Here is a 72,089-nt window from a genome sequence, read left to right on the forward strand (position 1 = left end):
ATTGGAGTCTCCAAGAAGGTACTCCACTTTTTTTGAATATATCCGAACAACTCTAAGGAGGAGATAGCTAGATATCCTCATTGCTAGAGGCGCTTCTGGGTACATAATCTCCTCTACAATACGAATTTTGTATATTTTTTCATTGTAATTTCAATAAAAACAACCACAAAATATTAATGGTATATATAACTGAATTACACACAACAATCTCTAAACATTATATCTTTGTAACAACCAATTCCGACAAAGACATAAAGGCTTAAACATATTCTATATGAACTAATACGTTTTTAACACTAGGGAATTGTTATCCTCTTACTCTAAGAAAACACACTGAATTAAATAAAATCAAGTAATCTGTAGAAATATATTAGTCAAGATATATAAACAGATCAGCGTAACAATTAATCTCAAATACTGTAGATAAATTTTATAAAAAATATATTTATTCTCTAGAAGTGAGATTTCCCCTACAAAATTGTCACAACAAATTATATTAAAAAAACATTTCAAATTTCCTAACATATATATGAACTTAAAAATATCAAAAAATACTTTTTTATCAGAAAACAATAATCCAGAGAAGCACTACATGAAAGCAGGACAAAACCGACCACACATAACCGACCGACAAAGAGTTGGCTACTTTATAACCGACCACCAGGTTAGTCGGTTATGTAAGTGGATAAACGACGCAGTTTTGATGATTTGGCAGAGCTAAAACGACCACATCACTACAAGAAAATAAGGTTCAATACAACTGATTTAAATTCGACCGGTGTTAAATTCGACCGCATGCGGTCGAATCCTTTAGACACGGCTAAATTCGACCGGCCTCGGTCGAATTCCAATGGTCATATTTAAACGGTCGTATTTACAACTAATTTTAACAGAATATGGCCGAAATTAAAACAGTCGAATTTAGCCCCTAAATTAAACCAAAAAAAATTTCGGTCGAATTTAGCCCCAATAAAAATTGGAGGGAATTTTCCCACAAAGTAATTTATTTGGGGCTCCTATATTCAACCTATTTCGGTCAAATTTTTTACTTAAAATTGGGGGGAAATTTTTAAATTTTTTAAAATAAAAGTGAGAGAAAGTTCCCGCCTTTTTCAAAGTTATATTTCAATGGAATTCGGTTGTATTTAGAATATTTTAGAATTTTAATTTTTAATAAAAAAAAATTATTTAAATGTTAGTGAATATTTTGAAATAACGAATATGAGAGAAAATAAAAGTTATCGAAATAAAAAAATTTAGTTCTTGAAAAATTAAATTATGCGCCTTAAGAATTTTCAAATTTCTTTATTTGTTAAAAAAATAAAATTAATGTTAGTTAGTTGTACTAGTCAAACTAATGCTTGACTTTTAAAATGATAAACCAAATAAAATTATTTTGATCTAAAATTTTGGTTATGTCACTAATATATATATATATATATATATATATATTTATTGACATCCATACGGTTGGATCGCTAAAAATATGTAAAAAAGAAATCGAAACACCAATTCATGAATAAACACTATATAGTTGTACTAGTCAAACTGATGTTTGACTTTTAAAATGACAAACTAAATAACATTATTTTGAACTGAAACTTTGGTTATATCACTAATATATTTATTTATTGATATCCATACGGTTGGATCGATGATTTTTTTTAAAAAAAAAATCGAAACACCAATTCAGGACTAAACACTATGTAGTTGTACTAGTCAAATTGATATTTGACTGTTAAAATGGTAAACCAAATAAACTTATTTTGATCTGAAACTTTTGTTGTAACACTAATATATATCTCTATTGATATCCATATGGTTGGATCGATGAAAAATATTTTTAAAATAATCGAAACACCAATTAAGGACTAAACACTATGTAGTTGTACTAGTCAAATTGATGTTTGACTGTTAAAATGGCAAACCAAATAAAATTATTTTGATCTGAAACTTTTGTTGTATCACTAATATATACGGTTAGATCAATGAAAAATATTTTTAAAAAAATTAAAACACCAATTGAGGATTAAACACTAGGTAGTTGTACTAGTCAAATTGATGTTTGACTTTTAAAATGGAAAACCAAATAAAATTATTTTGATCTGATACTTTTATTGTATCACTAATATATATATTTATTAACATCCATACGGTTAGATCAATGAAAAATATTTTAAAAAAAATTGAAACACCAATTCAGGATTCAACACTAAGTAGTTGTAGTAGTCAAATTGATGTTTGAAATTTAAAATGGCAAACCAAATAAAATTATTTTGATCTAAAACTTTTGTTGTATCACTAATATATATATATATATATCTATTGACATCCATACAGTTAGATCAATAAAAAATATTTTTAAAAAAATCGAAACACCAATTAAGGACTAAACACTATGTAGTTGTACTAGTCAAATTGATATTTGACTTTTAAAATGAAAAACCAAATAAGATTATTTTGATATGAAACTTTTGTTAATATCACTAATATATATATATATATATATATATATATATATATATATATATATATATCTATTGACATCCATACGGTTGGATCGATGAAAAATATTTTTAATAAAATCGAAACACCAATTCAAGACATTTTATCTGAAATGATTATTTGGTCCTGAATTTGTGTTTTGATTATTTTAAAAATATTTTTCATCGATCTAACCGTATGGATATCAATAAATGTATATATTAGTTATATAACCAAATTTTCATATCAAAATGATTTTAATTTTAAATAAAATAGTATTTAAATGTTAGTGAATATTTTGAAATTATAAATGGGAGAGAATAGTTTGAAATATTATTCAAATTTCTTTATTTGTTTAAAAATAAAATTGATGCTAGTTAGTTGTACTAGTTAAATTGATGCTTGACTTTAAAATGGCAAACCAAATAAAATTATTTTGATGTGAAACTTTGGTTATGTCACTAATTTGGTTCAAAGGTTATCCCCTAATTTTGGTTATTAAAATAAATAAATAAATAGTGTTATATATCCCCTAAACTACTAATTATTAAAATACTACACACATAGTCTACTAAACTACAACCACAAATTATCATATTATTAAAAAAATTGAAAAAATTGTGTTATATACCGCTAAACCACTAAATTGTTAAATATTTATCCTATTAAACTATGATCATAGGTTATCCTATTATTTTTTATAAATTTATTATTCTTATATATTTATATAAATAATTTTAAAATTATAATATGATGGAATAAATAAAAAATTTAAATATTAACGAAAATCGTGTATCGCACGAGATTTAATTTAGTATGGATAATATATAAGTGGCATATTCCATATTATACCGGGATAGAAAAAAAATGAACGTGTCAAAATCCTGCAACCAAAAACAAAGGGAAATAACAGTGAGAGACTAGGATTGTTAATTTTTAAATTTTGTAAAACAAAAAAAAAATTCCTAACCCACACTTCCGCATATTCCCGTTAGTATATATCCTACACACACACTTGATAGTTTTATTTCAATTACACATTCATTCCCTGTGTCTCTCTCCTTTAATCTCTCAAATCTCTCTCAGTCTTTCTCCCTCTACAATCTCACCGAGTCTTTCTCTCTCTCAAATCTCTCTCAGTCTATTTCTCTCTCACACAAATCTCTCTGACTCTCTCTCTCTCAAATCTCTCTGAAAAGCATGAAGTTTAGGAAAAGCCTGAGCAACCAGATCGAGGAGACATTACTTGAATAGCGAGACAAATTCTTGTCTTACAAGGAACTCAAAAAGCGTTTGAAGCTTATCAATCCACCTGTACCGTCTGTCCTCAATGATTCCACCAGTCGGAGAAGGGCCGGAGATTCAGATAGGCTCTTTTATTGAGTTCCTGGCTTCTCTTGATATGAGTGATGTTCTGAGATTATGCTTAAAGACGATTCAGCTCTAATTTATGTTATTTTCCCGATTGTTATGGAGGAAGTGGTGGGTTTCCTGGCAGTTTTATTTTGTCCTAATTGTAATATTATCTATTTCGGTAATTGTAATTAGATCTTTCTTTGTCTGGTGTAGCTGCGACTGTGATATCAATATCAAGGATGCAAATGACTGTGATATCAATATCAAGTATGCAAATTTCACCAGCACTCTTAGTGCCCACAATCTTAGCGCCCACAAGATGTTTGTTGCAATGCTTGATGGAAAAATAGAAGGTTTTAGTATATTGTAACAGTAATTATCGGATTTTTTAGCTATTAAATCTGTTTGTTGACATTGTATTTTTTTACATTTGTGTTGTATTAGTTGCTAGAATAATATTGTGTAGAATTGTGGTTCTTGAAATTGAGCAGTATTCTGCTATTTTTTTTTAGGTTGAAATGTAAAAAAATTATAAAATAAAATTGAGCAGTATTCTGCTATTTTTTTTTAAATCCGGTCTTAGTTGAAATTGATCGAATTCGGTTGAATTTATATTGCAACCAAGAATATTTGAAATTAACTTTCGATTGCATACGGTCGAATTTAATATTTTGGCGGTATTTTTAAATTTTTTTAAAAATTTTTATTGTTTGGGCAGGATTTTTAAAATTTTCAAAATATTTAATTATTTGGGCGGGATTTTCGAATTTTAGGTGAAAAATTAAATTTGATTGCCCTCGGTCGAATTTTTTCGGTTGAATTTAAGCGGTCGTAAATATCCGGTCGTACTTAGCCGGTCGAATTTAGTTAAATACGACCGAACTCCTAAATTCGATTCCCTTTATTATAACCCATTTAAAATCTGTCGAATTAATCGGTCGAATTTAGCTTTTTTCTTGTAGTGCATGTTGGTGGTCGCACTATGCCATAGATTTGATTCCGCAACCCCAAGAAACCGTAACTAAAGGCCAAAAAAGCGTTGCTAAAGGCCAAAAAAAGGCTATAGCGACTCTTTTTCAGGGTTGCAATTTTAGGCGTTGCCATAGAGTTTTTTGCAACCCCGGTGACACCCTATTACAACCCTTGGTTATCCGTTACAAAAACATGTTATTGCAACACCAATGGGGTTGCAATAGGTTTTGAAAAGTGTTATAGTAGGGTTTGGGCTATCAGTGTAAATATTGTGGGCCCCACATGTGGGGTATTGTTGCAACCCTTTTGCAACGTTTTTTAATGTTTTTTGCAACGTTTTTTAGTGTTTTTTGCAATATTTTACACTGATTATTAGCAACACTAAAAAGACCTATTACAACGCTTTTACAAAAAAAAAATGCAAGGAACTGTTTGTAAATTGCCATTCACATAAGTAAGACCATAGTCTTAAAACCAACACAATCAACCAATCTACCAACCATAACATCTGTTATCCCAAATAAACATCACTACCTTCACCATCAACATACTACCATCCTTACACCACCAATTGTCTACCAACCATAAAATAAAAGCGAAAGTTTTAACAAGTTAAAGCTACACACTTCAAAATATAAACATCGTAGTACTGAGAAAAACAAAGTAGAACGATAATACTTCAACTTTATAGCCAAACTGTAGACTGTAGTCACGTAGGTCTAGACTGCAATTAATGGATATGAGATAGTTTAAGGCAATCTCTTCATAAGAAGACCTTCAAGGCAACAGCTCCTTTAATCCCATCTCGACTATAAGCATACTCTCAATGTTTCCTTCTCCAGTTAGATCACCCAAGTTTTGGACATGGTTGCTTCTCCACTCTGGATTTTTTTCTCGTGCTTAGTAAAAAGATATATTTAATGCAAGATGGTAGCACATTGCAAGAATTTTTTACATTTCTGCAATTAGATAATTAATATTAACAAATCAGAAATAATACATATATATATAGTAACTACTTAAAAGAATGATGATCCTGATTTTTGTTAGAACTGATATAGCATCTAATTTTCTTGAAGAAGTATCAAATCTTATAAATGCATGGAAATGGAATCATATTTATAAAGTTGTGTTAGATAAAGAAATTTACTAGACTTGAGACACCAAGTACACACACTATCACATAACAATACAACATCACTCAGAAACCTGGAGATGGCTGCCAACTTGTCCTATCGTTAGTCCGGATACGTTCATGGTCTCTAAAATGTTTTTAGCGACAGCTTCTGTGAAAAAAGTTATTCAAAAATCACACATAAACAGGAAGACCTAGAAAGAGACATAGTGGACACAGCAGAGTGTTAAGAGTGCATTTGAAATAGGCATAGGATAGCTTAATCTCATGGTTGTTACAAAGAAATAAAGAAACCCTCTTGTTCTCGTAATCTCATGTCTCTAAATGTGTATCTGTGTTCCATTCATGCATTTCATGAGCAAGGCAACAAATTATAAGGCAGAGAGGCAGACACACACCTTATTTGAGCTAGGAGCTTTACTATACTATTTTTAGTGTCGTCTGTAAGCACAGGTACATGTAACATTTAGCACATAATCTAAAGCATAATAACAATTCAAACAGTGTGTACTTCCTTTCAATTGGGTTTTAGAATAATATACATGTTTCCCTAACAAGTCAAAGCCAGCTGTGAGGTCAGGAAAGTCTTAATCTTTTCAGTTTCAACGGTAACTCTAAAAATATGACAGAAGATAATCAAATGTACTAAAACTTGTTACCTAATTTAACTTAAGTCATATAAATTGATCTTCTAAAAAATATACATGTGGTAATGTAGATCAATTAATGGATATTTTAGATATGCGTATATAAAGCCTACCGTCATGAAGAAAAGACCCAATAGAAGGCCACGATATGGAGCAATATTTGATTCCACCTGTAAAGAAAATTGAGTTTCGGCAAGTAGAAAACCAGCCAAAAATGCACCTAGTGCCATGGAAAGGCCAGCCTGTTTTCATACAACACAACAATTAGGGAAATTAATTCATTTAAATATATGCATTATAAGTTACTAAAACAAGCCAACACACCCTTGCAGTAAGGAGACTTGTACCATGAATGACGAGGAGCGTATTTGCGGAGAATATCTCTACATTTTAAATCTCTGCGATTTGCCTATAGATTGTGCGAAAAAGCTGTAGGTAACAACCAAAAAGTGTAAGTCCTTTAGAAAGTTCCAATGAATTTATCATAAAACCTGGCTTCTAACTCAATGCTGACTATACCATATATAATTTGTCACAAGATATCTTCATATCACTTAAAGCAGTCAGAAATGATCTTCTTTAAAAGGAAACTTACCAAGCGTCCTCCAACAATAATGGCACTAATAGCAACAATAGCTTTAAGACCTGCTAATCCAAGGGCTTCAGCAATTGCTTGGAAACCAATCTAGAGAGGTTAGAGAAGATTATGCATTATATCAAAAACATCTGCTGCAGCATAAGGTATTAATGGCACCGACAGTTAAAATTATTATGTGCAATCTAGAGAGTACTGGATGTGTAATATATGATTACTTTTCAGGGCTCATGATAACAATCTTAAATCCAAGCCGGTGGATTACAATCAGCCGCATTTAACATTTAAGCTATCCAGTTTCTGTTTGTAAATTAAGCAGGACATGTCCTTTGAAATGCAAATTTGTGATTGTCTGTAATGCCATGGTGGCATATTGAATTTTGATGGTATTGTACAGTTGTACTCTAGAAGATCAATTATAATACTACATAACAGTCAAACTAGGTCAGCTGTTTCACAAAGAAAATAGATAATAACAAGTTAATTATTATGGCACTGGGGATAATAAATTTACTTTTATAAGAGTAAAGAATAAGGAGCTAAGAAGAGAAAATCCTAATGATAATTGATCATCATTCAAACAAAACTGAAAATTTTCAATTAGAGAGTACAATAACATACAATATTATATCAATTATCAAATAAATTAAAATCTAAGATAAACAAAATCTACTTGTACAGTTATACTTATACATGCCTTTTAAGGGAACATACAGACTAGAAAGACATTAGAAGGGAGACTTACTGTAATGCATCATCCCCCACCTCAATTGTAGCATCACCTCTCAGGTCAGGTACAATACCTTATTCCCCTTCTTCCGGGAAGGGATAGGTGGTGACTGGTGAGTCCAAGTGAATGTTTACAAGGTAATTGGCTCCGGTAATGACTCTGGTGGGGCACCACTGTTGCCATTGAAAACGGTCACATTACCATCAAAATCAACATCAACAATAACTATGCATGACTTAATTTAATTCAAAACATAAAACGACATAAAAACATAAAATTTCTCACTAAAATAACTAAAATCAAAACCCCATTAGCCAAGAATCAATTTATACAAACATATATCTATATGAAGAACTCAACAAAACTGTTTATGAGACATCAAGAACACTTCCCACTTGCAATCGTCTCGAAGAGCGGAGAGTAAATACAAGTCCAACTGAGTAGAAGCAGCAAAGATAAAAAATCACCTATTTTGTATCCTCTAAGACCACAAGAACACATCTTGAACAAAAAAACCCTCTTGAAAATATCCATCTCTAAACATATTATCTTAAAAGTGAGAAAGCAAGTCACGGAACCATATTAACAAGAAGAGAGAAAAATGAAATTCTAAATACCGAGAGACAGAGAGACACCGAGGGAGAGGAAGACGGAGGAGGGAGAGAGGCACCCTCAAAGTTACCCTTCAATAAACCCTAATGTGCCTCCCTATTTTTTTGGGTAAAATTTCAACCACCCGCTCCCAATTTCCAGTTCCCGCACCCCATTTTATTTGTTGGCCCAAGTTCTAATAAAAAATAAACAGCCCAGTCCTACTTTTTTTGTTAAAATTTAAATAATTAATTTTTCTTTTCTTTAAATAAATATTGTTTGTAATATTTTTATGAAATATGAAAATATTCAAAAATACATAAATATTATAAATAAATCCACTAATGACTTGTTAAGTATTATAACACGTTCAACTTATCAATATATTATTGTAAATCACTACACTAATATTATTAACTTCTATAAATAAATAAAATATATATATTTCAATTATTATTTTTTTTCTATATAAATAATTATTAATTAGTTGAATTAAAAAATTATCTTTAATCATCTATGTCATTTTCGTAACACATTTTGACTATACCGCAACATCAAAAAATAGGGGTTGCGATAGACATGGGTTTAGAAGGCTATTATTACACTTTTGTTTGCAACCCTAGTATGAACGGTTGCAGAATCCAATCTATGGCGTAGTGTCGGTTATAACGGCTAAATACAACGTAGTTCTGCTGATGTGGCATAAGTAAAACCGACCAAACGTTGATGTGGTCGGTTAAAATCCTAGTTGGAGGCCATTAAAACCAACCAACCGCTTTGGTCGGTTATAGGTACAAATATAAAACTAATATAAAGTACAAAAAAAAGTACCCGTTATATACAGAACATTGTCATTTTACTGCATTTTTGATAACCGACCGTCGTCGGTCGGTCTAAAGCAGATTTTTTTTGTTTTTTTGTGTTATATCTTTCATTTCTTGAAATTGGTGTAAAATATAAAAAAAAAACTAAGAGGGAGAATTGAAGAGAATTGAAGTGGAGGAGTAATAGAGAAATTGTGAGTGTTTCTCATTTATTGTAATTAATGTGTGTGTGTGTATTTGTGTTCGTTGTATGTGTTAAATGTGTTTTGGTAATGTATTGAATGTTTTTATTTTTTATGAAATGCATGTTAAATATGTTTTTAATGAGAAATTGAAATTATTCTCATTTATTGTAATCAATGTGTGTGTGTGTTTATGTTTGTGTTTGTGTAATATATATTGGTATGTATTGAATGTTTTTTTATTTTTTATGAAATGCATGTAAAATTATTTGTTGATGGAAACTATTGATCGAAGTTGGATTGTTAATCAATTGCAAAATAAAAAATTTCATTGACTCCGAAATATAGAATTGGTGTAGAAATATTTTTAAAATTTGCTCTTGAGAATGGAAGGGAAGAAGATGGTACAATGAAGTGTCCTTGTAAATGTTGTAAAAATTTGAATTGGTTAAAAATTGATGATGTTAGATTTCATTTGCTCGTTAAAGGGATGCTTGAGGGTTATACCATGTGGACATCACACGGTGAAAAGATAGGAAGAAAATATAGTCGAACATCACATCATCGTCGTTATGTTCGGGAACCTCCGAGAGTAGAAGAACCGATAGATTTGAATGCGATGTTACACGATTTTACCGGTGAAAATTATGAATTTTATGACACTACGAATACGGGAACTATGAATGTAAAAGAAGCTCCAAATGATAGTGCTAAAAAATTGTATGAGGTTATTGTTGAAAATGGAGCACCTATTTATCCCGGTAATACAAAGTACACAAGATTAAGTTTTACCACAAAATTATTGGAATTCAAAAATAACTCGCATTGTAGTAATAAAGCTATTGATTGTTTGCTTAAACTTCTTATGTATGTGTTACCAAAAAAGCATACATTACCCGAAAATTATTATGTAATGAAAAAATTATGAAGGACTTCAGGGCTGAATATGAAAAAATTGATTTGTGTGAGAATGATTGTATGAAATTTTATGGAAATTGAAAGGATAAAGTTATGTGTGATATACGGGGTGAAGATCGTTATCGGGATGTTTCTAGGAAAGATGGTAAAATAATACGAAAAAAATCTTCAGACACTTTCCTTTGATTTCTCAACTACAACGCTTATATATGTCGGCACATACATCCGATCACATGAGATGGTACAAAAATAGAGATGTGAAATTAAGAGAATAAGTCATCCCGGGGATGGAGAAGAGTGGAAAAATTTTGACCGTCGGCATCCATCATTTGCTCAAGAGATTCGTAACATAAGACATGGAAATAATGGAAAAATCGGTTATCAAAGCGTTGTGTTTGTTGGAAACGATTTTTCCTCAAAGTTGGTTTGATTCGATGGAACACTTGGTTGTACATTTAGCCGAAGAAATTAGACTTGTTGGACCTACTTATTAGCATTGGATGTATCTGATTGATCGTTTGTTGGGGAAATTAAAATAAAAAGTCGTGAATAAAGCAAGAGTTAAAGGTTGAATTGCCGAACGATATATGGAGGGGGAGATTCTTAATATTTGTTCTTTTTATTTTTCCTCTGACACAGTTCATAATAAAGTACATCATAACGAAGTTTTGTTTGATGTGCAAAATTCCGAGAATTTAGAAGTTTTCAAATATCCAATTCAATCTCTTGGAAAAGAAAGAACTCGATACATGAATGATGATGAACGAGAGATAGCGGAAGAATATGTTCTTTTAAACTCTCCTGAAGTTCAACCCTATCTAAGGTACCAAAATTTTAATTTAAACAATATGCGTAATAATTTTGATAATGTCTGGAAACAACACCTCAAGATTTAGATCGTATTGTCAAGAGTCAATTTAAAACTTGGTTTAAACAAAAGGTATTTATCTATTTTTCAACCTTAATTACATGTTTTGTTTCTAATTCTTATGATTACAACGTTGCATCATATGTTTTTATCATTAGGTTGATAAAGATGAGGTGGAAAGATCTCGTTTTAAGGACTTGCTTGAAGGAACGGTATTATAAGTCTTGACTTTTGAGACTTGCCAAGTTAATGGATATAAATTTTCAACAAAATCTGCATTCGGTTCTGGTATTATTGTTAAAGGAAATTTGCACGGAAATAATCTTGATTATTATGGTCAACTACAAGAAATTATTAGACTTATTTATCAAGGATGGAATCATGTATATTTGTTCAAATGTATATGGTTTGATAGTGTCGGTAATGGTGTGCGAATTGATAAGAATCGTGTGGTTACAATTGATATGACTTCAAGCTAAAAGTCAAATGAGATTTTTATTTTAGCTAGTCAAGCCTCAAAAGTATATCATGTTCCTAGTGTATTGAATCCAAAAGCGAAAATGTACACGGTGGTCCAATCTAAAAGTCGCCCAATTGATGAATCTATCATTGCGCAAAATGATATATAGGATGCTTTTCAGGAAGATAGATCTAATGCATCGACCTCGTTTTCGCTTTTTGTTGATTTTGCATAATATGGAAAAATTCCATTTATTCGGCATGAAGAAGAAGAAAAAGAAGAAGAAGAAGAAGAAGAAGAAGAGGGAGAAGAAGAAGAGGGAGAAGAAGAAGAGGGAGAAGAAGACGAAGAAGAAGAAGAGGGAGAAGAAGAAGAGGGAGAAGAAGAAGTAAGTCGAGGAGACAATGAAAATGATGATGATGACGAAGATGATGATGGTTTTGATAATATTGAATAACGTTGTTTGTAAATTTAATGATGATTTTTATAATGATAATAGTGATTTTTTATTGATTTATATTGGATTTTATCAAATTTATTCTGTAATGATAAATTTGTAACGGTTTTTACATCCAGCTTAATGACAATATTCGACCAATTTTTAGCATAATATTTCCCAGAAAACCGATCACCATAAAATATAACCGACCACATTCTTCATAAAACAGACCGTCTTCTTAAACAAATGGTCGGTTATAAAGAATTTATGTGCCCTCCGACTTAAAACCGACCAAAGTGCATGTTTGACTTTGGCCGGTTTTATCCGTGTCAGTCAATAGTCAATTTTAAAATAATTTTAAACAATCAAACCGTACGGATGTTAACTTCATGTCAAAATATGCTTAGACATAAAAATTTAGATTATTTTAACAAGTACGAATATATTTTTGTAAGTAAGTTATCAAATTTACTTAAAAATGTGAAATAAATAAATAAATATAAATTTAATATTATAAATTATAGAAGATCGAACCGTACGGATGGATGGACATAATAAAAATGAACAAATGTACCAATTTTAGCGTATTTAAATAATATTATAATTAAATAGCGTGAAACATAATCACTTCAATTAGTATGTCGTCATTCTATATACAAAATAAGTTGAACTTAACATTCGATGTACACATCATAATTTTAAAATTAATTTTAAACGATCAAACCGTACAGATTTTAACTTCATGTAAAAATATGCTTAGACACAAAAAAATAGATTATTTTAATGGGTACAAATATGTTTTTATAAGTAAATTAGCAAATTTACCCAAATATGTGAAATAAATAAATATAAATTTAAAATTATAAATTACACAAGATTGAACCGTACGGATGGACATACATAATGAAAAGGAATAAATGTACCAAAAATTAGGCTATTTAAATAATAATAATCATGTTTTTATAATATTTTTTTGAATTTAAGGGTTTCTAGGGTCAGTTAAAACCGACCATTAGGGTTTCTAGGGTTACTTAAAACCTACCGACATTTAGTAAAACCGGCCGATAGTAATTTAGGCAGTTTTTTTTTGTGAAAAATTAAAAATCCCGCCTTTAACAGCAACGATGTCGTTTTGCATGCTGCACAGATACCAACCTCATAACCGACCGCCCCGACAGTTGGTTTTAAGCGTGGTATAAATATAAAAAAAACTTGTATTTTCTTTTATCTGTTTCTTCTCACAATCTCTATTTTCTCAATTTCTCTCAAAATCTCTGAAATCTCACTCAAAATCTCACTCAATGGCGGCGTACAATCAACGAAGAACAGCTTCTCACTCAAAATCTGCTCTCTATTTCTCACTCAATGTAAGTCTATGTTTTTATATATATGTTTTCTGTGTGTGTGTGTTTGTGTGTGTAAGTATAAATGTTTATTATATGTTTTTTGTGTGTATGATTCGAGGTAATTAAGGATCGAAGTTCAAGATGAACTTTTTCACTTCAAATCAAAGTTCAAATCGTAGTTTTCAGTTTTGATAAGTTTTTGCATGAAAAATATTCATCGGTTTTGGTTGATTTGTTGAATATACGTATAAGTAAAAATCTGGGTTTTTTCATCGGTTTGTTGAGATATGTATAAGTATAAATCTGTTTTTAGGGTAGATTTTTAGGGGTTTTCTCTTTCGCTCACGTAATTTCATTTCGTACTCGATATTTATAATTGTACCTTAATTACGTGAGTTTTATAGCTTTAATTTGTTGAATATACGTTTGTGTGTTTGTGTGATGTATATATGTTTACGCTCTCATAATCGAAGTTAATGTATGAGTTTTGAAGCTTTAATTTATTGAATAAATAGTGAAATTAAGTTTATTTGATGGTATGGTTTAATTTATGTAATTGTTGGATAAATTGTGAAAATGTTGAATAATTTTATATGCATTTTTATGTGATGTAATTTCGTAATAGTGGTTTGTATCGAAGTTAATGTATGAGTTTTAAAACTTTAATTTATTGAATAAATAGTGAAATGAAGTTTATTTGATGGTATGGTTTAATTGATGTAATTGTTGGATAAATTGTGAAATTGTTGGATACATTTTTATATGCAAGTCAATTTATTTGATTAAGTGCATACATTTTATATGCATTTTTGTCGTCGATTTCTATGTTCGTATATTTGTGCTAATATATTCTTATATTTTTCATTTTAGGATAGTTTTACTTGGATGCTAGCGGTGGTCATGATTACGATGGTGTTGTTTGCGATGGCGAGGAAAGGGAAGGGGAAGGAAGTTGAAAAAGAAAAAGATAGGGGAAAGGGAAAAGCTATCAAGGGTAATGGTGGAAAAGGCACGTCGAAGGGCAAAGGAAAGGGCATTAAGGGAAATGCTAGAGGAAAGAAAAAGATGGGGAAATTGAGTTTGCGTGTTGAGCCGACGAATTCATATTCGGGCCCTAATGATCCGATTAGACACATGACACCTAATGAGGAACGAGAATGGCGAGGAAGACGACCTCGATCACATTCAAGTGGCATATGTAGAAAAACCACCATTGAAGCCATACCGCATTGATATCTTCGATGGACCATAGGTCTTAAATAAGTTTTTAAATTACATTATTCCTATATAATGTTGTGTTCTTAAGTGCATGAGATTATGTTCATTGCTTTGTTTTTATATAGTATTAAAAATGATACCGCTAAAAAGACATTGTTAAGCATGATTCGGGAGAAGTGGCCTATTGGGCAATATACTTTTACCGACATTGAAGAACATAATCCCGGTTGGTAAAATGCAATATTTTTAGAGTTTCAAGTAAGCTTAAAACCCTTTTTTGTTGTTGTTTCTTGATTTTATGATGCATTTATCCTTAATCGTTGCTGCAATTTTTAGAAATATTATAGACATCTTAAGGGGCAAATCCATTTAAAAGCCCGGAAATTTGTTGAAGATCACATCAAGGTGACAATTAAAAGGACGTTGAATGAGCTTAAAAAAAGAGTTGACAAAAAAGCAAGAGAAGAGGGCATTTCAAAGGAATCTTTAAAGCTGCCTTATTGGTCCGTTGCTTTTTGGAAGGATCTTTTAAAGTATTGGGAGATAAATGAAGGGCACTTACACAGGTCATCGGTTGAAACCGCTAACCTACAACAAGTTGAAAGATTGCATAGTGCCGGTGCTCGGTCATTTAATAAACTGTGAGAGGTAATGACATTTTTTTTAAACACACACACATACACATTTATCTCGTTTAATAATGTCAACTAAGCACGTGCTAATATAAGTTATTTATATGTTGAAAGGTAATGACAAACAAAAACAAGAAAAAATCGACGAGACTTGAGGTTTGGGATAAGTGTCATATGAGAGTTGGATCGGATCCGGAAAATCCCGTCTACACTACTCCGTCTGCCATGCGTATTGCGTTAATGAAATTTTTTTAAGTCTACATGTGTATTCTCATTTTTTTTAAATAGAATTAAGTGTGCATTCTCATTTTATTTTTATTTTAATAGATTTAATTGGTCTAATAAAACTTGAAAATTATGTAGGAACATGCATTCTCATTTTTATTTTTATTTTTATTTTTATAGATTTAATTAAGTGTGCATTCTCATTTTTATTTATATTTTTATAGATTTAATTGTTTTAATAAAATTTGAAAATTGTGTAGGAACGATATGCCGCTATTCTTGAGCGTATGCCCGTGGAGGTGACAGAAACGGGTGATAGAGATGAGCCGTAGGATTGGTGGATGGAAGCATTGGGGTTCCCCGAAGATAAAAAGCCAAAGAAGAATTATGTTGTTGGATTCCCAAATGCTCGAGCCACCGATATTTTTCCTACATTAGCTACACTCTACCGAGATTCCACCCGGAATGAAGCCGGCTCATCCTCATCCGCTCCTAGACAACGTGAAGCCATCCCCGATAATATTTATATTTCCTTCGTGAGAAAGGTGCTTACACAGATTCGTTCTAATCCAAGTCAGTTTGCTCATCATCTATCTGATGAGGAGATAGCCACATTTGCTCGTACCTCCCTTGAGGCCTCAGATCCATCCTTCGATCCAAGTCAAATATTGCAATGGAAAAACCTAATTGGTGGTGAGATTGTACACATTGTTGGGAGTTTGGTTGAAGACATCGTCCAGAAAACCGAAACTCGTATTGCTGAGGTATAAACTAATTTGTGTTGTTTAATTATTTGTTCTCATTTGCAAATAATTTGTTTCCTTTTTAAAATTAGTTTATAATTGTGCATATAGGAAAACAATCGGCGTGCTTTGGAAGATGACAAGGATTATACATCCGATGACGAGGTGACGGATGATGAGGACGTTGATGATGTTGGTGGCGATGGTTGGCAGGAAGATGAAGACGGTGAATCGTCCGAAGTTTCTTTGTCAGATTAGTTAAATTTATCATTTATAGAATGATTGTAATTTAAGGCTTTGTCGTTTATGGGATGATGCTATGTTTGTAATGCGATACTTTATTATGTTGGTTCCAAAGCTACGTTGCGGTTTGATGCTCCGGTTGTTGGAGTTAGTATTTTGTTTGAATGAATATATTATGGTTATGATATTATATATAGTAGTGTTTTATCGGATTTAGTATTTTGTTTTATTTGATGTATTGATTGTGTTGAATTGAGAATTGGTGTTTTGTTGATTTGAATGTGTAGAGAATTGGTATTTTGTTGATTTGGATTGTTTTGGATTAGTTTGGTATGGGACTACAGAAAACCTGCAATTTTTTTTTAAAATTTAGCATCAAAACTGATCGACATAATACATAACCAACCATTTTTTACCATTACAATTCCCAGAAAACCGACCGTTTACGTACATAAACGAACATCTTCTTCGTACAACTGACCAAGTTCTTGACAGGGTGGTCAGTTATAGAGTGGTGGGTTATGTACAGGTAAGTTAGCTTCTGAAATAAAACTGACCATTTTGCACATTTTGACCACGGTCGGTTATGCGTTGATGACATGGCACCATGTGTGCATACATGGTGACACGTGTACAAAGTGACCCCACATATTGGTTCAGGGTAAAGACAGATAACCGACTACCAAGCTGGTCGGTTATGATGGTTAAACCCGACCATATATTATAACTGACTAGCCCTAAAATATGATTATTTAGGTAGACAACATTTGTCAATTATATCAACAATATAACTCGTCGATAGCTTGGTGGAACAATATTTGTTCATATTTATCTAATAAATCTCGCCAAACTTTATGCCTCTAAGTTCACAATCATATTGTGGTAACTTAGTTAAGTCAAACCCAATAGTCAAAAGTATCAATATACTTCAACACGTCTCCCACGATAGATGGGAGTACTTCGCTTTGGTGAACCCACTCCTTATCGATCTAGGGTTAACGCATTAGACTTATTGGAAGGCATCCGATCAACTTAATATTAACTATAGGGTTTTGTTAATTTTAAAACGATTATGATCCCATCATAAAAAGATTCCCAATTTTTCCTTGAATAAAATACTTCAAATCAATATTCGTCAATGGTTTGATTTTCAGGTAGTGAGGGAGTCACAACGGTCTCGCTTAAAACCCACAAGTTCAAAGAACTCGTTTTTGACAAAATCACCCCATGTCAGAAATAAAGAAAATTTATATTTAATTCTGTGTTTCATAAACACAAGAATCTCATAATCATTTGTTCACTTTAAAATCTTGAGTCGTTACAGATTTTATCTTGTTTAGAAAGCATGGCATGGGTGTCGTATCTAACACATACATCCTTAATCTAATTAAGCATGCATCTTTATAAACTACTTTACACATATATTCATCATATGCTCATATATATGTAAAGTGCAATAAATAAACATGGTTTCTTATGGTTTTATCCTATATGATCTTCATCAAGCTAATGACAAAGATCTAGGTCAATCTAAGCCAAAAAATAAATACAGGCTAACTATTACATGTCTTCTTTCTTGTATTGCTTCCTTGGATAGCCTCCATGTGAGATTACCCTTCCTTGATCTTCAAATCTTCATTTCTTCATGTACATTACACGAATGAAAAATAAAAACTAATCTAATGTACTTACAAAAAGGACTCGAGTTACATTAGAGATTTAATAATTACAAGATCAAACGACATGCAAGCCGTATTTAAAAAACCAAAACCATTAACCTAAGGTCATCAGCCATAACCATCCACCATGCTCAATTAACACATAAGAACATGTTAAAACACATAATATGATCTTAACATATTACACCCATCATGATCTAATCATAAAAACCAAATATAGCAAAAATCAGAAAATTCAGAATTAAATTTGATAACAATAAATCGCTAATTATAGGGTCTAAATGATGTCAAACTTCTTACGGATCAGTCGATGATAAGATTTAGCTATCAGTTTTGTTCAGACACTCAATTCCATATGAAATAGCATATTCGTTCGCCAAAATCGGACAACAGAGCCAGATTTCAGCAAATCCGCTGCATCCGAGTCAGAAACGTATCAAATACGATTCATATAATAAGAACTGTTAGGTCACACACACTGTAGAAGGGGGTTGAATACAGTGTTTATCACAATCAAATCGAATTAAAGAACACAAGTAACAGAAAACAAGCTTTATTAAACTCTGATACAATATGGAACTGTCCTCTCTCAGTGATAAACAAATTATCATGAGAGCTGCTAGGGTTATAATAAATAATAACTTCGATTATGATAACAAATATAGTGTAAACCCTATGTCTGTGTTTATATACTACACAGTTACAAGATAATCACTAATTGATATTGAATATGATTCTGTATCCTAAAATATATCAACTAGTTATCTTTACTTCCAAGTATTTTTATTCTTCATAGAATTACTTCTTCATGCATATCTCTTATTGCGTTTATCTTGATCTTCTTTCCTTACAATCATCCGCCTTCCTTATCTGAAAGTCTCCTTAAGTCCTGATATTATCTTTTGACAAATATCTCCTGATAACTTAAGTTCTGACAACTTTAAGTTCTGACTTGAGCATAAATGCTGATTTCCAGTTAAGTACTGATTTGTCCTATTAAGTAAGATCTGAAAACTAAACACAAATCATATTAGTCATGACATTATCAAATATATCTAACAATTTCCCCCAACTTGTAAATTAGCATAATATACAAGTTTAACAGATATTTGATGATGTCAAAAATATTAAGTACAAATGCATGAGAATTTGACTAGATAACTACAACTTACAGTCCTTGTAGCTTTACCATTTTTAACTTCTGATAACAGTTTCAGTCTGTATACACATCAGAATTTAATCAGTTGTAGATCTTTGACTAGGCTTCAATTACTGATCTCTTTTATTTCAGGAGTTGTTCTGAGATAGTTCTTTAACAAACATCTCTCAGCATATTCAAGTTCATTAACCATCCTCCTTTTAGCATTCTTCAATTCAACTGTATCTTCACCAATTTGAAAGATAGCAACCCTGAGATCATTTATTCTAGCATTTCTTATGTCCTGATCTAGTCTGATCAAATATGCCTTGTCAGACTCAAGATTGAATTCCAAAGCTTTATAACCCAAAAAGATAGTTATAATCTTAGCAGAGTTAGGCTTCATCTCGACAATATCACCCTTGTGATCTCTATACTTGGGACAGTATGTGTTGTCAGACTTTACAGAATAAAGCTTCTTCTGTCTCTGAATTTGAGTCTTCAAATAATTTGCAGCACCATCTGTTAATATGTTCTTCACTTGAAGTAATAATAGAACATGTTCTAGTTCCTCATAATACTTCAGTGGTATAGCATTTTGCCTAATATGGTATACCCTTCCATCTGTCATAAAATATAACAAGATGTGTTCTTTCAGGAAGGTATGGTAAACCATCTATACAGATTCAAGCTGATTCAATCTTTCAGGAGTTGCTCCAACACCTGGTTCACTTAAAGAAGTTGGATCATTGGTTGTGTTCTGTATTCTTCTTTCATCAGCACTACCCAATCCAGATTTATCTCTTGCTTCTTTTCCTGTGACCACTCTTGCTTCAAAACCACTTGTTGCAGTCTTCAAAGGTTGAGTCTGTTTAGCTTTGGTGAATCCTGGTAGGAGTAACTTTGAAGGTTTAACATGAGCAATGTCAGAGGTTTCCTTTTCCTTATCTTCTGATATCAAGCCAACTTGAGCTATGTCAGAGGTTGCTCGCTTCATTGTCACATCAGAACTTACTATATCTTGACTCTGAACAACTTGAGCCATGTCAGAGGTTGTTTGAGAAATCTTCCTTTGTATCAGAGTAAGACTAGCATCTTCATCAGATATTTCTTTATCCATAAATGGCACATAAATCTTTACAGGTTCATCAACTGGTTCCTTGCCCTTGGACCTTGGATCTATCTCCATTTGTGATTTGGCCTTGGTTGCCTCAGGATTTGTCCTTTCTTTTATCACAATGACTTTAACCTTAGGAAGTTTCTTTTCACCAGCAGAAGCTTTAGATTTGGAGTTGACTTTTTCTAACTTAAGTCTAGCTTCTTCTTCCTTTAGACTGTCAAAGTCCATTCCTGGATTTTCTTTCAGAAGTAACTGTCTTGAAATTTCCTCATCAAGTTCCAGATGTTCATCAGAACTTATCCTTTTACCAGTATCAGAACTTATTCTTCTCCCAGTATCAGACCTTATTCTTCGACTTGTAGTTCCAGCTTTCCTTGATGAAAAACCTTTACTTTGACCATGACCTCCTCCCATTCCAGAGTTTCCCTGGTCATCTTTTTCATCATCCTTTCCCTTCAGTGACTTAACAGTTTTGCATTTGGACTTAATTACTTTCTCCCCCTTTTTGGCATCAGCAGGTAAAAGAAGAGAGAGAAGCAATTCCACTGAGGATTGGATCTCATTGAGTTGATTTTTTTGAGAAGCTTGATTCTTCAAAATGTCATCAATCTGAGCATGTTGCTTCTCCTGAGTTTTCTCAATGTACTCAATTCTGTCAAAGGTAGGTTTGAAAAACCTTTTCTTGTCCAGCTTGGCAACCATATCTTGTTGATTTAAGGATTCTTGAATCTTGTCTACCATGGCATGAGTTACATATTGTTGACTTTGAAGGTGTCTTGTACTGAGTGCAGTAACCCTGAGCTGTATCTTGAAATCATCATTGACTAGCATCTCATCAGCTTTTTCCAAGTGCTCAGCAAGTATGTTTGAAGTAGGAACAAAATCAACTTTGTTCCATTCCTTGGTCCACTCCCTTCCTCTAGGAGTTTCACTCCAAGGTACTGGTGCATCTCCTCTAACAAACTTTTTAACAAGATCAGCTTTTGAAGAAGCTTGTGGAGGTGCATGTCCTGATGGACCAGCTGCATTAGCATCTACATTGACAATAGCTTCACCAGTAAGTTCAATATTAGCAGCATCAGAACTTATAGAATCAGCATCATCATCATCCTCTGATAAAAGAATAGTATGGGAGGCTATTGAGACTTCAACATCATCCTCTAAGTGCTGATCTCCAACTAAGTTCTTATCAACAACCAAACCTTGATGCCCACCTAAATTCTGATTTTCATCATCCAGATTCAGAATTGGTGTAGAAGGAATATCTTCATTAAAATCATCATCTAGAATTGGTGTTGTTGGTGGAGTGATTTGAGTTGGTGGAGCGTCTAGATACAAGACCTGAGGTACTTCCAAGTTATGGATGTCAATTTCATCACTTGGCCCCTAGTTATCCACATGTATTGGATATACTGGAGATGTGGGAATATGAGTTATTTCTGGCTCATGAAGTGGAGAGTGACGAGTTGCATGAAGGTCTGGATCAGCACTTGGAGAATTGTGAGCTTCAACAGGGTCTTGTGAGATCAGAAATTCCTGACCCCCTTCCTTAGCTGCTGCTTCCATTCCTTTACTAGAATCTGCAGGCCTTTTTGCTAATGTTTTAAATCTTTTAGCTTTTAAGGAGACTGTAGGAGCTGCATCATCAGAATTAATTTTTCTAGGCCTTTTCAGGGACTTAGAACTCCCAGTCTCTGTATCTTTCTAAGAAGAGACTTTCTCACCTGCAGAAACAACAGGTTCTATAGGATGAACCTGTGCCTCATCATCTGATTCATCTCTCAAGATGATGCTCCTTCTTTTCTGCTGTGAAACTTTCTTAGATATTGATGTTGTTGCTCTAGCAGAAGAAGGCTTCACTGGATGTGCTGAAGGTTGAGATGACTGTGATGGTTTGAAATATGTCATGATGAAGAGTTGAGCAGGTTGAGGTTGAGAAGTTTGAGGTGTTTGTGTAGATATGGTATGTTCTGATGGCTGGGATGTGTTGGTGGGTTAAACATTAGGGTAAACAGATATGTAGGTTTGAGGATCAACATTTACCAGTATCTGTTTCACTAAACGAGCTACCTGTAATGGTCTAACAACTTGTTTCTTTATGTCATTATTTAGCAAGTCATTAAAAGCCCTTTTTGCAATCTTAAAGGGTGGAATTAAATCAGTGGTAGGTTGGGGCTCATCAGCACAACAAAAAGAATATATAAGCTGATATAATCTAGCAAAGTATAGTACATTCCTATCCTCTATCATCCTATCCCCTATGAAACCTAACACAGCACTTGCAAAATCAAAGTGAGTTTGATGAATAAGAGCATACCCAATTTGTTGACTCATGATTGGAATGGCATCAAAGTTGGAGCACTTATTGGCGAATGCCTTAGTGATACAATCGAAGAAAAAGCTCCATTTCTTCCTGATATTTGCTCTTTTCAATTATCCAAGTTTTCCCAAACTGCTCTCATAGCCCAAACTGGCCATGAGCTGCTGCAGAACAGGGTCCTCCACTGTTGAGAATAAACAGCCTTCTGGTAAGTGAAGAGCTTTATGAACGGCTCCACGAGTGACCACATATTCAACATCATTGACTTCAAATACGATGCTCGAAGTACCAGTAGCACCACCATCATCAAAAATCTCAGTTCGCCAAAACGTCAGTACTTGTTGGCTTGAAATGGCTTGAGGTTGGGTCAAAGCATACCCAATCTCACTATTTGCTAAAAAATCTTGCACAAAGTGCAAATCTGATGGAGCTTCAGCCTTGTTCAAGATTGCAGCATAGTTGTTTGGTACAAACTTGGCTCCATCAACAATTAAATCCTTAGTGCCATGAGAAATAAGTGAGAAATAAAATTGTCTGTAAGGTGTTTGATAAAATGTCTGTAAAGAAACCGTCAGAAATCGTGAGAGAGAATAAGAAAAGAGAAAGAGTGGAATAAGAATGAAAATAAAAGATTTAAAAGTCTTTGATCTCTTTTACTTAGACACCCCACGTGACAGCAGTTAATAGGTAGTGGAACAGACCTTTACACCTGTCAGACATGCAGTAGTTAAGGCAAAAGTTAATGGGCACGGTAAATAAACAATTATTACTTATCACATGCAATTTTTCAAGGAGAAAAACCATCCCACTAACCAAGTAATCCCATTAAATATATGATTATTACTGCTTTATCTCTCATAAACCATTATTCTGAAAAATATGACCGTTGAGGTAATGACCAAAAATAAACCAAGTAAATAAATACTGCCACATCAGCATCAGAACTTGATTATTATCAGAATTTAAAAGGTCATCAGAACTTGATTATTATCAGAATTTAAAAGGTCATCAGAATATGAAACGACTCAGAGACAAAATCTTGCAATAAAGTAAAATTTCATTAATATATCAAATGAATACATTTCATGAAACTTAAATTACATGCAGAAAATTACAAGATTGCCCTAGTCTAAAATCTCTAACATCAACAGCCTTAGTCCTAGTCTAAAAGACTGACAAAGCTGACAGTGAAGAGAAACATGAGGATTGCAATTAATTCTTCTTCATATCTTCAATAAAAAGAATAGCAGTACGAATGATTCTCTCCTGCTAACGAAGAAAACGGAGATGAAGATTTCTTTGGACAGTCAACAAGTCATTTTTAATGATTTCTGGAAATTAAATCCAGAGATTAGAAGGAATGTTGTTTATAGGAAAACGAGTTGGAACTCCATTGTTCCAGATAGTCACCTTGTCTGAGCCATAGCAGTAAAACCAACCAAGCCGAGTCATTGTTTGAGAGAAGAAAAAATTGATTTTTACTGAAGGATTATTTGTCAGTTATATAGACAAGGGAAGACCAAGGGATGCATGGAATGTGAAATGAAAAGAAGTAAAGCCTCGTCTCCCTAGACCGATGAGTAATAATGACAACCATTGGAAGCTTAAAACAGGAGTTAAGGAGCACACGAAACAAGTAAAAAATAATATGCATTTACGAGTACCACTAACCCAAATTATGTTGACTGTTTATATCTCACGCAAACATATTCTGATTTTAAATATGACTGTTTCAGATTTAACCACAAATAAGTCAAGTAAAGAATCAGGATTTAATACCAGAACTTAGACTTATATCAGAACTTAACAGTAATCAGAATATGGCTCCTTAACTCGAAAAGTGAATGTTTTATTCCTGTAATTTTTCACACAAGTACTGATATGTTTCATTAGAACTTAAACATCAGAACTTCCATCAGAACTTGTCCTCAGAATTTATGCAACTAACACTTAAACTGTTCATCTAAAATAACATTTATCACCACATTAATTGTCATCATTCATATGGAGTGTTTGTATGTGCAGTAAGCTAAATATCAGATGAAGATTAAAGTCTGATTCACTTCAGTGCATCTGAGAAATAAGACATAACTAGGAACTTTGCTCAAAATCTGTCATTATTCTGAAGTCTACTATATAATGAATTCATGCATGAGTCCACCTCAACTAAGTTGTGCTCATTTTATGCATCTTTTGAAATTCCATTTTACAGTGGCTTCTCAGTGTAAGTGAGTCACGACTGCTTATCAGAATTTATGCTATTGTTAGAGTATTTCTCCAGTACTCAGAGAATGTGAAAAGTCACCAAGAAAATTTTATTTTGATGTTCTAATGCATATAACTTAATACCAGCAATGCACTTGGGTCGTCCCTTCCACATTTTTACTCTAGATCTCAAAGGAGTACCTGATTTTTATTTCTGTTCTTTTCTTTTTCTTTTGATAAGTGAGGCTTGTCAGCACTTAGTACATCCATCAAATTTACCAACATCAGAACTTAACAGATAAGAAGCATTATTCTAGTTTTTGACTTAGTAAAAAGATACGCAAAGTAAATTTTAACTAAGCTCAATATCAGAATTTGCTTGTGTTAAAAGATTTCCAAATAAACAATTACTTCATACACGGGATCTTTAGTGTATTAAAGATTACTAGGTCAGTATCTGGCACAGTTATCCTCATTGGATTGAATAGTCACAGAAACATTCATATCACTATCAGAGTTTAGAAATTCACATCAGACAACAATCATCACTTTAGCAATTTTCAATTTAAGCATATAATACACAAAGATAGTAATATCTGTAAATACCGATCATAAAGTCTGATGTATCAGAACATAAACTAAGCAGATTTAGAGAAAGAACCTGAAATCATTCCAAGTTCATTTACCAATCTTGTAAAAGTAGCTTCACATAGTTGTCTGGTGAAGAGATCTGCTAGTTGTTGATCTGTTAGAATAAAATGCAATTCCACTGTACCTTCATCCACATGTTCCCTTATAAAGTAGTACCTAATGCTGATGTGCTTTGTCATTGAGTGCTGGACTGGATTACCTGTCATAGCAATAACACTTTGATTATTACAGTAAATAGGAATTTTAGAAAATTCTAACCCATAATCCAGTAACTGATTCTTCATCCAAAGAACCTGTGGACAACAGCTTCCTGCAGCAATGTACTCTGCTTCTGCAGTTGATGTGGAAATTGACTTCTATTTCTTGCTAAACCAAGAAACCATTGTACCTCCTAGAAATTGGCATCTTTCACTTGTGCTTTTCTGTCAATTTTGCATCCTGCAAAATTTGCATCTGAGTAACCTATTAGCTTAAAGTCTGATTTTCTAGGATACCACAATCCCAGATCAGCTGTACCCTTAAGGTACTTGAAAATTCTTTTCACAGCTGTTAAGTGAGGTTCTCTTGGATCTGTTTGAAATCTTGCACAAAGACAGGTAGCATACATGATATCAGGTCTACTTACAGTTAGATAGAGTAATGAGCCAATCATACATTTGTAATCAGTAATATCTACTGATGTACAAGTATCCTTATCCAATTTTGTTGCAGTGGCCATAGGAGTGGATGCACTTGAACAATCTTGCATTCCAAATTTCTTCAACAAGTTTCTGGTGTACTTAGATTGACAGAAAAAAGTTCCTTCTTCATTCTGCTTGACTTGAAGGCCCAAAAAATAGCTGAGTTCTCCCATCATACTCATTTGATATCTCGACTGCATCAGCTTGGCAAACTTTTTACAAAGTCTGTCATTTATAGAACCAAAAATGATATCATCAACATATATCTACACCTAAAGTAAGTCCTTTCCATGGTTGAGATAAAATAATATTTTGTCAATAGTCCCTCTGTTAAATCCACTTTCCAGAATAAACTGAGCTAGTGTCTTATACCATGTTCTTGGAGCTTGCTTAAGACCATAAAGTGCTTTGTCAAGTCTGTAGACATGATTAGGAAATTTTGAATCTACAAAACCTGGAGGTTGTTCAACATATACATCTTCTTCCAATTCTCCATTGAGAAAAGCACTTTTCACATCCATTTGAAAGACTATAAACTTTTTTGTGAGCAGCATAAGACAAAAATATCCTTATGGCTTCCAATCTAACAACTGGTGCAAATGTTTCATCATAATCAATTCCCTCATATTGAGAATATCATTTTGCAACCAGCCTTGCTTTATTCCTTGTAATTATGCCATCACTATCAGTTTTATTTCTGAACACCCACTTTGTACCAACAACAGATATGTTCTTTGGTCTTGGCACTAGGGTCCAGACTTTGTTTTTTTCAAATTCATTTAACTCTTCCTGCATTGCTTGCACCCAATCAGCTTCTTGAAGAGCTTCTTCGACTTTCTTTGGTTCAGTCTGAGAGAGAAAAGAGTGATAAAGACATTCATTTGATGTAGTTGTTCTAGTTCTGACACCTGCATCAGGATTTCCAATAATTAAGTCAGGTGTATGTGCTTTAGTCCACTTTCTTGTAGATGGAAGATTTTCTCTAGAACTGGATGCTCCCCCATTATCCATGTTGTCTTCAATAACATTTTCGGATTCTCTCCCTGAAATTATGCTCTCTGAGTTTGATACTTCAGAATTTGAGTTTCCAGAAATATCAGCACTTGAGTTTCCAGAATTATCAGAACTTGGCCCATCAGAACTTGATGAATCAGAACATGAAGAGCCTGTTGTAGGTTCTGATGCTTCTTAAAATGTGGTTATATCTTCAGTATGCTCCCCCTACACAAGTGCATATTCCTTTTGCATAGTCACCACAGTTTCATTAACATTAGAGTTTAATCCATCAGATTTTGCAGTATCAAAATTTAGACTGTCAGGATTTTCAGTATCAGAATTTAAAACTTCATTCTCAAATCTCAGCTGATCATGATCATTGAAATCTTCAAGTCCTGTAAGTTTCTTATCATCAAAAGAGACATTGATAGATTCCATGACAACCTTTGTTCTTAAATTGTAGACTCTGAAGGCTTTTGTGGAAAGTGGATATCCAACAAAAATTTCTTCATCAACATTTAGATCAAATTTGGATAGCTGTTCAGGATGAGTCTTAAGAACAAAACACTTACATCCAAATACATGAAAAAACTTCAGATTTGTCTTCTTTTTCTTCACCATCTCATATGGTATTTTTCCATGCTTGTTAATGAGTGTTGCATTCTGAGTAAAACAAGCAGTCTGCACAGCTTCAGCCCAAAAGTAGGTTGGCAACTTTGTTTCATCAAGCATAGTTCGTGCAGCTTCAATAAGAGTTCTATTCTTTCTTTCAACAACTCCATTTTGTTGTGAAGTTCCAGGAGCAGAAAATTCCTGCTTTATTCCATAGTCTTTGCAGAACTCTTCCATGATCAAATTCTTGAACTCAGTGCTATTATCACTTCTTATGATCTTCACAGAATCTTTGACTAATTTATCCAGTTGCTTGACATGATCAATCAAAATTGATGCAGTTTCACTTTTTGTGTGCAAGAAATACACCCATGTGTATCTGGTGAACGCATCCACTATGACCATAGCATATTTCTTTTTTGCAATAGACATGACATTCACTGGACCAAATAGATCAACATGTAGTAGGTGATAAGCCTCAAGAATTGATGATTCAGTCTTGCTCTTGAAAGAAGATTTTCTTTGTTTTTCCTTCTAACATGAATCACAAAGGCCATCAGGAGCAAATACTGATTTTGGCAAACCTCTCACAAGATCTTTCTTGACTAGTTCACTTATATTGTTGAAATTTAAATGAGAGAGTTTCTTGTGCCAATTCTAGCTTTCTTCAATTGATGATCTACTTAACAGACAGTTGCAGAACCATCAGTACTTGTTGAAAGTTTGGCTTCATAAATGTTACCATGCATGTATCCTTTCAGAACAACTTTTCCTGTAAATTTGCTTACAACTTCATAGTGTTCTTCAAATAAATCCACATGATAACCTCTGTCACAGATTTGACTCACACTTAGCAGATTGTGTTTAAGTCCTAATACCAGAGCTACTTTTTCAATGATGACATTCCCCAGATTGATATTGCCATATCCCAAAGTTTTTCCCATGTTGACATCTCCATAATAAACACTTGGGTCAGCTTTCTCCACAAAGTCTGATAGCAGGGCTTTATTTCCAGTCATATGTCCTGAACATCCACTGTCCAGAACTAGGATGTTTTTCCTGTTGCCCTGCAATCACAAAGACCACTAATGATTAGTTTTAAAAACCCAAACTTGCTTGGATCCTTTGGCCTTATTAAGTTTGTTAACATTTGCAGCGGATCTAGCATCAGAGTTTATGTTAACATTTTTCTTATCACCATTTACACTATCGGACTTTGTATCAGAACTTACACTAGAAGGAACAATGCTAACTTTCTTTAAAGAAGATTTTATTTGATAATGATCATAGTACAAATTATGATATTCCTTACAAGTGTAAATGGAATGCCATAAACTACCACAATGAAAACAAGGATTTTGTGGCCTATATCTAACAGACTGACTCTTAACTCCTGACTTTGAAGGTAAGGAGTTTATGTTTTTATATTTCCTGCAAAAAGAAGCCAGATGGTTAGAATTTCCACAGTTATGACATGTTTTTCTGGGAGCATTAGGAACAGGCTTATAATTATTACTTTTATTCACACCTTCCTTTCCATTCCTATTTTTTCTAGGTGAATTTATCTTATTTACATTCTTAACATCTTTCAGCTTATGCTTAAGCTGCTTCTTTGTCATTAAACCTATGCTAACTTCAATTGGCTTATCCTGTTTTGGTTTATCAGAAGTTATTTTTCTTTAACTTCTGATTTATCAATATCAGACTTTACACCTACAAACTTAACAGGATTTACCTTAGGCTTTTGTTTAACAACTAGAGGCTCAATTTCTACAGTTCATTTACCATTCTTATCATCTCCATAACCTAAGCCTTCTTTCCAGTTTCCACTCCTTAACAAATTCTGAGTCGTTCTGCCAGAGTTAGTCCAAGTCCTGATAATCTCTTTTTCCTTTTCTAACTCAGTTTTTAGAGATTCATTTATTTTAAGTATTTCATCCCTAACATAAAATGCATCATCTTTATCTTACACATTTAAAGTTTGATCTCTATAACTAATGAACATGATTTTAAGATATCTTCTCAACTCATTAATATCATCAGTATGAAAGGCATAAGTAGTTTGAGGTAACTTTAAGTCCGCAATATCAGAACTGCTATTAGCATTTGCCATCAAGGCATAGTTCACCTTACTTTCAGAATCTGAAGTGTCTGTCCAGCTTTTCTTCTTTGTGACAAGAGCCTTGTCTTTGTCACTCCTCACTTTCTTGCAGTCAGGAGATATGTGGCCTTTCTCACCACAGTTATAGCATCTAACATTTGTGTAATCTCCTCTGTCAGACTTTCCTCCTTTGCCTTCAGATTTTCTGAAACTCTTCTTATCAGAACTTGCATCTTTCCTGGAAAACTTCTTTCCTTTTTCTGAATTTCATGTATGCAATCCTTGTGATTCCTTTCACCATAAGAGCACACAGCTTCATCATCTCTTCATCAAGATCCATCTCAGGCAAGCTTTCAGTTTCAGAGTCATCATCAGTATCAGAACTTGATGATTCAGTATCAGACTTTGTGATGAGAGCTTTTCCCTTGCCTTTCCTAGAGGCAGCTGCTTTGGAGGATTCCTCCTCAGCCTTAAGAGCAACTGTCCTTGACTTTCTTCCTTTTCTCTTGTTTCTTTGTTCCATCTCAAGTTCATGAGTCTTGAGCATCCCATAAATTTTATCAAGGGTTGTTTCTTCAAGATTATAGTTTTCTCTTATAGTGGTGGCCTTCAAATCCCAACTTTCAGGAAGTGCTAACAGGAATTTAAGATTTGAACCCTCAAATCATTCAAGAGTTTGACAAATCTGTCATATAAACCAGTTAATGACTCATCAGGCTTTGAGTTAAACTGCTCATACTCTTGAGTCAGTATTGTCTTCATGCTCTTCTTAATTGAATCGGTTCCCTGGCATCTTGTCTCCAAAGCATCACATATCTCCTTTGCAGTCTTGCAGTTGATTACCCTGTTTGACATTACATTATCAATAGCACTATGCAGCAAGTGTCGTACCTTAGCATCCTTAGCAATTGATGAGATATCTTCAACAGTGTAATCACTCTTCTTCTTTGGTACAGACTTTGCTGGTTCACCTGCAACTACAACAGAGAGTTTGGTTGGCTTGTGTGGTCCTTCATTGATTCTGTCAAGGTATTCTGGATCAGTAGCTTCCAGAAACATAGACATCATCACTTTCCATATGGAATATTTAGATGGTTTCAGTATGGGAACTCTAATAGTCTCATATTGACTATGGATTTGGGTCTTTGGAGGTTCTTCAGTTTTGGTGGGCATGGTTGGAGTTTGTTCTTCTTCAGACATGATTGTTTTCGGATCTTAAACTGTTTGTGTGTTAACAGATCTGCTCTGATACCACTTGTTAGGTCACACACACTGTAGAAGGGGGTTGAATACAGTGTTTATCACAATCAAATCGAATTAAAGAACACAAGTAACAGAAAACAAGTTTTATTAAACTCTGTTACAATATGCAACTGTCCTCTCTTAGTGATGAACAAATTATCACGAGATCTAGTTGCTAGGATTACAATAAATAATAACTTCGATTATGATAACACATATAGTGTAAACCCTATATCTGTGTTTATATACTACACAGTTACAAGATAATCGCTAATTGATATTGAATATGATTCTGTATCCTAAAATATATCAACTAGTTATCTTTACTTCAATTATTCTATTCTTCATAGAATTCCTTCTTCATGTATATCTCTTCTTGTGTTTGTCTTGATCTTCTTTCCTTACAATCAGCCGTTTTCCTTATCTGAAAGTCTCCTTAAGTCCTGATATTATCTTTTCATAAATATCTCTCGATAACTTAAATTCTGACAACTTTAAATTCTGACTTCAATATAAATGCTGATTTCCAGTTAAGTACTGATTTGTCCTGTTAAGTAAAATCTGAAAACTATACACAAATCATATTAGTCATGATATTATCAAATATATATAACAAGAACAAACACAAAACATGTATATATCAGTATATATACAGATTATATAATCATCATATGATTATACAACTCTCATGAATATCATATATTCAAAATATATACATACATACGCATATATAAACATAACAACATGTAAAATATACAAAATCGCATACATAACAGTCTTGAAATATTGTATACATGTTATCATCATAAAACCATTAAACACATAAACGAATTAAATACTTTTCGCAAGTAGCTCTGATGCCATTGAAGGGTTTCGAGCACATATACGCAACGGAAACAATAATTAAAAATGTAAAAATCATAATATTCGAAACCCGCCGCAGGATCCATGCGAAAAACATATATTTAATTTGTAGATCAGATTGTTTACCTTAAGAAGCTTTACCAATTGGTTGACTAATGGAGATCCAGAGCTTGTTCAATCACCACGCATCCCGCTCTCGCGATCTACGCTCTATCGATATCCACACGAATGCTTGAACTCAAGGATTGGATGTGTACTAGCACAAACTCGTTTTTTTCTTGCTCTCTCCATCTTCTCTCTTGGTGGCTAGGGTTTTAGTAAAAGTCTTGCTCCCCAAATCACACAAGAGATATTATATAGAGAGTATAATAAGAATTATAACTCTTAACTAATTAGGAGTTATTATTAATTCAAGAGATATTATATAAAGAGAATAATAAGAATTATAACTCTTAACTAATTAGGAGTTATTATTAATTCGAAATTCCTATTTGTATAATAATTAAGTCACACTTAATTATTTAACAAATAAATTTCATAATTAATATTAGTAAATTCGAATATCAATATTTATCTAATTAATTAAATCATAATTAATTAATATTATAAATAATTCGAATTACTTTAATATAATTTAAATCCAATTTAAATTAAATAATCCTTCAAGTATTCTAAGTGTGTGACCCTATAGGTTATTATAACGTTGAAACGAATTTTAAATCTAATTTAAATTGTAAACAATGAGCGGCATCTAGTAATACATCATTGCTACCCAAATAATAATAATTGAATCGGTGATCGAATAAACCTTTCGTAAATAATGTACAATGTAATATAATCCGTTTAACCAAATATTATAGATTAAACTAGAGGCATGTAACGTGTCATCATCATCATACTTTAATCCAAGTTTCCTTGATCAATGAGTAGACTATCATATCAAATCAACATTTGAGCGTGGTCACGCATTTCATAGTCTAGCTCATACAAGAGGCCAATAATATCACTCCTAAAATAGGAGGGTTAGATCTCATCTAGATCATTCATATTTCTCATACGATTCATAATATACCCAATGTCCACTTTTATCATTACCAGGTCAATGATAACTTTTAATGGAAACAATGTATATTAATTCTCGTATAGAAATTCAGGTCTAAGGACTATTACATCATTATCACTGTGAGAATTACTTATGACACAACAGACATGTATAATCTCACATTGGGTCTGTCCAGCACCATGTACATATACATTTTCCTGTGTTTTTTACTTTAGTATCATCATACCTATGATCAATGAGATGAGATCTTCAGTCAACAAACACACGAGTCTTAATGAATTATTATTGTCCTTTAATAATAATACTCGACTAGGGACCTTTAGGAATATTGATACTTTTCTCAAAATCTCATCTCTTAGCCACGTACTTAGAGATATAGAATTGCATATCATATTCCAAGGATATTTACTAATCTAACATTTATATCGCAATAAATTAAGAATTAATAAATTATAAAGGGAATAATCGATAGAACATAAACATTAATAATCCTAATGTCTTAAACTAAAACATCATAGTGTTGTCCTTAGGGCACAAACACTAACAGTTATGTGTGCAAGGGGCCACACATGATGGCGAAGTTTCCGAAATTGGGGTCATTGAGCGTAATGATCCAATGTGAGGATGAGGATCTGAGGAGGTTATCGACCTTGGAAAGGGTGGGGGAGCCACTGATGAAACCAGGGGTAACCTACCTTGGAAGTTTGAGGCTAGTTGAGGATGATCAACCCTCAACGAATGAGGAGAAGGGAGATCAAGCCAATAAGGAGGGCAAGGCGACTCAAGAAGGTGCTAAGGGCGGCATAACCAAGGGTAGTCCAAAGTCTCCAAAGGGAGAAGGAGTCAAGGACAATGAGTGTGTGTTGCTGGAAAAGTGGGGCAATGTGGCGATGTTGTCGAGGCGTCGCAACATATATTGTGCGCACGATCAAGGGAAGAGTCAGCATCGGTATCTCTAACAAAACTCAAGGGTCGACCAGAGATGAAGTAAATACTTGGTGAGCGACTCGTTAAATCAAAGGATTGGCCCCGAGTAGGCAATAGTTGGGGAGGTGGAGGGGTGAGGCACTAAGCAAGGTAACGTGAGAATTGGAGCCAAACTTGGAAGGCGTTGGAGCACTATTTAATGGCGACAACGTCGACGAGGGCGTCGACGAATTTTGTGGGGCAGAGTGTCATGCCCTGACAAAATTCAACCTTTTTGTGTACGCAAGATTCTAGAGAAGACCGGAATGGTCTGGGTGACTCTAGAATATAAAGGAATATTGTAGAAATCTTTAGGAGGCACTTGAAGATTTAAGAAGGATCTAGAAGATGGCGGAACTTGGTGGAGTTTGGTGGAACCTTCCGGAACCTTCAAGGCTTGGGAGCTTTCTAGATCTTTCTTATATATAAATATGTATATTCTAGATAGGTATATTCTAGAATAATCATTTATAGTTATATAGTAAAATAATCTAGAAGCATGTGGGATGTACATGTTCTAGAATTCTCTCCAAGTGGTGGAGGAGCCTATAAATAGGTGAAACCCCTCATTTGGAGAGACATAGTGGGAAATAGAAGGGATTGTGAGAATTGAGAGTAAAGTGAAAGCATTCAATTGAGAGACAAGTGAACTTGTCTAGTGAGGGTGAGTGTCAAACTTTATAATACTAGCAAGGGGCTAGTAAGGATCAAGGGAATCCAATTTTGTAATATTGGGTTACTTATAAAAAAAGGGTTTTGTTAGTAAAGTTGTGCATGTTTACTCTTACATTTGTTTAATATCCGCCGCATAAATGTAAGGGCGACATTTGAAGGTAAGGTTGGTCTAGTAGTTCGTTTGGTGGACGACAAGCGCTAGACGCGGGCACAATTGGAATTAGAAGGGTCGAACTCTAAGGTCATGGAAAACAGCTGACGTATCAGTATTGTTTCATTTTTCACTATCCGTTCTGTTTTGTGAAGAATGATTAAAAACATTCAAGTACATTGAACATGAATAGAGAAAGGTAATTACGATATATAAACTGAACTAAGCCCGTAGTCCATGCATCCCTTCGTCTTCCTAGACAGCAATTTAACTACTCGCCATTATTTTAGTACTTTCTTATCTTTGGGGAGCCTTGTGTTTGGATTACCTGGATTAATGAGGATCCGACAGGGATAGCTTTCACCAGTGATAATTCACGTATTGTATTAGTTTTTATACACACCCCTTTTCTAATGACTAGACCCACTCGAATAGAAAACTGGAATACCATATTACCTTCTCATTTGACATGAGAGAATGTACAGGATCGGAACTTATCTTCTAGCTTAATAAGATATGAAACAATACTACCAAAATTTGATGTCTCATGCACTTTACTCTTCAAATAGTTGTATACGTTTGCATTATCAGATTTAAGGATTACCTCTAGTAGGGCCGACTTCAAAAGAGATAATTAGACCATGACGGGTAGCTAAAGCTTCAGCAACATCAACCTCAAAAACTTCTTCCTTTTTTAAGCAAGTAGATAACATAACATCACCTACGTAGTCTCTCACAACAACCCCAAACCACAGAATCCTTCGACAAAGATGGCTGCATCAGAGTTGATCTTATATGTGTTTGATCACCACCTTCTATTATGTATTCCACCGCTTTTCATGATCGGCACAACTTTATTTTCCAGGTCATACTCATCGAGAACTTTTAGAGCTTTGTCCACAACAACATTCAGTGCGCTTCTATTTCGATCAAACCATAGGAGCATCTAAAAAATATTTCACCATTTTTTATCTTTTTAAGTACTCGAGAGAAAGCTTTACCTTTCTGCATTCCGGACTATTATTGTCACATGTTTGATGTTGATTACAATCGGTAGATGGTCAGATTTTCTATTTGGTAAATGGGGTGACAAAAGAGCCTGGAAACATATCTTTCCAAGTTTGGTTGATCAGAAACCTATCCAAACGTTCTTGTATATTATCCCTCCCACTCCTGTTATTGTTCCATGTATACTCATAGCCGATAAAACCCATATCATACAAATTGCATCTGTCAATGGCTCTTCGAAAATTATCTACATCATTTTAGTTTAATACTTCACCTCCTTTCTTCTCATTTGATGTAATAAATAAATTAAAATCCCCTGCACAAAGCCATGGAATAATGTCACTATTGCATAGACTTTCCATTAACTCACAAGTTTTGAATTTTTTGTCATCTTCTGGGAAGCCATACATACCAGTAAAACTCCATTTATTCCACTTCTTTGACGCCCTTCTCCAGTGCAACTTACAGCGATTGCATTTTTCAACTTCAACTTTCGATTTAAATTATCCCATTCCCAGTTTTTAAGTTTGATTTCTCTGAAAAACACAAACCGTGGAGACTCTAAATTGATCAAACATTTTAGAACATTCACTGCAAGGGGGCTCCCCAAACCCCTGCAGTTCCACGAAAGGCCTATCATGGCCCTTGGCGGCATTTTCATTTGGAAGGCATACCTTCTTTGTCATAGGGCCACAATCGAGTTCCATAACATCTGACTTTTCTTCAATACAAGAGTCCTTTTCTTTCCTGCAATATCAAAACCCATGGTTTGAGGTTAATTTTCTGTCCTCGTCTTTTGCTTCCATTTGCTATCTTCACTATTTCGGCCTTCTATTCCCTTATTTACTGATTCAATCTCATGCCCTCTATTCTTATCCCCGCTTATAAAATCATTCCGCGTTTCAGCAAGCTCCACCTCTTTATCATTTGTATCGTCTATCGTCCCTTTCTTGTGTTCTTATGTAATAGCAACATTTTCCAGCTTTCCAAGAACTTCTATCACATTCTCATCTGCACTCTCCTTCAGAGCAGGTTTAGGTTTTGTCACAACATTTGACTTGTCTGATTCTAAAAACGAGCCTACTTTATCTCAAGTCATTTTTGCATTAGTGTCGTTGTTTCTTCCTTTAAACGAGAGATTATAAACTCTTATCCAGAATGGTATATTATGAAGTTTTAACTCTGATGGTTTAACGTTCTCTTGAATATCACTAAGACATAAAGCATACCTGTAAAAATGCCATGGCTGTCCCTCGAGAACTCGAGCTTCGTCCTTCCAATGATGGAAGTGGAAGAAAAATATATTTTTCTCAATACAATTTGCTTCCATTCCACGTTTGGGGTGACCAGACATTTTTCATTGAGTGGGTTCCTCTACAACCCACTCAATTTCTTCTTCCGACACTTCTTCAGTACCTCCTTGATCATTGCCTTTCTTCAGTGTAGCCATATTATTTTCTACAAAAACAAACACGACTAAATCGAGAAAAAACCTTCTGAAAAGGATGAGATCTAGTACTATGACTAGAGGCGCCCTCCCAAGAGTACTCAAAACCTAGAGGGAATACAAAGTATTAGAATTTATGTTGCCTCAGTCTTCTAACATTACTGAATATCAAACAAAATTTTGTAGTCAAACTGCAGGTTCCAGTAGTATCAATAAGTTTAACATTTATACCATACAACTCCGATGGATTAACTTTCAAATTAAAGAAATCAAAGAGAATAGTACTTTTAATCAATAGGCTGCACTATTAACATTCTACCAAACTTTCAGTTCACTGGTTTGAAATACTCAATGACTTCATATTGATTAATTAGTAAGAGTACTGAGTAGAGAAGGTCGTACAAAACAAATTCTGCTGGGTGACGTAACATAAGGGTCAAATAAGAGCCCCGCATAATTACATTAACCTTCACAAAATCTTAATCCTTTCATTGCTCATCTTCACTACTGTCAACAACAACAAGATTCTTGGCAGATTTTAGCTTTTTAGCATGACTTCTTTCATGCTCCTTCTCTGGTGAATAATCCACAGAATGGTCCAACTTTTGGTTCTCAGACTCATCATATCTCTTAATTTCTTCTAATATCTTGCTCCCATATTTTTCAGACTTTAACTTTCCAATTATGTTTTCTAACTGCAACAACAGAAGTTATACCAAAAGTTATGTTCAATGAATCCGAAAAGCAACAGAGACGATGCAAGTTTAATGTTAAAAACTGCAGTCCTTATACGTGGAAATGTGCCATCTAGTGCTTTCGGCATTATAATACCATTATCTGCGTATTATCTGCTTATTATGACGAAATATTTAAGCAATCTCTTGTTTGGACCACTTTTATGAAGAATAATAAAACATCAAAAAAATTACTGCTAATTAATTCATATGAAACGGCTGTCTTTAACAAACATATATAACAAATAATTACAAAAGAGCAAGTAAAATCATTTTGATTGCAGAGTATATCAAATTGCAAAAAAAAACATATTATCTAAGCCAATAAATTCATGTATAGCTAAACAACAACTTCACCGCAGACGTTTCTTTTGAATAAGGAACCCGTAATTTAACTGCTAAACCTACTAACCATTAATTAATTTCTTTATGATTTGATACAGATATCAAGATATACAATATCAGCAACACTTGCAAGTGAATAATAAAGTATAGCATTTTGAAGAAGTTGACTGCAAAAACTCAAAGCACAACAAGAGGAAATTTGGATGGAGAGTGGTGTTTACTAAACATAAATGTGGTGTTTAATAAACATAGATGGATCTTAGTAGTAAGGCCTTTTACCTCTTTCATAGTTACAGGTTTTTGAGAGCTAAGTCTGCTGATCTGTTGAGTAGATAGTACAGAATGAGGAAATATTCCTCCATGAATCGCGGATAGTTCTTTACGCAATTCATCAAGCTTAAGTTCCAATTCTGAAGACCTGTTACGCTTGGATGCTTTCACGAGTTCCTTGCTATTCTTCTGTACACTACTTACAATCTTAACAATCTTCTTCCCTGCATGTAAAAAACAACAGATTCTCAATGTCTTTAAGGAATAAATAGCATCCATATCTAAGGAAAAAATTAGAATCACGAGTAACACCAGCTAGATATAACTGCCACCCGATCCAAATTTCTTTTGTCTATTTTCCGAACATAAATCAAGTGACACATTAGACAAAGAAAAGTGGATAATCTAGAAACATATTTGTTCGACATTTAATAGTTCAACATTAATCTGACAATCACCTTATTATATAGATTAAAATTCGTAGCCTACATAACCCCACTTGTAATATAAATTAACATACAAGATAATATGTGCCTTCAGATAGTGTAAACAAAATATATATAGAGCCTGTTCCACTACAAACTATATATCAAATGAAAGCATAGATGAACTGACAATTATCACATTGGAAGTACTATACCTTCCAGCACTTGTCTTGCAAGTGGCCCTACTGTCACATAAGCATTTGTAGAATAAGCTGTATGCTGAAATTCCTCCTTCTGCAAATTTCAAAATTTTGGGCTAAAAGCAAACTAAGAAAGATACTGCAATTTTAACAAAAAACGGTAGCAACCAGACAGAGTAATGTGCTACGCGTTTTACATTAAAAACTGAATAATGCAGATTTTATACCAATACACGATCTAGTATAAGCTGAACCACAAGTTGCTCTAATTCATCCTTTTTTAGCTCGGGATCTGTGTCATGCAGGCAGTGGCAACTATAATATTAGATACTACGAGCAAGTTGGACAAAAATAAAAGTACAATCATGGGTATAAACTTGATTGAATGCCATAACCAGAAATAAGACATAATTTTTTAGTGCACATATAATAAGCCGGGCTAATGAGTTACCTGATCCCTTATTCTTAACTTTCATTTTGTCCACTAGTTGTAACATTGTTACTCTCTGTTCATTCTCTTGAATATCTTGTAGCAATGATACCATAACTTTCGCATGATCTGAAAATAGTTCCATTACAAGTATGCAGGCAAGTCACTATAATAATATTGTTGAATAACTCTTACTAACAAATAATAAATAATTATGAGATACATATCATAATATAGGATAGGCGAACAAACCCTCTCCGCAAAACATCTATGGGCTCCTATAAATTCTCGAACAATATTCAACTACAAATTTATAGGCTCATAATTATTATCTACCACCCAATATAGCTACTTTCATCATTTTTCTGAAAGAATACGAAACCATTTTTTAACAATAATGTGCTTCCTTCCGTCAGCTACTAGTTTCACTATATCAATTCTTCTTTGTGCATACACACTAAATATTTTATTACATATATTTCAAATGCCAGCATCTGGGCTAAATGCCAAAAGCTGAAGCCCTATTCTAGTTCTTGGAACATAAGCAATGAACATACGGTGCAGGTATGCATAGACCATAAAGTAATTAATATCTTCAGCTTAGGCAACATTGTTCGGAAAAGGTTAATGAAACATTATTGTCCTACGAGGTCATAAAACATACCAGATACATCTGTTTCCTTGACCTCGTCCAAAAAGGAACAGTTGTCGCACATTTCTGAAATAAAGTAAGTTTACCATTGCACGAGTCAACAGTGTACATCAAAGGATAAAAAATTAGAGAAGACTACAAAAAATGGAAAAATTTAAATAAATACCATTACAATCTTGCAAGGGCTCCGCAAAATGTCGGAAAAATGCACTTCGGCGGCATTCTGTTTTGGACTGCTATGAAAGAAGTATTGAAATTGTTATGCTAACAGAGATAAAAAAAATTGAATTGAGTGTAAAAATAAGTACTGCTGCCTTAGAAGACATCATGCATAATGGATACTTTGAATTTGATAACAGGGTCCTGTGAAGTGATAAATGGGATCTGAAATTTCACCTGACAATATCGAACTATGCCATAAAGATTCTCCAAACCACAATTCTCATAGAAGACCATCGAGCTCTGAGTTAAAAATATATTACAGAATAATAACAGTATATAAATAAATTTATAAAAACACTTCATGAACAAATTCGTACCTGCCTCTGGGCATCGGCGGGCCTAAAGTACAGTAGACATTCTGAAGGTAGTCCATCTCGTCCGGCTCGACCACTTTCCTGTAACCAACCAAGTTAGATGGAGAGAACCTATTTTGACCATTTATAATAAAAGCATATGCAGTGAAACACAACAAAGACCTGGTAGTATGTCTCCATTGATTTGCTGAGTGTGTGATGGATGACAAACCTGACTAAAGGCAATCATCATATACATCACCAATATAAAACATGTTTAAAATATTAAATGGGCACAACAAACTAATAAGTGATATCTGACTTGTTACTTCTGATTTAATAAAAGGCATCTAAAGTCGATTTTTGTAGACCAACTATAATGTAGCCCTTGAGATTGTTGGTGGTGTTTTTCAATGAAAATAATCTAGTAGATAATATCACTTCCTATGAAGAGGACTATTTTTTCCGTTGGGGTGGCATTGACATTTATGTAAGATGATGACATGTATATATATTCTTCCATCATTATTGTGGCATGTTAAAGGGAAAAATCATTGCAACGCTGGAGTGGATCCTGATTGTGTTGATTGTATGGAAGATAAGGTTGTTTTGAAGAGTAAGGGTGGTTTAGTGCATCTCAGATGTTTGTTTCTTTTCTTTTCTCATTAAATAGATAAAGTAAAAAGTTACAAGAGCGAGAGAGGGGGGAGGGGTAGGGATGAGAGATACAAGGGGGAAATCAAATGAGAGTATGAAACACCAAAAAAATTGTTTAACGGCCCAATACTTTAATTTGTTGACAAGAAACATCATCAGTTGCAATAGTAACGTCTTTTTAGATAATTAGTTCATAGTAGCTGTAAACTAACCATCCGGTTTGTTAATTCCCATTCCAAACGCTACCTGTCAAAAAGGTTTTTAGTCTTAACAATTCAACATGGTAAAGGAGACCATAAATGCAATCAAAGAACGACGACAAAGGTATACATACCGTACCAACAATCACTTGCAACTTGCCACTGCTCCACCTATATAAATTTATTTTATAAGAGACCTCGGCCAGCCGAAATAAGAAAAACTAATAACTCAGCTGCTAGATTGGTACAAAGTGAAAAATTCAATTGGCATATGCGGTGAGTTCAGTAAAATATGCGATGTAAATCTTCAGAAATCATTAAAAAAATACAACATGATATAGAAAAAAAAGAACAAAGAAAATGTAAGATACTGAAGACATAAGCATGTACTACTTGCATATAAAATCAACAATGTTTACCGCATATGAACCTTTTCACGAGCGTTTGCATCCATATCTGCATGATAATAATTAGCTGATATTCCTTTCTCGCGTAGTTCCATTGCAACCTAAAATTTTGAAAATGTAGGAAAGACATTGGTCTTCACAATTTTGACATAATAGTGGTTTAGAGGGATCTTATAAACATGGTTTCTTAAAGTTATTTTTCATATGGAACAAAATGAGCATGACCTTAATGAAATGAAGCAGTTGCCTACCTGTTCACACTCTCTCCGGGAGAAGCAATAAACTATTCCTGACTCATTGTTTGAATAAGAATTGTGAATGAACTCGGCAATTTCATCAATAACCATTTTCCCAACAGATGGTTTTTCACGTACCTACAGAGAAGACCTTGGTTTAGCACTAATTTTGCCAGAAGAAAAAAAGAGATGTCCACAAGATGAAGGTCTATACCATATAAAAAAGGTTTGGCCTATTCACAGTGCTAACAAATTTGACACATTTCGGAATGCGAAGCATCTCAATAAGATCTAGTTGAACTTTCTTTGTTGCCGTAGCCTGTAAACAGTCAAAAATAGAAGTATCATACACGGTGATGCATAATAGAAGCAATTCACTAATTTGGGAAGGATTCTACTCACTGTCAAAGCAATTACAGGGATGCTTGGAAACTGTGTCTTCAAAATACCAAGATTCTTGTAGTCTGGACGAAAATCATGTCCCCACTGGCTACAACAGTGTGCCTCCTTCACAAACCATTCCATATATTAAACAAAAACCAATAATCACTTGAAAATAGGAGCCCGTCAATATATGGGAGAGAGATATCCATGTGAAAAACGAGAACATATTGCGAGACACCGTCCATACCCATGCTAAAAGATTAGCAATGGGAGATAGTTGACTTTTAAGGTATTACCATTAATGTTTGTCCAAAAAAAGATAAATTAAATTATTGCAGGAAATACACTAGAACAAAGTGATGAACTCACGTCGATTGAAATCAGAGAGAGACGGGAAGCATTGTAACACTTTTCAAGTTTCGACATAAACCTCTTGCTCTTAGAAATCTTTTCTGGTGTGACATACAGTATTTTAAGCTCACCTTCAGCCTTTTCAAGAGCGTTGTAAATAAACTTTTCATTCTCTTTACTAGTTGTTGAGGTTAACATGTATGCTGGGATGCCTAAAGCAGCCAAACCCATTACCTGCATTACTGATTGTTATGAAAAACCTATAACAGTGAATAGTTTAATGTTCATACTATAGGATATTTGAAAATATTAAGCACCTGATCCTGAATAAGAGAAAGCAAAGGACTGACGATAAGAGCGACTCCATCCCGCATAATAGCAGGAAGTTGGTAACAAAGACTCTTGCCACCACCAGCTGCCATAATTACCAAAACATCTCTTCCACTCATGACTGCATTTATAATCTGGCCATGTAAAATCACCACCACAATATAAATTTTTATGTATCATATGATACTTCAATTTCAAATTAAGACTTTAGAGAATATACATTCCAAATATAAACATATATACAGTTTAATTTCTTACAGTGTCATATTGCTGAGATATAAATTAAGAAACAAATTGAAAGATTCAGAAACAAATGACTGAGAAATATCACATGAGGACTGCCAGACGTAAACCACATAAATAACTGCATTCTTATAATTTTATAAACAACGAACAGAGACCAAGAAATATGGTTTCTGAACCCAAAAATCAAAAATAGGAATTTCATCACATTACACATATTAAAAAAGATAAATGAGCACATTAAACATATTGGTCTTAAGGATTTATTAACTAACTACAAGATAATGTAGCAAAGCAGACTCAAGCATGATTAACCTCTCGTTGATTTGCACGGTAGGAAGATATCCCAAATACATTCAACCCAACATCATTTACTCGAAAATCCCAGTCAAATTCCCCTGACCAGTTCTCCGAAGTCCCAGTCGTAGCATCTTTATTTTCGCTAGAAGATACTTCACAGCTTTCAAGCAAGGCTTTTAATTCAGATTGTCTGTCATACAAGTTCTCTTGCCGATCCAAAAATACCTTTATCTGGTCTGTACAAGTAACAAAAAACTTAAATACTCTAGACTCATAATTCAAAAAACCCTACACAATCAAAGTTAATGTTGTTTCAACAAAGCTTCCATACTTCCTGTACAGTCTATCACATTATAGTGACTTTCAGCAACGTCTCAATTGATTTTACAAACTCTCATACTATTCGCAATTGTTTTGATATATCACATAAAATTCTTATTTCGCCAAAATTTCTCCACACTTAATAAGAATAAGGTCTATACACATTTAATATTTTCCGCTACCTAAGTGAAACGTATTGATCATCTTTATTTATAATTAAAGTTGTCTCCAGCTACCAACAACACTTCACATTCCCTTTCTTAAACACTAATAAGCTCGGTCCAGCTATCTTCGAAATATCAAACGAAAACCGAAAGAAAATTACTAATATACTACCGCATTACTAATCCTTCTCCTAAAAAAACATAAATATCGAAAAAACAACACAAATTCAAGTGTGTAGATAACCCATTCAACAATCAGACATACATAACCATCACATTTTGTCCTATTTATCAATCCATTACACGAAAACGCAATCGAAATCGCTTCTCCTCATTCTCAACTAATAATCATCACATCACTTTCCACTAATCACACTAATTCTAAACAGAAACAATTAACAATGAGACAAATAATCAAATTAAATACATAATCAAAAAAACAAAATTAGAAATATAAACAAAAATAAAACGAAACTAAATTATATTAAATTAAATTAAATTAAATTAAAGTACCTTGAACGTCTTGAAGCTCTACTTCAACGCTGAGAAGCTCTTGTAAGATTTCTTCAGTATCTGCCATTTGTATTTTTAATTTTCAAGCCCTTGTAAAAATGTTTTGTACAGATTATATATTTTTTTGTGGGCCGAGGTTTTGGATTGAGCCCAGTAGTTTTGTTTATTAAAGGCCCATTCCGAATTGAGGAAATAGGGTTACGCTTTGTGTTTCAGGGTCCATTTTACTTTAAACAAATAGTCCGTCAATCCCCTCCGATTGTTTATTTCTGAGAAAGTGTCCGCTAGGCATTTTAAGGTTTAAGGTGCATAAAAAGTATTGTTATATAACTTATTTTTACAATTTTCTTTTTCTGAATAATAGTTGAATATTTTAATTTTTATTTAGAAAAAAAAAATTGTAAAAAAAATTATAGAACTATACTTTATATGCACCTTAAAATGCGTATCAGACACTCTCTAAAAAATGTAAATAATTGAAATGGACGGAGGGAGTATATTTATTTCTTGGAGTTGTGTTAATTATTTGTGATTGAAAACATTATAGTGAATACCCGATGGAAACATAACGATGGAAACATTGAAAGAGAAAGAGAGTTCAGTAAGGATTAACTACCCGATATTAACAAAAAGCAACTATGCAGCTTGGGCATTGAAAATGAGAGTCTATATGCAAGCTCATGGTGTTTGGAAAGCAGTCGAAACAACAAACACCAAAGACGGAGTAGAAGACAAAACTCACAAGATGGTTTTAGCTGCGATCTATCAAGGCATCCCCGAGGACATCCTACTATCTGTCGCAGACAAGACAACAGTGAAAGAGGCTTGGGATGTTGTGAAGACGATGTGCTTGGGTGCAGATCGGGTTAAGAAGGCGAGGATCCAAATGTTGAAGGCTGAATTCGAGTTTCTGAATATGAAAGACACGGAATTGATCGATGACTTCTGTATGAAGTTGAATGTTATTGTGACCAATATACGTGGGCTGGGAGAAAATATTGACGAAGCATATGTAGTTAAGAAGCTACTACGAGCTATCCCGTCCAAATTCTTGCAAATCACGTCCACAATAAAACAATTTTGTGATTTAGAGAAAATGACCATTGAGGAGGCAGTAGGGTCATTGAAGGCACATGAAGAAAGGTTATGTGGATAAAGCGAGAACAACGGAGGACAACTAATTTTAACCGAAGAGGAATGGAGGAAACGAGAAGGCAACGAGAGTCAGCTGTTGCTCACAAGGGAGGAATGGCTGAGAAAATCAAAGAAGGGAGAGACGTCTTCAGGGTCAAAGAATCAATACAGAGAAGGACGTGGAGGACAGGACAGAAGCAAAGTCAAATGCTTCAATTGTGGCATATATGGCCATTATGCTGCTGAGTGTCACAAGGCACGCAAAGAAAGACCAAAGGAACAGAGAACCGAGGTAAACCTGACACATACTTAAGATGATGAGCCCGCCTTACTGATGATGGAATTAAATGGCAAAACTAGAGATATGCTGCTACTTAAAGAAGGCTAAGTGACACCCAAGCTGAGCAGAGACTATGAAAAACGGGAAGAATCAAGCCTCTGGTATTTGGACAATGGGGCTAGTAACCACATGACGGGATTTCGGTCCAAGTTTAAGAATCTGGACGAGGGTGTGACAGGCCAGGTGAGATTTGGTGATTGTACAATGGTTGAAATCAAAGGAAAGAGTTCAGTTGGATTTAAATGCAAGAATGGAGAAGAGCTCGTGTTTAAAGAAGTTTACTACATCCCTGATCTCTGCAACAACATCATTTCCCTAGGGAAATTATCTGAAAATGGGAACAAAGTGGTATTGACGGGAGATTTTTTTGTGGGTTTATGATGATCAGGGATGTCTGATTATGAAGGTTGAGCGTTCAGCCAACAGATTGTATAAAATATTTCTTGAAACAGTTAGGGAGTCTGTTTGCTTAATGTAAAAATTGGAGGAGTCAACAAAGCTTTGGCATTCAAGACTGGGGCACGTAAACTACCAGGCTATGCAGATGATTTCAGTGGGAAAGATGACACAGGGTTTACCAGAATTTAAACAACCAAAAGAAGTATGTGAGGGCTGTCTAATGTCAAAACAGACCAGAAGGCCGTTCTCACAACAAACAGAATTTCACGCAACACAATGCTTGGAATTAATTCACGGAGACCTTTGTGAACCAATATCACCTGAAACGGCAGCTGGTAACAAGTATTTTTTTCCTCCCAGTTGATGATTTTAGTCGTATGATGTGGATTTATATGTTGAAAAGTAAAGATGAGGCATTAGATGCGTTTAAAAAATTCAGAGTTTTAGTTGAAAAGGAATCAGGAAATGAGGTTAAAGTGTTTCGAACCGATCGAGGTGGGGAGTTTACTTCAAAAGATTTTACCAAGTATTGTGAAGATGTTGGTATTGTGAGAAACTTTACCACACCTTATTCTCCCCAGCAAAATGGGGTAGTGGAACGTAGAAACCGGACCGTAGTAGCCATGGCTCGTAGTTTTATGAAAGAAATGAAGATGCCATCTGAGTTTTGGGCTGAAGTTGCACGATACTCGGTTTATATTTTAAACCGGTTACCCACCAGAGCCCTCTCCGGGAAAACTCCATATGAAGCTTGGCACAAGAAGAAGCCAGAAGTTGGACATATCAGGGTGTTTGGTTGTGTGGCACATATGAAGTTACCAAGTGTGCACACAACCAAACTAATTGACAGGAGTAAGTTAGTGGTTCATCTTGGTAGGGAACCCGGAACCAAGGGATATAGTATGTTTGATCCAGTATCGGGTTCTATAAATGTAAGTAGAGACTTAGTGTTTAAAGAATGCAGAGGCTGGTTGAGGGAAGAACAGAAATAAGATAACGTTGCTACTGCTGGTGCTCCAAATTTCTTTGAGATACTTGGGAGTCACTCGAATACTCACAGTGAAGAGGTACTAGGGACCCCTACCAGTCCCAGCTTAGCTACAAATATGGGGGATGCAACAAGTCAGTCTGCGATCAGGGAGATCAATGTACACCATGATACTAGTACACCTAGCAGTAGCAGTAGTAGTGACCAACCCAGAAACTTCCGCCTTCTTAGTGAAATATATGATGAAACACAGGAAATTGAAATTGAAAATGAGTTGTTTTTGTCAGGCATGGATGAGCTTGCCAATTATAGAGAAGCAGCAACAATTGAAGCCTGGGAACTAGCTATGCAGGCTGAGATGCAGTCCATTGAGAAGAACAATACATGGAAATTGGTGGAATTACCAGAAGGACATAAAGAAGTAGGCTTAAAGTGGGTCTATAAGCTGAAACGAGATTCATATGGTGAGATATTGAAGCATAAAGCATGTCTTGTCACAAAGGGATACGTCCAAAGGCAAGGTATTGATTGTGATGAAGTCTTTGCGCCTGATACACGACTTGAAACTGTGAGGTTGTTACTGGCCCTTGCAGCAAAGAAAGGGTGGGAAGTACACCACTTAAATGTCAACTCTGCTTTTCTGAACGGCGAGTTAGAGGAAACAGTTTATGTGTCACAGCCAGAGGGTTTCGTAACAAAGGGAAAAGAACACATGGTATACAAATTGGTGAAAGCTCTTTATGGCCTTCGACAAGCCCCACGTGCTTCGTACTCAAGGTTGAGCAAATATTTAGAGAGTTTGGGGTTTGAAAAATGGCCTTATGAGCATGTTGTCTACAATAAGCGAGAAGGAGATGAAGCATTAATAATTGGTGTTTATGTTGACGATTTGCTGATTACAGGAACTAGTCTTTCAATCATTAACAAGTTCAAAACACAAATGAATAAGGAATTCGAAATGAGTGACATGGGAAAGTTGGCATACTATCTGGGGATAGAGGCTAATCAGCAAGGGGAGTTCACGGAACTTAAGCAGAACGCGTATGCTCGAAGGCTACTTGGGAGGGCTGGTATGACTGAATGTAACGCATCAAAATATCCAATGGAAACCAAGTTGCAGCTGAACAAGGATGAGAAAGGTAAAGTTGTTAATCCAACTGAATATAAGAGCTTCGTGGGAGGGTTGAGGTATTTAGTTCATACACGCCCCGATATTACATATGCAGTTGGTATTGTCCGTAGATTTATGGAACGTCCTACAATGTTACATCAGAATGCAGTGAAACGTATATTACGTTACATAAAAGGAACGATTGAGTTTGGGTTGGTATACACGGAAGGAGCTGGAAATTACATGCTGTCAGGATGAGTGTATGGCGGCAACAGCAGCAGCATGTCAAGGGGTGTGGTTGAAGAATTTGCTTGTTCGAATTACTGATATGAAGTCGTGTCCAGTGGTGATATATGTGGATAATCGTTCTGTAATTAACTTGGCCAAAAATCCAGTTTTTCACGGACGAAGTAAACATATCGATATCCGATATCACTTCATTCGTGAGTGTGTTGATCGAGGTGAGATTGTGCTCAAACATGTTCGTACAGAGGAGCAACGTGCAGATGTTTTAACCAAGGCAATGTCAACGATTAAATTTGAGAAGATGTGAGCACTATTGGGCATGAAGGACTTGCAGACACCAGCTTAGATTAAGAGAGACTATGTTGGGAGTTTTTAATCTAAGCTTATTATTATCATTATTTTTCTTGAATAAATGTTAGCTGGCTGCGAGTTTGTAGTTGTGCAAATAGTCAGGTAGAAGTAGTCAGAGGTTGTTTCAGTATTTGTAGGAAGAGTCAGGGGTAAGTGGGAGTCATGGAGATAAACTAGGAGATCTCTTAGTAGACGTTAAACACTGTAGCTTCATATTTTGATGAGAATGTAACCCATCAATTTATTCAGAAATATCAGGACTTAACTTTCAGTTTCTTTATTCATACAAAACGTGTATGTGTGTGTCTGGCTTAAACACTTCAAATTATACAAAATGCTGTAAAATGGTGGCTCGGCTGTTAAGATTCAAGGCTGGTAGAAAAAAATGAGGTATCCTAGTCAGACCTAGGAATTGCTGCAATATGTCTTCTGGTTACAAAACTTGGCAATAGTGTCAAACCAAGAACTGGTTGATATCCTACATTATTGTGCAAATAATAGGTCCATCAGAATTCAAAAGCAGTTCATGGTTACATATTAAAATGTAGCCTCCCTTGAGAGGACCTGTTAGTGTTATTCAATTATGTAGCCTATTTTTATTCGAAATGCTCAGATTATAGTGTAGCCAAGTTGGTATTTAATAATTTGCCTCAAAAAAATATCTTTTTAGGACAGTGATGATTGCTGGGTGTACAGGTAATGGATTTCTTAGTGATGGGTTCGAGTACTTTTCCAAGATGCAGGAATATGGATTTACGTGTTCTGCAATCATCCAGTTACACATTATTATAGAATGTATTGATCGTAGTAAAGCGGTGCATGCTCAGATTGTGAAAAGAGGATTTGAATGTCATACTTTTGTGAACATGTCTTTTATTAACATGTATGCAAAGTTGGGTGAGGTTGATGATTCTTGTCGGGTATTTAGCCCCGCACTGCCTGAATGAAAAACTAATAACTGAAGACACAACTTCATACCTGTTTTATCTCCACCTCTTTCCTAAATAAACTGAACCATTAAGACCTATGCTAACTGCATACAAACACCTATAAGCACATATAGGTATAGCTGAGTTATTCAAAAAATAATCACAAGGAAATACCTAAATAATTGATTACGTTTAGATTAAATAATTACTCTAACAAAATTCCCCCTAATCTAAACGTGATTAAGATCCTTGACTCCCAACAAACAAGGCATCTTTTCAAATTTGACAACTGACATGGGCTTGGTTAAGATATCAACTCGCTGTAATTCAGTAGATACATTCTTGATGATGATAGAACATTTCTCCATGCACTCTCGGATGAAATGATAAAGCACATCCATGTGCTTAATATGACCATGAAATACTGGATTTCTTGTCAAATCAATGGTAGACCTATTATCAATATAAATCACAACTGGACCAGCTTTGATATTTGTAATTTGACTCACTAGACTGTGCAACCATATTCCTTGACATGTTGTAGCTGTAACAGACATAAACTCGGTTTCACATGAAGATAGAGCCACACATATTTACTTTTGAGACACCCATGTGATCAACGATTCATCCAGATAAAATTCCATGCCACATGTGATTTTCATGTCCATAACATCTCCTTCAAGATCACTATCCAAGAATCCAGATAACATATAATCCCATCGTCCTTTGGTGGAAAGCAAACCATAATTTAGTGCCACCTTTATATACCTCATAATACTCTTAACAGCATTTTTATGTAGCATAGTAGGCCTCTACATGAATCTGCTCACCACCCCAAAAGCATATGCAATATCTAGCGTGTATGTACCAAGTACCTCAAACCGCCCATCATACTTTTAAACTATGAAGAGTTAATTTCCTTCCCATTTTCATCTTTATGTAACTGAATCTTTGGCTCCGTCGAAAACTTTACTGGATTGTAATCGGACATGTTGCAGTTAATCTCAAACTTTTGAACGTTACAGTAGAATTTAGGAGAGTATTTTATTTATCTGAAGTAGTAATTTAGTCTAGCATATTTTTAGGAGTATGAATAAGTCAAGAGGTAATGGAGTCTATTTAGGAAACCACTTCCAGTAGTGTGCTAGTTTGTTACATTTCAGTTTCTTTGTTTTGTTCTTCCTTTATATATTGATGTAACGTTCATTTAATAAAAATAGCTGATGACACATTGTCAAGCAAAATCATTTTGTTTACTATATATAGTTTATGCAATAACTGTTGTAGAGGCAAGAAGTGGTATCAGAGCTTGAAGGTCTTGGTAGATGGTTTTATCACCAAGGATTGAGGTGAACAAAGGAAAAGGAGGCTCATACGGCCAGAGTTACCCTATGCTGGATAGAAGCAACTATACGGCTTGGGACCTTAAAATGAAGGTATATTTGCAAGCACAAGGAGTCTGGAACGCAGTAGAGCAAGTGATCCCAAGAAGCTTGTTGAGCAGAAGAAAGACAAATTGGCGCTGACAATAGTGTGTCAAGCAATTCCTGAAGATGTGTTCTCAATTGCGGGTAAGAAAATATTGAAGGATGCTTGGGAAATGATAAAGACATTGTGCCAAGGTGTAGACAGAGCAAAGAAGGCACGCATTTAAACTCTAAAATCTGAGTTCGAAATGCTGAGTATGAGCGGAAGTGAAAAGATTGAGGATTTTCACATTAGAATGAACAGTCTTGTTACAAATATATGAGCCCAGGGGGAAACAATGGAGGAATCTTATATCGTAAAGAAATTACTACGTGTTGTTCCTACTAGGTTCCTACGGATAAGTTCGACACTGGAGCAACTTGGAGGTATGGAAAATATGACGGTCGAAGAAACAGTGGGTTCTCTCAAGGCACACGAAGAACGAATAAAAGGGAAGACAGAAATGAAAGAAACTCAGCTTATGCTAATAGAAGATGAATGGACCAAACATGAAGGAGAAGAGAAGAAGTTACCGTTGACACGGGAAGAGTGGCTGAAGCGAAACAATGATGACATATCAAAACATAAAAGTTATGGAAATTTTAATAAATGCAATATCAAATGCTACAACTGTAACATTTATGGTCATTTCGCCTCAGAATATAAGAAACCCGGGAAGAATAAAGGAATGCACGAAGTTGAAGCAAATATGGCTATATTGGATGATGATGAACCAGCACTGCTCTTAGCCAAACATGACAAAGAAGCGCCAAAATTACTGTTAAGTGAAGACAAGATACTCTCCACACAATTGCCAAATAATGGAGATTATGTAGGCGAATCAAATGTCTGGTATCTCGACAATGGCGCGAGCAATCATATGACGGGGTTTAGAAGCAAGTTCTCAAAATTGGATGAAAGCATTTTTGGCCAAGTTCGATTTGGAGATGGATCCAAAGTCGAGATAAAAGGAAAAGGCATTGTTATGATGTTGTGCAAGAATGGAGAGGAGAAGAAACTACATGAGGTATATTATATTCCCAGTTTGCGAAATAATATTATATCACTAGGACATATTTCAAAAGAAGCTAACAAAGTGGAGCTAAAGGGAGAGTTCATGAGGATCTATGACAACCAAGAAAGATTGTTAATGAAGATAAAACGATCTGCTAATCAATTCTATAAAATTGCTATATAAACTAACAAGCAGGAGTGCATCATGCCAAAGACGAATGAAATTTCAAGGCAGTGGCATGCTCATCATGGGCATGTAAATTATCAAGTATTGGCACTTATATCCAAACACTATATGGTAAAAGGAATTCCCAGAATCATAAAGCCAAATGTTGTGTGTGACAAGTGTTTAATGGCGAAGCAAACCGGGAAAACATTTCCAAACAAAGCAAAGTACAGTGCAAAGAAAGAACTGGAGCTCATACATGGTGACTTATGTGGGCCAATATCTCCACCAACTCTATCAGGGTACAGTTATTTCTTTTTGTTAATCGATGACTTTAGTAGATTCATGTGGGTGTATTTTCTAAAAGGCAAGGATGAGGCAATTCAAGCATTCAAAAAATTTCGCACCTTGGTTGAAAATGGGTCAAAAAGGAGGATCAAGGTGTTCAAAACCGATAGAGGAGCTACATTCAATTTTTACGAATTCAAGGAGTTCTGTGAAGGTGCATGAATTATGCGACACTTCACGACGCCCTACACTCCACAACAAAATGGAGTAGTGGAACGTCGAAACAGAACTGTTTTAGAAATAACTATAAGCAGTCTAAAAGAGATGTAAATGCCAGCTAAGATATGGATAGAGGTTGTTAGAAATTCAGTATACATTCTCAATAGACTCCCTACGAGAGCACTGGCAGGCCAAACACCGTATGAAGCTTGGATAAAAAGGAGACCGGAGATAGGTCATGTATGTGTTTTTGGGTGTTTGGCGCACATGAAAACTCTAAGTGTGCACAATAGGAAGCTTGACGATCGCATCAAAAGGGTGGTTAATTTGGGTAGAGAGCCTGGAACTAAAGAATACCGGTTGTATGATCCCAATGAAAACCGCATTCATATAAGCCGCAATATGGTTTTTGAGGAAACAAAGCAATAGCCTTGGAGTGCTTCTGTACAAACGAAGAATATGCAGGAGAACTTTGATGTGCCCAGTATATCTGAAGTCGATGAAGAAAGCACAAAAAACACCGAAAATGCAGAACAGGAAGACACTGGAAGTGACAACAACAACGGTGATGATACCCATGTATCAAATCCACCAAGTCAGTCCTCCGTTTCCAGAATTGATCGAGACAACTATGATGATAGTACAGAGCCAAAGAAACTCAGACCATTAAGTGAAATTTACAACGATACGGAGGAAGTGAAACTTGATGAAGAATTGTGGCTCATGGGGATAGCCGAACCTGTCAATTATACATAGGCAGTAAAGGATGTCAACTGGAAGAAAACAATGAAACAAGAGATGAACTCTATTGAGGCCAACAATACGTGGACGTTAACAAGCCTACCACCCAAATAAAAGATCATAGGTTTAAAATGGATCTATAAATTAAAAAGGGGTACAAACGGGAAGGTGGTAAAGTACAAAGCCTGTCTTGTGGCTAAGGGTTATGTGCATGGCATTGATTTTGATGAAGTGTATGCTGCAGCCACAAGTTTAGAGACAGTAAGGTTGTTACTAGCTTTGGCAGCCAAAAATCAATGGGAAGTACACCATCTCGATGTGAAGACAACATTCTTGAATGAAGACATATAGGAAGATGTGTACGTTGCTGAACTAGAGGGATTTGAAAGGAATGGACAATAGCTTCTAGTGTATAAGCTTTTAAAAGTATTGTATGGTCTTATCCAAGCACCACGTGCTTGGTACGCTAAAATGAATTTATGTCTTGTAAGTATGGGATTTAGACGCTTCCCATACGAGCACACTGTATAAACGAGGAAGATTGGAGAAGATAGTTTGGTTATAGCAGTTTATGTGGATGATCTTTTGGTGATTGGCACAAGTATCTCAATGATCAAGGAGTTTAAAAGACAAATGAAGCTTAAATTCGAGATGAGCGACATGGATAAAGTTAGCTATTACCTGGGAATAGAAGTTAAGCAAGGTGAAGGCTACATTGAATTAAAACAGGCAGGTTATGCTCGAAAAATTCTTGAGAAAACGGTTGTGGCAGACTGTAATCCAACGAAGTTCCCGATGAATCCAAAGGAACAACTCAGTCGAGATGAAACAAGAAAGTTATTAAATGCTACATAATACAAGAGTATGGTGGGAGGCCTGCGATATTTAGTTCATACACGATCAGATATTGCGTACTCTGTGGGCATAGTTAGTAGGTATATGGATAAACCTACGAAAAAACACTTGGATGCAGTGAAAAAAATTCTCAGGTACGTGAAAGGGACTGTTCAGCAGGGGCTTGTATTCGAGGGACAGTGGTAATAATGTCTTAACTAGTTTTTCTGATAGCGACTTGGGAAGCCAACTGGATGATACAAAGAGTATAGGAGGCATAGTCTACTATTTAAACGAGAGTATTGTAACCCGGGTTTCACAAAAGCAAAGATGCGTTGCTCTTTCAATGTGCGAAGATGAGTTTATAGCAGCTACAGCTGTAGCTTGTCAAAGAATCTGGCTCAGAAACGTCATCAGTCAAATAACATCTGAAACTATTGGTCCAGTAGTTTTATGTATAGACAATCGATCTATAATTGACTTGGCCAAGAATCCCATGTTTCATGGTAGAATTAAGCTTATTGATTTAAAGTTTCACTTCATTAAAGAATGTGTAGAGCGGGGAGAAATCATTCTGAGGCATGTATGCAGCAACGATCAGAGATATGATATTTTGACAAAAGGGCGGGCTACACTCAAGTTTGAAAATATGAGGGAGTTACTCGGAGTGAAGAATCTGAGTAGACGAGTTTGAGATTGAGGGGTAGAGTGTTGCAGTCAATCTCAAACTTTTGAACGTTACAGTAGAATTTAGGAGAGTGTTTTATTTGTCTGAAGTTGTAATTTAGTCTAGCATATTTTTAGGAGTATGAATAAGTCAAGAGGTGGTGGAGTCTGTTTAGGAAACCCCTTCCAGTAGTTTGCTAGTTTGTTGCCTTTCAGTTTCTTTATTTTGTTCTTCCTTTATATATTGATGTAACGTTCATTTTATAAAAATAGCTGATGACACATTGTCAAGCAAAATCATTTTGTTGACTATATGCAGTTTATGCAATAAAGATTGAATTTTTTTAATCTCTTAACGATCTGCTCGGTTACGGCTCGGTTTGGTTCGACAATTTTTTGTTCGCGTACAAGCTCATTTTCGGCTCATCAGTTAACGTGCTCGGTCTCAAACACAATTTTTTGTTCGATAAGAAAGCTCGGCTCGGTTCGTTTGAAAAAAAATAAAGCTCGGCTCGATTCGGTCAAAACTCTGCTCGATTCGGTTCGTGAACAACCCTAGCTTTCCTCACCTCCCACATCTTCTAAGTCACCCTGTCATACAATTTTATTTCTTGGTAAGATGAAACATATTTACCTTTAAAAATAACATTCATGGTCGTTGTCTAGATGATAATAGTCTTTTGCAATCAGTCCATTTAGACTCTCTTCAAAATTTACACCAAAAGCTTTCTCATGAAAAAGGCATCTTGCACCTTGCAAACAATACTAATATTGCAGATCATACATACTCCAACGAGTCTCCACCTAAACTTACTTAGAAGTCTGTTGTTGAAAGCAATTTCAGTATTGGGCAGGAACAATTTTCCTCAATTGATTGTCATTCTAATATCACGATTAAGGAGGATGTTACGTCTATCATTCATCTTCCTAGAAGTTTTCTTAAAGCTGTGAGGAAAAAATGGGATAGTAGTTGCATTGGCCACTTCATTGGTAGTATATTTTAGCCTTTAAATTTGTCAAAGAACATGTTTTGCAGCTCCGGTGTAATATGGGACTGAAAAATGTATTCTATAGTTTTATGGGTTACTTCACTTTTCAGTTTGAAATAGTTGAGGAGATGAAGAAAATTCTTTCTTTAAATTCAGTTAATATGGGGGTAAATGTCTCTATCTTGCCCCATGGACGGACGGTTCGATCGTTAAAAGAAACGTCCTCTTATCTGTTTCTACTTGGATTAAGCTCTTCCATGTTCCACATTCACTATGGACATGAGACAGGTTCGGGGGCACTGCAAGAGCTATGGGAACACCTATTAATCTTGACAAGCAAACAGCCCTGCTTAACCTGATGAAATATGCTGGTATTCTAGTGGAGATAAAATATGGTGCTTCTTTCCTTAAAGCTATATCCGTGCCTGTTATTCGTAAGAAGATGACACGATTGTCCAAGTTAAAGTGAGGGTAGAGTACTCAGCTATTCCCCTCTCATGTAGTTTCTGCAAAGCATTTAGTGATTCAGACTCGGGATGTGTTTACAACCCTAATGTAAGAAAGAATACAAAGGAGAATACTAATAGTACTACTACTGGTATTCCAAATGATGCTAACCAAAATTCAAAACCACCCGATTCTTTTCTTGGTTGGGATGTAAAAAAAGACCACGTTGCACATGACATTGCTGACGGGAATGTTCTTAATGAACAAATGCAATCTGATGCAAATTTTGCTGAAAGTATCCCAGAACAGCCGAACAGGTCACAATGCAGGTCCCAGAACAAGACCCACTTGTTGCTATGAACGAACCCCCACATGAGGACACCCCTGTTGAGAAGGGGAATCCTAAGCTATTTGTCGTCGTCTTAGATCTCAAGAATAATTCTCATCCCCCAATGATTCTTATTCAACCTATTTTGCATCTGCACCTCCAACTTCTTCACCAATGAATCAATCTCCCAGTAAGAAGGTTAAGCTAGAAGACATTAATGGATTTACTCCCGTTGTATCAAGGAAAATCTTTCGGTAACAAGGTAGTGTGAAAAAAATCCATCTTTCTAACGAATTTTGCATCGTTGAATGTTATGGATTTAAAGAATCTCATTAAGATAAGGTTATGAATTTTATTTCCCTGAACAAATTGACTTTAGTGGGTTTACTAGAAACTAGAGTTAAAGTTGATAATAGCTTTGTTATCACTATGAAAATATCTCGAAGTTGGAAATGGATTTTTAACTATGATCTTTATTATAATGGCTGTATCTGGATTGATTGGGATGATGATGTCTGGGACATTACCTTCTATAATGCTTCTGCTCAATATGTTACTTGTTTAGTGCTATTTCAAGAAAAATGAAATAAAAGGTGATCGTATGCATTGGACTCCTGGAATGCAAGCTTTTAGAGACTGTATTACTAATGCTCAGCTATCTCATATTCGTTCAGTTGGTGATTATTATACATGGTTTAATAACAGACCTCTCTACCCTATTCATAAGAAATTGGATCGCATGTTGTGTAATCCAACTTGGATATCTACTTTCATAAAGGCTCAGGTGCTTATATTGCAACGTGGTATTATGGATCACAACCCTTTGATCCTTAATATCTCTTTATCTATTGAGAAATTTAAAAAACCTTTCCAGTTTTTTAATATTTTTATTGAGCAAGGGGGAGTCCTAGATACTGTGAAAGAGGTTTGGAACACTCCTCTTTTTGGTGACCCGATAAGTTTTTAATATTTTCATGCAAAAGTTGATGATTCTAGGGCATTCTTCTCCCAATCCAAGATAAGGTCCAGGTTAATACTAGTAACGCTAATCTCCAGCTCGAATAACAATCTGCGATTTGTACCCTAAACAAGGCTTTCGAAGAAGAGGAAGGTTTTTTTGCATCAAAAGGCCAGAATTAAATGGCTCAAGCTAGGGGATGGTGAAAATAAATTTTTCTGTAGTAGGGTTAAATCGAATTGGAATCACAGTAAGATTCTTTATATTGAAAACTGAGAGGGGAATTTGGTTCATGGTCATGCAGATGTTGCCAACACTGCTGTAAGTTATTTTTTACCACCTTGGCTCCCCTGTTCCTCAGCAACATATTGATCTTTCTCATTTGGATTGCAAAGTTCTTAATGAAACGTAGGCCTCCAATCTTATTTCTTCATTTTCTAGAAAACAGATTTATTTCACTCTCAAAGGAATGAAGAAGGGAAAAACACCTGGGCCTGATGAGTATAATGTTGAGTTTTTTATTGCCACCTAAAATATAATCGATAATACATTTTGTGATGCTCTCCTCTCCTTCATTGAGACTGCTAATTTACATCAGAGTTTTAACTCCACAAGTATTGCTTTAATTCTTAAAGTGACTTCTCCTTCAAATATGCAACATTTAGACCTATCTCACTTTGTACAGTGGTTTACAATTGTCTCTCCAAGTTGCTAGCAATAGGTTAAAACTTGTATTGCCTTCTATAGTGGATCATGCACAATCAGCTGTCATTCCTGGGCATGTAATATCAGACAATATTATCATGAACCGTGAGCTTTTTAGAGGATATAATAGAGGTTCAGGGACTTCAACTTTTGATTCGGTTGGATGGGAATTTTTGTTATCAACTTTGCAAAAATTTCATTTTCCAGCTACATTTATATCTTGGATTAAAGCTTGTTTTCGCTCTCCCAAATATTAAAATTAAAGGCACTCTCAACGAGTATTTTTCTGAAGCTAAGGGCATCAGACAGGTGACCCCCTGTCACACTATTTATTTACTTTAGTGATGAATATTCTTAAATTATCCTCCACCAGGGTTTAAATATCATTGGCATTGCAAGGAATTGAAGCTTAGTCACCTATATTTTGCGGACGATGTTCTCTTCTTTTCTCATGGAGATAAAACTTTAATTTCTCACATCATGAACAGCCTGACCACATTTTCTGTTTGGAGTGGTCTATCACCTAGAATTTTAAAGAGTACCAGCTTTCTTGTCATTTGCAAACCTAGTGCGGTTTCGTGGTTTCAGAATACCTATGCCATTCCAAGTGGGGAGCTTCCGATCAAGTTTCTCCGAGTGCCACTTGTGTCATCTCAACTCTTTCACAACCGATACATGCCATTGATTCAGCGTATTGATCAGATATTAGAATCATGGACTAATATTTATCTCTCTTTTGCTGTTAGAGTGCCAGTAATTAAAGCAATTCTTTTTGCCATTCAATCTTACTTGTGACGCCTCAATCTCGGGGTTAGGAAATGAGGTCCCACGCCTTTAAACTAAGAATAAATAAGCATAAACCGCGATTAACTAATAACAGGATCAAATTGTAGAGCCCAGAAACGTTTTACTCAAATGTATATTCTAAGTCTGCGGAATAATCAACACACATACAGATGAGCCAAAGCTCGGTTTTTGTATTTATTGAATAAAATGCTTGCTTACAATGTGAAACCACTCAATTATCATATGAGTGTAGAAAGGAACTAAATAGCTAAACATACAGCAGTGATTGAGACAAATCAGGAACTCTCCTATTTTAACTCCACTCCTGTATCAACTCCTAAATCAACGCTAACAACCACGACCTAAACTTGCTGCCTCAAATAAATCAGTGACAGCAATTTATTTGCAGATATAGTAAATAAGCAATAAATAAATAAAACAAGTTTAGATTATATTCTAACAAGCTCCCCCTAATCTAAACTCGGTTGCAAGTTCTTCACGCCCATCAACTCACGCATTCCTTCAAATTTAACTCTGGACAATGCCTTGGTTAACACATCAGCTCGCTGTTCATTTGTGTTGACATGCTTAAGAATGATTTCTCCCCGTTCTACGCACTCACGTATGAAGTGGTAACGAATGTCTATATGCTTACTCCTCCCGTGGAATACTGGGTTTTTTGCTAAATCTATTGCTGACTTGTTATCGATATAGAGCACCACTGGTCCAGCCTTTATATCCGTTATCTGCCTCAGCAATTTGTACAACCATATTCCCTGACAAGCAGCGGCTGTTGCTGCCATAAATTCGGACTCACAGGAAGATAACGCCACACATTTTTGTTTCTGAGACACCCAAGTAATAAGATTCTCGTTCAAATAAAAAACCATACCTCCTGTAGACTTCCTGTCATCCACGTTGCCCGCTAGATCACTATCTGAGTAGCCTGACAATAAGTAGTTTCCTTCACCTTTGGTGTAGATCAGCCCGTAGTCAAGAGTTCCGTTCACGTACCGCAAAATACGTTTTGCTGCAGCCAAATGCAATGTTGTGGGTCTCTCCATGAATCTACTTATTACACCAACGGAAAAAGCTATATCCGGCCTGGTAAAAACAAGATACCTGAGCCCTCCAACCATGCTCTTAAACTGTGTTGTGTTAACTGCCTTTCCCCGTTCATCTTTGTCTAGTTTCACCATTGGATCCATCGGATACCTTACTGAGTTACATCCTTTCATTCCAGCCTTCTCCACTACTTTCTTTGCGTATGCAGTCTGCTTAATTTCAATATGACCATCTCTTTGTTCAACTTCCATGCCCAAGTAGTATGACAACTTACCCATGTCGCTCATCTCAAATACATTGCTCATCTCCTTTTTAAACTTTCTTATATTTGCTATACTAGTCCCGCTGATTAGCAAATCATCTACGTAAACTGCAACTACTAGCACTTCTTCCCCCTCACGTCTCGTATAAACGGCATGTTCATATGGGCATTTAACAAATCCTAGATCCTCTAAACACTTGCTGAGACGAGCATACCAAGCTCTAGGCGCCTGACGCAAACCATACAACGCCTTCAATAACTTATAAACTTTGTACTCCTGTCCTTTCTTTACAAATCCTTCCGGCTGCACTACATAAACTTCTTCCTGTAATTCTCCATTCAAAAATGCAGATTTAACGTCCAAGTGGTGTACTTCCCAGGAATTTTTTGCTGCAAGTGCAAGTAGCAGCCTCACAGTTTCTATTCTAGTGACAGGAGCAAACACCTCTTCATAATCAATGCCCTTTTGTTGTACGTAGCCTTTCGCGACTAATCGTGCTTTATGTTTTATAACTCTGCCATCAGCATCTTTCTTTAATTTGTAAACCCATTTCAAACCAATCGCTTTACACCCTTGAGGCAACTCAGTTAGATCCCATGTGTTGTTCTGCTCAATAGCCTCTATCTCTGTTGTCATTGCCTTTTTCCACTCGTCCTCCTCTGCAGCCTGTTTGTACGAAGTGGGTTCATCAATGCTCAGCATCATAAGTTCATCATCTGGTAAATCAATTTCTGAAGTATCATTATACACATCACTTAACAGTCTCATCCTTACAGGTCCACTGTTCGATTCACCACTTGAGCTTCCCGAACTCGAGTTTCCAGACTCTTCTAAAAATGATCTTGCAGTGCTGGAGTTCCTTTCAGTATGAGGAGTCCCGGCTTTAGGTGTTTGACTGTCAGAATGACTATGGTTTACATCTGTTGATTCTGAATACTCGCCCCCTACATTTTCTTTCGTTTCTGTTGTTTCAAGGTCATCTAATCTCATATCCATCAGTGTAAGTGTACTAGTCGTGTTTACGGTGCTTGGTGGTTGCTGTTCCCAAGTCCAGCCTCTACTTTCTTCGAATATAACATCCCGACTCACAAGTACAGAGCCATCTTTTGGATCATACAAGCGATGAGCTTTTGTTCCTGGCTCATTTCCTAAATAAACAACAACTTTACTACGATCATCTAATTTTTTTGTATACACTCCTGGTACTTTCATGTGAGCAACACATCCAAACACTTTGATATGCTGAAGATTTGGCTTCTTTCCCTTCCAAGCTTCATAAGGTGTTCTTCCTGTAAGTACTCTTGTCGGCAACATATTCAGTATATAAACAGAATGTCTTACGGCTTCTCCCCAGAAACTCGAAGGCATTTTCATTCCTTTAAGAAAGCTTCTTGTCATGGCCACGACGGTTCTATTTCGACGTTCCACAACTCCATTCTGCTGTGGTGAGTATGGGGCTGTGTAATGTCTCTGAATGCCAGCCTCATCACAATAATTTTTGAAGTTATTTGAACAGAATTCTCCTCCTCGATCTGTTCTAAAAACTTTTATTTTCAACTCAGGAATGTTCTCAACTAAATTTCTGAATTTTTTAAAAATTTCAAACGCCTCATCCTTGGTTTTTAACAAATAAACCCACATATAACGACTGCAATCATCAACCAATAGGAAAAAATACTTGTTACCTGCAGGTGTTGGTGGAGTAAACGGGCCACAAATATCTCCATGTATTAGTTGAAGAGCCGTTTTGGCACTGAAATTGGCTTGTGATGGGAAAGGCTTCCTGACTTGTTTGGACATCAAACAACCTTCACATATTCCTTTGGGTTGAATTAGTTTTGGCAATCCATAGGCCATCTCTTCCCTGGACATGAGTACAAGTGCGGGAAAATTCACATGCCCGAGACGAGAATGCCACAACCACGTAGTTTCCTCCATTTTTGTTAACAAACAAGTCACCCCTTCTTCTTCAATCTCAATCTTGTACAGTCGATTTGCAGTCCGCCTTACTTTCATTAGCAACTGTCCCAGCTTATCATTAACCCACAAAAACTCTCCTTTCATTACAATCTTGTTTCCCTCCTCTGATAGTTGTCCTAAGCTAATAATATTGTTGCAAAGTGATGGGATGTAATATACCTCTTGTAGATACCTTATTTCACCATTTTTGCACTTGAGGGGTATCAAACCTCTTCCTTTGATTGTCACTTTAGAACCATCTCCAAACCTTACTTCTCCTGTCACGCTTTCATCCAATTTGCTAAACTTAGACCGTTGGCCCGTCATGTGATTACTTGCTCCATTATCGAGATACCAAACATTAGAATCAGCATATCTACCTTTGTCCTGCTTTAATTTCGGTACAATATTTTCTTCGTTCAACAACATCATGCTCTGTGTATCCTCCTCTCCAGACTCAGCCAAGAGTAATGTGAGTTCTTCACCATCAGTATCCACCTGTGATAAGTTAGCTTCCATTTTTGGTTCTTTTTCTCGTTTTGGCTTTCGACACTCTGCCATATAGTGACCATATACGTGACAATTATAGCACTTTATACGACTTTTGTCACGTCCCCAGCGACCCCGTGGGTTTGCAGATCCATCTGTTCCTCCTCTATTAGAACGTTTTTGCCATTCTTCCTTAGTCAGCAAGAGTTTCTCCTCATTTCTTTCGCTCTTTAACCATTCTTCTTTTGTCAATAGCAGTTGATCGCTCCTTTTATCAGTTTGCCCTTTCAGCCGCTCCTCGTGCGCTTTGAGAGATCCAACTGCCTCTTCTACAGACATTTTCTCAAGATCTCCAAATTGCTCTATCGTGGACGCAATTTGTAAGAACTTCGATGGGACTGCACGAAGTAATTTCTTCACAATGTAAGATTCACTCACCTCTTCTCCCAAAGCACGGATATTTGACACGAGCCCATTCATCTTCATGTAGAAATCATCAAGCGGATCACTGTCCTTCATACTCATAGCTTCGAACTCCGCTTTCAAGGTTTGGATCCGAGCTTTCTTTACTCGATCTGCACCTTGACACAAGGTCTTGATTGCAACCCAGGCTTCCTTTGCCGTCCTTTTGTCAGCCAAGGACAACAATACATCCTCAGGCACCCCTTGATAAATCATAGCAAGTGCCACCTTGTCAATCTTGTCCTCAAATTTGATCTTGGGATCACTAGATTCAATAGTGTCCCACACCCCATGTGCTTGCATAAACACTCTCATTTTCATGGACCAAGCAGTATAGTTCTCCCTTGTCAACGTTGGATAACTCAAACCAACAGACCCTCCCTTGAGTTTATTACCATCCATTGTAGCTGTCTTTAATACACCAGATCGAGTATTGGCTCCCAAGCTCTGATACCACTTTGTAGAGCCCAGAAACGTTTTACTCAAATGTATATTGTAAGTCTGCGGAATAATCAACACACATACAGATGAGCCAAAGCTCGGTTTTTGTATTTATTGAATAAAATGCTTGCTTACAATGTGAAACCACTCAATTATCATATGAGTGTAGAAAGGAACTAAATAGCTAAACATACAGCAGTGATTGAGACAAATCAGGAACTCTCCTATTTTAACTCCACTCCTGTATCAACTCCTAAATCAACGCTAACAACCACGACCTAAACTTGCTGCCTCAAATAAATCAGTGACAGCAATTTATTTGCAGATATAGTAAATAAGCAATAAATAAATAAAACAAGTTTAGATTATATTCTAACACAAATGAGATTAAGTTTGAGACAAGATTACAACTACCAACCAGATACTATATATTACAACCCAAAATAGAATTTAATTAACATAATCAATTCCGACTTGAACCCGACACATAACCCTTTGTATCTTTACAAACTTCCCAACTCAGCGCTTGCTCACACAGAACTTGAACTACCTGCTCTGGTATCTGGAAGCCTACAACACGATAGGGGCCACTAGGTACGCTCTTACGAGGAGTGCGCCTCTGGCCATCCTCTTGCTTAACTACCATGGTTAGAACATAGTAAAATATATGAGAATAAAACTCAACAAGTAACTAAATGACAGATCTATGATGCATTGATCAACATTTCTCCACAATTGCTTTTAAGGCATTATATTTTAAATCGCTAGGTGGCAGATTTCTGTCTTTGGGATATGAAAGGGTAATGAAGAAGTAGTTGGGCTTTCAAGAATCTTGAACATCATTAACAGGATCTCAAGGATCTTTCAAGTGAAAAGCAAAAATCTATTCAACTCTGGGAATCAGTTATATGATTGATAACAATATCAGAATAAGAATCATGGTTCACAAGCTGTATGTTAAACAATGTCACAATCAACTCATTTCAAATCATTATAACTCATTCCAATTTCAAAGAAGCAATTTGCTAAAGCAATGTATTCAATATCTTTTATAAAGGGATAGGGAACCCTTGATTGGACTACTTTAACTTTCAAATAATAATAATAATAATACGGGTGATCAGCCCGTTCCGACCTTCATCTGGTCGTTAAGGTACCTATGGCATAATTTCATCCTTAAACTAGACTAGCCCCGCTAGTCTCTTATATGACTGGACTAGTCCCACTAGTCTCTTAAGTCTCAGTCCAATCCATCAGGAATTCATTTAGAAAACCTTGTGTTGATAAAGAAAGGTTTTACTAAATTCATTTTATCATTACCAAGAATATGAAATCATTCAGACTCTTTCAAGTCGAAAATCATTCTTAAGTCCAATTTCAAGAATTCAAAGGAATTGAATGGATCAGGGTAATCAAAGATTAATGCTATGGTCAAGATCAAATGACAATCAAAATAGTGTAAGTTAGGGAATCAGAACATTCTTATAAATCTTTACGGAATAAGGTATACAAAGGAAATATATAGGTTGATCAAAACAATACGCAAGGGTGTTCACAAAGGTTCTTATAAGGTTAACAAGAATTCAAGGTATCCAAAGGAATCAATAGGTAATCACGGTATAAATCAACAGGTTTACAGAAAGAGTTTAAACAATAATCAAATCAAGTCGTTACAAGAACACTATCAGGGTGTTTCAAGGAACCAATAACAAGTATGGTACAAGAATCAATACCAGGGTTCAAGAATCAATAACAGGTTATCACAAGTTTTATAAAAGATCAATACTCTATCATGTCATCATCAATATCCTTTCAATATATAACTTATACAAGTAGACAGAGTTACTTGCCGGAATTCACTTTCCTGTTTTACAAGGGTTGAACTAGTGCCACCTAGAACACCTTTCCCTTTCCTAGCCTGAATGCATTCACGCTCCGAATCTACAATCCAAAATCAAAACCCTAATTATATTCCCACTCGACGTTCCCGGAACGTTTAATAATTATCCCTTATCGCAATACCCTAAGAGTATTTATACTCGATCATATTCATGTAGCACGCTTATACAATATACTCGTATACTTCAAATCAAATAGTCATCGAATCACATATTGCGACGCCACCATAACACATAGCATACAATCCTTACACCCAAACTCTATACTTGAGTTATAATAACGATTGTACAATCCTATATCAAAATGACCCAATCCTTCCTTTTATTTCACTTAATTCGAATCAAAACCACTAAATAAACCAATTAATCCTTAGTAATCTTACATGCATTTACTTAGTGAAATCCTAGGATTAAATCAACCTCTTTTACACCCTTAACCATTTGGCTTTAACATAAAACACAATAAAAAAATCAAACAATGACATGCAAGTACTAAAATCACATATAAACTTAAGATCAAGCCAACACTCATCCTTTTAAATCATTTTTAACTTAATTAGTTACATGCAAGGTTATAACTTGACATACATTTGCCATTTCATCCAAAACCAAATCAAAATCATCACTACAATCTATTTAAACACATAATTCAACTTAATTTCTTAAGAACAAGCAAGAACACTCGAAATTTCCAAGAACTAAAACATGCATGCATCACTTTGGATTCTTAAACCACAACTCAATCTATTTATTTAATAATTTCTAAAAATAATAAACAATAAACCATTCACATCAACAAAAATCAAATCAATCTTTTCAAAAATCAAATCAATCTTTTTAAAAATCAAGAACCGTTCGGCTTCAAGCAAAACAACACACACAACTTTTAAAAATCAAGTTTTAATAATGTAGAGTTCAGTTTGTACATCATTACTCATCACCGGTTCACCGGAGTTCATCACCGGTGGCGGTGGTTTCATGGTGGTGGCCCCCATTCGGGGGTTTTCAAACCATAAAAACCTTCGATTTCTCTATCAAACAACAACAAGTATCACATGCATCAACAATTCATCACAAATCAAGAAGATCAAAGTCAAAACTTGCAAGAAGACTTCGAACCAAGGTTCTCGGCTCAACATCACACACAAACATACACACACACGCATGCAAACACCTACACACACATGTACAAGATTTAAAGCCCATATATGGATTAAGAATGAAGTTTTATGGAAGAATCCATAGAAACTAAGTGAAGAAGAGAGGTGTATCGGGAGGAAAAGAGAGAGAGACTTCGAGGGTGAGAAAGAGAAAAGAAGAGAGAGAGAAGAGAAAGTAGAAAGAGAGAGAGAAAAGATGGGTGGAAAATGAGAAAATGTGAGAGGAGGGAGTATATATATATATTGGATTGGTGAGGGTAAGATGGTCCTTTCACCATTCTTTTGATTTCCTTTTATTCTCATTCTAAAAATGAATTTACATAATGAATAACTCTCTCAGATAATATGGAAATGCAAGGAAAAATAATTTTAGAATAAAGATGTTGAATTTAGCTTTCCAACCATAAACCATCTATCATTTTTCTAAAGTCTCAAGGACTATTTTGAGGATAATAAAACAAATTCCACGCCTTGAACATACTCGGATAATTTTATAAAAATATATAAAGGTTCAATAAACCTTATTTTAAACAAATAAATCCCTTAAAATCCTTTAAAAATAATCAGAGTACATAATCAAGCATATTTTCATGCAATAACATGTATTCACATATCACGACTCATATCATAACCCACTCGATCATAAGAATTCCCTTTTAAATTAATAACCACTTTTTGCATAACGGGTCGCATCATATCTGACGGCCCGACGCTATGCGTTTTCAATTACGCTTCTCAATCATTCTCTTTATAGCAAATGACACATCACTGGAATATAATACTCACTTAAACATTCCTATTTCACATAATAGCACATAGTTCACATATAAATATTTTTAATCTCTTTTTAAGACGAGTTCCATTCTACCTGACGGCCCGATAACACAGTAGGAAATATCTTCAGTAGGAAATATCTTAAGACGAGTTCGGTCCTACCATCCTTAGTAGGAAATATCTTGTTGAAAATGGTAGGAAATAGTTTGAAGATGGAAGGAAATAGTTTGAATGCGGTAGGAATTGCTGGTTAAGTTTTAAAAATAATAATTCATTGATTTAATATATAACATATTCCCTAACAACATCAATGTCTAAATCTCAAACATACAACCAAAATCGAAAATCATACATCATACCAAAAATTACCACTATCGCTTTATTTAAAATTATATACCATACAAATGTACTAAAATTACAAATATTATATGAAACCAAAAATTATGTTAAACTCTAAAATTAATCACCCCCAAACTGGGTCATCATCGTTTAATCATTCATTAATGTTCGACATCGCTTTCTCCATTTCTTTATCTTCAATCCATAAATTCCGGTTTGATTGTATTAAGTCCTATCAATTTCCATAAGAAGTAACCAAATAAAAATTAGTATCAACGAATAAAAAACTAATACATAAACAAAGTATTAAAAAAACTAAAACACAGACATGATAATATGGAAACAATTGAGATGAAGGAGGTGAGGTGATTAAATTTGATTGAGATATATAAGTAAATTGAAATTTTAGTGTAGTGAAATAAAAGAAAATAGTAGATAAGAAAGGGATATAGAGATAAAATAGGGTTAAAAAGAGAGAAGATGAGAGGATGCCTATATTTTAGTGATATGATAAAAAATTTGGAAAAAATAAATATATTTTAATTATTAGATATCAACTATTTTACAAATAAAGCATAATTAAACATAATTCTAAATTTCACCATAGTGGAATTTATCATAAAATCAATCAAACTCGGAATTTCAATTTTTCATTAAAATTGTAACGACCATGATTTAAGTAAGTAAATATCAACTTTATTTAAATTTTTCTCGATAGAATTTCGATCGCCTAATGATCTAGTTTTAAAATTCTATAAGGATATTTAATTAGTGTTGGGTATCTTGTTTTCTTTCACTATTTTAAATTTTTTTGAAATTATATTATTATTATAATTAATATGAATAATGGGTATATCCATTATTTATTTTAAATTCGATAGAACCAAATGAATCCATTTATTAACTTAAAAGTTTATATTCATTTACCATGAGTTTTCATTTATTTATATTATTCTTATTAAAATGCTAATTTCATAATAATATATGTTTACTTAAAATTCTATTCCTAAATCCAAATAAAAAAGGGTTTATTAGAAGGATAGTTTTATTTAGATTTTTTAAGAAAATTCCAGATTTCTGGATATTTTGACAGACTATTCTAGAATTATGGATATTTTTAGGAAAACTCGTAGAGAACTCTAGAAAGTTGAGGTAGCTTACAAAGTTGAGGTCTATTGCAACACCATGAAACTGGTGTTACAATAGTGGTTAACGTAGTGTTACATGAAAGTGATTGTGTTACATGTCATGTAACACTAGCACAATATGTATTATTTTTATTTTTATTTTATTAAAGTAATTATATTATCATAAATTTAGATTTTAAATTATATTCTGGATGATTCATAACTTTAAAATATTATATTTAATATTATATTTTTTTTTAAATTATTATATTTTATTTCAAAAACAAATAATAATATATTAAATTAAAAAAACATTTTTTACTTATATAATTAAATAAAAAATTAATTTATAAAAAAATAGAAATATGTTATTCCCGAGGTGAATTGTCTCGGCAGTGGTTTTTCCCAACTAAAAACTATGTTAACACACTCACACACTCGCAATACACTCTGACACTCTCTCCCGATACACAAAAATACACACACATGCACTTTCTTCTCGATACACAACCACACGCACTTTCACAAAAAAATCGATTCTCTTCTTCGATTCACGCTCACATCCTAATTGAAGCATGAATTAACTGGTACTTGAATACATAAATACACACACACTTTCTTCTATTAGGGTTACTAACACATCGACTTTTGTTTTGTAGGTAATTAGGGTTCTTCAATTTGGGGGTTCTTCGATTTGGGGGTTCTTCGATTAACGGGTAATACATCTTTATTTTTATTTTTTTACTCTTGCACTTAGTTGTATAAACTGTTTTACTAACAGTTTATATCTGGCATTTCAGGGGATTAAAGTTTTTCAGGGCATTTGGGGGTTCTTCGATTTTTGAAGCATATCACTGGGTAAAAAGCTTGCATTAAGGTAAAGAGCTTTCACTGGGTTTATATGTTTATGTGTTTAATAATTAATTATTGTATTTGTTCGATTGAGTTTGTTTTATTTTCGATTGGGTTGTTTTTGTGTTCGATTGGGTTTGTTTTGTGTTCGATTGGGTTTATTTTGCGTATTGTTGGGTTTATGCATGATGTTTGGGTATGGGTTAATTTAGTGCTATGCATGATATACTGTTCTTCAAGTTGGTTATGCTACTGAATAAGTTGGTATTTATTCTTATTTTTTAACAAAATAAGTGAATAGTTTTATGGTACGAATGCGGAGGTTTTTCTATTTATGAATGATACGGTACTTGTTTTTCAGTTTATATACTCACAATCCTTTATGAATAATTGGTATTTTTCTGTTTAGTGATATGCATCTATGTTTACCTCAACTGTTAACGCGACAAGATTATTATATATATTGTAGATATTTCTAATTAGGGGAAATATTTATATATGCTACTAGTAAAACTGCTCCAGCTGGTTAGACTACAGTTGATATGTATTAATATATATTGATAATATAGTAGATATTAATATTATGCTGACTTATAGGTGCGCAATCTATTGAATCTGTTAGCGATAGATTTTAGAAATGGAAACTGGTTATGATAATATAAGCTGGATAGGACTTCCAAGATACAACGAACACTACTAGAAAAATGCCCTTAGACATCGGTTATAAAGCGATGTCCTTTTTTTTCAAACCGATGTCTTCGCATGTGTAGAGAAAAGTAGGGGTCTTTAACATCGGTTTTTAGCTGATATTAAAATGTACATACACATCGGTTTTCTTAGGAAACTGATGTATAATAGCCCTTTTTTTTAATAACATGTTAACACTAGATTGTAAAAAATGGTAATTAGGAGGTTAAGAAGCAATATAAACATATAACAAGGAAGAACATT

At 34.7% G+C, this 72,089-nt stretch overlaps 2 protein-coding genes across 4 annotated transcripts; one reads left to right on the forward strand and one right to left on the reverse strand.

Annotated features, from left to right (window-relative positions):
- Positions 1-37,805: 37,805 nt before the first annotated feature.
- On the reverse strand, positions 37,806-45,293 carry LOC141671791 (ATP-dependent DNA helicase Q-like 2). 3 transcript variants are annotated; one of them, XM_074478147.1, is made up of 20 exons: positions 45,204-45,293; positions 44,221-44,441; positions 43,650-43,796; positions 43,351-43,566; positions 43,000-43,104; positions 42,812-42,916; positions 42,613-42,735; positions 42,385-42,462; positions 42,089-42,125; positions 41,967-41,996; positions 41,281-41,333; positions 41,122-41,199; positions 40,979-41,044; positions 40,749-40,818; positions 40,595-40,648; positions 39,952-40,059; positions 39,728-39,792; positions 39,516-39,594; positions 38,885-39,099; positions 37,806-38,221 (listed from the first exon to the last, which is right to left on the reverse strand). In XM_074478147.1, the coding sequence occupies exons 1-20, from the start codon at positions 45,268-45,270 to the stop codon at positions 38,015-38,017; spliced, it is 2,124 nt and encodes a 707-aa protein (XP_074334248.1). In that variant the 5' UTR covers positions 45,271-45,293; the 3' UTR covers positions 37,806-38,014. The 3 variants fall into 3 exon arrangements, with proteins under 3 accessions (XP_074334248.1, XP_074334247.1, XP_074334246.1); XM_074478146.1 differs by having other exon boundaries at positions 40,749-40,815; positions 41,967-42,000; positions 42,374-42,462; XM_074478145.1 differs by having other exon boundaries at positions 41,967-42,000; positions 42,374-42,462.
- A 481-nt stretch (positions 45,294-45,774) lies between these two features.
- Positions 45,775-46,359, forward strand: LOC141673182 (uncharacterized). The gene has a single exon (XM_074479915.1). It carries the CDS (start codon positions 45,775-45,777, stop codon positions 46,357-46,359), a length of 585 nt encoding a protein of 194 aa, XP_074336016.1.
- Positions 46,360-72,089: the final 25,730 nt, after the last annotated feature.

Source organism: Apium graveolens, chromosome 7, assembly GCF_009905375.1.
Source record: "Apium graveolens cultivar Ventura chromosome 7, ASM990537v1, whole genome shotgun sequence".
In the NCBI taxonomy this organism is placed as follows: domain Eukaryota; kingdom Viridiplantae; phylum Streptophyta; class Magnoliopsida; order Apiales; family Apiaceae; genus Apium; species Apium graveolens.

What these genes read in the sequence shown, in the direction of transcription:
- LOC141671791 (XM_074478145.1), bottom strand. Translation starts at nt 45,270, where the DNA reads ATGGCAGATACTGAAGAAATCTTACAAGAGCTTCTCAGCGTTGAAGTA. An exon ending in CCCGGAGAGAGTGTGAACAG is followed by an intron (nt 42,463 to 42,612) that starts GTAGGCAACTGC and finishes TCAAAATTTTAG; the next exon opens with GTTGCAATGGAACTACGCGA. An exon ending in TTATACTAGATCGTGTATTG is followed by an intron (nt 39,595 to 39,727) that starts GTATAAAATCTG and finishes TGAAATTTGCAG; the next exon opens with AAGGAGGAATTTCAGCATAC.
- LOC141673182 (XM_074479915.1), top strand. Translation starts at nt 45,775, where the DNA reads ATGGAAACATTGAAAGAGAAAGAGAGTTCAGTAAGGATTAACTACCCG.